The sequence below is a fragment of the Vulpes lagopus genome, chromosome 9 (genome assembly GCF_018345385.1).
Source record: "Vulpes lagopus strain Blue_001 chromosome 9, ASM1834538v1, whole genome shotgun sequence".
NCBI classification, from domain to species: domain Eukaryota; kingdom Metazoa; phylum Chordata; class Mammalia; order Carnivora; family Canidae; genus Vulpes; species Vulpes lagopus.
Genome location: NC_054832.1, coordinates 39,594,394 through 39,664,744, shown reverse-complemented (window position 1 = coordinate 39,664,744; position 70,351 = coordinate 39,594,394). Strand labels below are relative to the sequence as shown.

The 70,351-nt window shown below is 55.1% G+C and overlaps 1 protein-coding gene across 1 annotated transcript; it reads right to left on the bottom strand.

The window, feature by feature from the left end:
• Window positions 1–33,149: 33,149 nt before the first annotated feature.
• On the bottom strand, window positions 33,150–51,742 carry GDF6 (growth differentiation factor 6). Its single transcript, XM_041768518.1, has 2 exons — window positions 51,251–51,742; window positions 33,150–36,233 (listed from the first exon to the last, which is right to left on the bottom strand). The coding sequence occupies exons 1-2, from the start codon at window positions 51,654–51,656 to the stop codon at window positions 35,335–35,337; spliced, it is 1,305 nt and encodes a 434-aa protein (XP_041624452.1). The 5' UTR covers window positions 51,657–51,742; the 3' UTR covers window positions 33,150–35,334.
• Window positions 51,743–70,351: the final 18,609 nt, after the last annotated feature.

The following is a 70,351-nucleotide window of genomic DNA, read 5'->3' as shown; positions in this document are numbered from 1 at the left end:
AAATATAATGTCTGTAAATTAAACTCAATTTCCACATTAGCCAAGATGAAAGAAGGGGATGTATTTTTACAGTGTTGAACAACAGGATTTTGTGATGCAAAGAAATTAAACGACCCTATCAAGATTTCACCATACTGTGCTAATGTTCTCACAAGAGTTTGTTGTCCACCACCTGGTTTATGCTATTATTTATTTAGCAAACCCCTTATTCCACAGCAAGGGCATATTTAAACCCAGTTCAAGATGAGTTATCACAGTCTAAATTAGGAACTCTTAATAAAGAGGGTTTTTTGTTTTTTTGTTTTTCTTACCATTTTTGGAAATCCCTACCCACAACCAAGTCTGCTACCTATTGCTGGTAGCAATCATACCCGATCTGACTCCAAAGTCGTGAAAAACATTTTACCAAGTCCTGTAACATCAGTCTGGCAATTTTTAAGAAGATGATTTCCATAGCTTAGATCGTGAGAAGGATCTTTTAAAAAATAAACCCAGAAGTGGAGGAAAAATTTTTTTGACATGCTACCACAGCACAAAATTGACAGTAATCAGTAAAAAAAAAAAAAAAAGAAAGAAAAGAAAGAAAGATTAGGCAAAAATCTGGAAAATCTCAGAACAAAAGTATCCAAGACCAGGAGTAGAAACAGCCTCGCTATTTGAAACAACAGAAATATAAAATAACACAATAGAAAATAAGACTGTATATTGTAGATAAATCTTGGTAACCCAAATGCATGGAATTTTCTACATTCTCTAATATTTGCAACCGAACTAATGGATAAAAACCAGAATGTTGGGCAGCCATGGTGGCTCAGCGGTTTAGCGCCGCCTTCAGCCCAGGGCCTGACCCTGGAGACCTGGGATCGAGTCCCATGTCGGGCTCCCTGCATGGAGCCTGCTTCTCCCTCTGCCTGGGTCTCTGCCTCTCTCTGTGTGTGTCTCTCATGAATAAATAAATAAAATCTTTAAAAAATATATAATAAAATTTAAAAACCAGAATGTTCACTACACGATCGTTTGTTACATACATACACCAAGAAGCCGCTAAATTAACATTATTTGAAAAGAAAGCAATATACAGATTTTTTTTAATTATACAAACTAAAATATACATGAAATATTTATAGTAGACGGCAATGTCCTTCCGACATCTCTGTATTGACGTGGGTCAGGTCGTGTGCATGTGTACACAGGCCGACGTGCGTGCAAACACGTGCATGTGCACGCCAACAACTGGCACACGTGTTCCACAAACAGATAGATGTTTGGAGGAGGAAATGCAAAGGTGGAAAAGTGATAAAGTCCTTATGACTCTCTTAAATGAAGTTAAGACCTATTAGGTCAAACCCTGCTGGGTAAATAAACTGTTCCCTGGCGTAAATTAGAAACTTTTGGAGGTGCATTCACTTTTTTTATGCCCCTACAGTACTGTTCGGTAAATTACTGTTCCAGTGAACTAAATGATGCCTCAGGGGCCTGAAAGAGTTAATGCACCTTCAAAAATGAGCAATTTACTCTCTTCTCACCAGTAGGATATCACACACCCGCGCCCCCGTGCCTCACTAGCTGAGTGCGCCGATGAAACGTCTTCGTCCATTCATCCGTGCACGCGGGCACTCACTGGGCAGCTGTGCAGAGGCCGCGACGTTCCCATGCTGGGAGCCCCAAGGGGGACGACCGGGAGGCCATGCAGGGACACACGGCGGGGAGAGCCCAACACTGGAGAAGTAAAGAAACAGGACACATCGGGGCGCCGGGGGTGGGGGGCAGCCGGTGCAGCATCGGCCTTCAGCTGGGTCATGACCCCGGGGTCCTGGGACAGAGCCCCGAAAGCGGGGAGTCTGCTCCTCCCTCGCTCTCTACCCTTTCCCTTGCTCATGCTTGCTCTCTCTCTCTCTCCTTGTCTCTCTCAAATAAATAAATAAAATCTTTAAAAAAAGAGAGAAAGAAATAGGACATATCAGAAGACATCATTTCAAGGAAGACAGTAAGACAAGGCAGGTCTTAGGAAGAGACTGAATGCGGAGGGAAGTAAGTCAACCGGAGAAGGACAATCATCATATGGCCTCACGCGTACGTGGAGGATAGGAAGCAGCGCAAGGGACCATGGGGAAGGAGGGGGGCTGAGTGGGGAAAAACCAGAGAAGAGGATAAATCACGAGAGACTCTTAAATCCAGGAAACAAACGGAGGGTCGCTGGAGAGGAGGTGGGGGCGATGGGGCGACTGGGTGACGGGCACAGAGGAGGGCACATGACGGGTGAGCCCTGGCTGTCGTACCATATGCTGGCAAATTGAAATTTGAAGAAAAAGAGACAGGGAGACTGGAGAGCTGCTGTGTGCCGGGTGCTAGAAGCTTTCCAGGAGTCGACCTGTGAGCCAAGAAGGTCAGTGCACCTGCGTGAGAGTGAACGGTAAGAGGTGGGGCGCCCACCGGGGACCGGAAACGCCCGTCCCCACCAAGTTCACCTTCAGAGAGCAATCTGGTGCAAACAGGGAAAGTAGAGGGTTCGCTGTAACTTTTAAAAATTAGAAGAGAAAATGTCTTTGGGATGTTCAGTAGCATTGGGCAGAGCTCTCCAGAGGAGAGAAACAACAAACGAGCCTCAGGGGTCCTAGAGGAAGAGTCATCTAACTCTTCACTACGGTTTTAAAGGGATTCTGACCTAAATTTTTTTAAGATTTTATTTATTTATTCATGAGAGACACAGAGAGGGAGGCAGAGACACAGGCAGAGGGAGAAGCAGGCTCCCTGTGGGGAGCCCGATGTAGGACTCGAACCCGGGACCCCAGGGTCATGCCCTGAGCCTAAGGCAGACGTTCCACCACTGAGCCCCCCAGCGACCCAGATTCTGAGCTAAACTGAACAGGCTCTGTATTGGTTAGGTTTTCCAGAGAAACAGCACCTGGAGGACGTGCGCACACACACACATAAGGAGAGAGAGAGAGAGATTATTTTAAGGGATTGGTTCGTGTAATTATGAGGCCTTGGTGAGTCCAAAACCCTCAGGGCAGGCCCACCGGCTGGAGGCCCAGGAAAGAGCAGCACTCTGCTGGTAGGGTTCCTTCTTGCTGGGAGGAAGGTCCGTCTTTGTCCTGTTAAGGCCTTCAACTGATTAGACAAGGACCACCCACATTATGGCAGGCAATCGGCTGAACTCAAAGCCTACCTATTTAAATGTTATTCGAGCCCACCCCAAAAAACACCCGCATAGAAGCATCCAGAATAATGCCTGAGCAAGTATCTGGACACCGTAGCCCAGCCAAGCTGTCACGTAAAATCAACCATGGCAAGGTTCACGAGAGGAAATGAGAGCAAACGATCCAGGTTAGGGGAATGAGTCCACATACAGCGCTTCCAGGGCCTTCGGCGTCCCCAGAGACCCCACAGACCCCACACCACGTGAGATTGAGGTTCCTGAGGCCAGTCTGCAAGGCCTCCAGGCCGGACCTCTGGGATGCGTGGAGCCCACAGGCTTTGCCATCCTCGTGCAGACCTCGCCTCCTGGCTTGGACTCTCAGTCTGCCCAGAACCGCTGGGAGCACAGTCCCGCTGAGCCCCACTCTTCTCGCCTTTAAGAGGAGGCGAGAAGAGCAGACACCTCGGGTGATGGGTTTTCGGGCGACGATAGAGTAAGATGGGAAATGAGATCCTGCAAAGTGCCCAATGCATAGTAAGCACCCGACACCTAGTGCTCTAGTGTTGTCTAAGGAGTCTCTCCCATCACGTCTGCTTGCCCAAGCCCTTGAATCTTGACTACAGCTTCACGCACGCGCTTGAAGACACGTGAATTAAGTACGTGTGCACGGCAGGGTGTGTGTGCGTGTGTGTGCACGTGTGTGCGCGTGTGCACACATAGTGGCAAGAGCAGGGACAGGTCCACAATAAAACTCCCCCAAGCAAGTAGGGAAAACACAGCTCCCCCAGTGGCCCAGCCTATTTCATCAACCAAGAAGAAAAGGCAGCATCTGTTGGAAGAGACCTCGGAGCGGAGATAATAACATATTCTAAATGAGCTTTTTAAAGTGTTTCCTAAAGAATAATTCAGTCCTACTCTTAAGCATCCACAAGAATCCAGGATTTCACAAGCAGCGCGATAACACATCTTAATAATAACATACCTGCAAAATCCACACCCTGCTGCTCGCACGCTCGCTCGCCGCGAGCACGATGGGCGGAAGCCGAACTATTACCCGAGAGGCAACCGAACAGGGATGCGGCCCGGGGTCTCTCCCCTCAGGTCACTCACTTGAACGGGGGCCGCGAATGCACGAGGCACGTGGCGTGTGGCGTGGAAGAGCCTCACGGCGGCGGGCACCACCTGCACGTTGCAAAAGGCAAATCCCAGCTGGCTTTCGCCATAGGCGCTCCGCTCGACGGACGGCCGGCTGCTCAGAAGCTGCTCCGCTTCCTGGGCAGGACGGCTCCTCAGACAGGCCCGCCCGTGGAGAAGGGAGAGGACGCGGCCGTCACTCCCAAGAACCAAGTGTTCATAGCCGTGGGTAGGGCCAAGTGCAGAAGCCCAAGGTCAGCCAGCTCCTCACTAAGCAGATCACCTGATAAGATCAAAAAAGTCTTCTGTTCCAGCCCAGTTTTCAAAAAAAAAAAAGAAAAGAAAAGAAAAGGAGGGTGGGGTCGGTGTGTAGGATCTCACCGTCATCCTACACCCATGGTCCTACATCTCACACACATTTTTGCACGACGACTAGAGAGGGAGGAAGCCCCAAGAGGCCACACCAGAAATGATGTTTTGGGCTCCCAGTCTCAGCGAATCCACTGCGTTTTGTGACTTTAAGTATAAAGCCTTGCGGAGACGCACTATATAGGTCGAAGATGCCAGGCTGGCGACTTGCCCGTTCCTTGTCCAGTCACATCCCCAGTAAACCCCTAAGACTAAAGTAGGCAGAGAGTGGTGCTCCTTACGTAGTCTGCTCAAAGCCTCGTGACGGCTGGACGGCGGAATCAAAATCCTTATTTTCTGGCATGTTATTTTCTTATTTTTTGGCTCGTTCCACTACACTATATGCAACAGGGATGTATTTTGAGTGCCGGGGCCACACGCTGGGACGCATGTGCGGTACGTGTGTGTCTGTCCACATACATCCCCGTGTCGTCGTGCCAACAGCGAGCTCTGGTTGAGGGAGCGTTTTGTATCTCAGACGGGTTTAGGACGTTAGTACTGGTGTAAAGGACTGTCTTACAAGAGTATTTCACGGCCCTGGAAACCCAGCGTCGTCACGTTCATCTGCGGGCCATCCTTGCACAAGGGCTGCGCTCACCTTCCCATCATTGTTCCAATTTCTGCCCAAGCAAGCACCAGCGCTGTTGCATTAAAATGCACATATACAAAAAAAAATAAAAAATAAAAAATAAAATAAGATAAAATGCACATATACGACGATTCTAATTTTGCAACCAGCAAAGTGTAAGTGGATACGCTTGCAGGTGCGTGTAGGCACACACACTCACGGGCCGGGAGGCAACTTCTGCACGTGAGCAGCAGCCACTGCCAAGCACTAAGGTGATGGGTGATTAGTAGTTCTGGGTTTTTTTGGGGGGGGGGGTTGTACTTTTCTATATTTTCCAGCACGAACATATTTTGCTCCTTCAATCAAAGGAAAATAATATTATTTCCTAAACCAGTGAAATCTCTTCTTCAGGCATGCATGAGATAGTGACGTCATGTGACGCTGACCCGACGTGGAGTTCCAACAATGAACCCACGGATGACTCATGACAAAACGCCTGTGAGAGCGGTCTGGAGATGCGTATCGCGGGAATTCACCATTCCCACCTTTCGGCCGAAGGCCCCACTTCTGGAATTCATCTTAAACCCCTCACCCTACAGGCGCGTGTCTAATGACATCCGTGGCATTAACTATAACTGCGAAAAGTCGGAAATAACCAACATGTTTAACAACGAAGAGCTGGTTAAGAAAATCATGACATCTGCCCAATGAGATATTAGGCCGGTATTAAAAACGATGTTCGGTTAAAAAGAAAAAAAAAAAAAAACGATGTTCGGTCGGAAAGCTTTAAAAGAATTTGGGGGCAGGGGGCAGAATCAGGACATAACGGTTAACGGGCACAGAGTTTAGTCCCCACACTCAAGGGTGAGGCAGCACTTTTTTACAACAGTCGAGGGTCCCTTGGAGGTGTCCCCCCGGGAGCCTGAGGCCCCTGAGCTCAGGACCAGGCCTCCTCCCTTCCGCGAGCTGCCCTCGGGGGCCACAGGAACACAGACGGCGGCGCCTCTGCTCTGCGAGCTGGCCTGTGTCCCCAGCCCTTTGCCCGCAGGCGAAGGGACAGTGCAGAGGAGGGCTCCGGCCCAGGCCTGACTACACCTCAGCGCCTGGCTCCTCCAACCCCAAAGCCGGGGAGAAAGCCTCGTTTTCTCCGCCCTCTGCTCGTTCTCTAGGTCTCCAGGAGCCGTGAACCCGGGGTGACCCAGAGCTGACTGGGAAGCAGCACTAACCCAACGGGCGGTGCTTACGTCATCGTCGACGAGCACAAATAAAGCACCGGGAGGAAAAACCCACCGGAAGCCAACCTGTTAGGGTGTTCGCAGTGGCTACTGATTCTGGACCATGGCCTTGTGAGTGATTTGGCTTTTCTATTTTCTCCCTTCCTCCAAGTTTTTCTGAAAATCTGAGCCTAGAAAGGGTGAGATAATGGCGCTGCTATTCAGGGAAGGCCTCAGGGTTGAGTGTCTGCCTTCAGCTCGGGTCGTGATCCCGGGGTCCTGGGGTCAAGCCCCCCATCGGGTTCCCTGCTCCATGGGGTGTCTGCTTCTCCCTCCACCCCTGCACCCACTCGTGTGCTCACTCGCTCCCTCTGTCTCCTTCAAATAAATAAAATATTTAAAAAAAGAGAAACCATTAGGTGCTCCTGGGAGCATCCGAGGGACTCGTCCTCCCCACCTGCACTCCCCGCACACGGCCTTGCTCTTGGGCTTCCAGCCGCACGGCCCTGTGCTGCGGGCCTCCAGGCCCACTTCTCCGCAGGGCCCCCCCAGACCCACAGCCCCCCACCCGTCCCTGCTCCATACCGTCTAACTTACCGCGTCCAGATCAGACACCAGCTCCCCTCCCCAAACCCGCTCCACCTGCCGCTCCTCCAGGTCAGCTGACGCCAACTCCGTCCTTCCCGTTGCTCAGGACACACGTCCTTTCACGCACAGGTTCCAATTCGGCAGTGGTCCAACTGGCTGAACCGTCGCGGGTCCTGAGTCTGGCCGCGTCCCAGCACGTGTGGCTCGTACCGGGCTCAAGCCACCGGAGCCGTCCAGGTTGGGGAGATGCCATAGCCCCCGCTGGGCCTTCCCAGCCCGTTCTCGGGGCTCCCACGCTACCCCCGGGCACCCCAGAGCCCTCGCCCAGGCTGAAGGCCAGGCCCCTGCGGAGGCTCCTGGCCCTTCTCACCCGGGGCGCCCCTCGCCGGGCTCCTGTCCCTCAAGCGCGCCAAGCTACCCAAGGCCCTGGCCCTGGCCGCAGCCCCTGCCCATCCATTCGGCTCGCTCCCACCTTCCGCAAGCCTTCACCCAGGTGCCGCTGCCCAGCGAGGTTTCCCTAAGGACCCCAATGCCTAGGACGTGGGCACGCCCACCCCCATCACGCTGCTTGTCTCCGTGCCTCCCTGGCGCCCACCTTTTTCTCAAAGGAGGTAAAATACACATCACACAGAGTCCGTCATCCGAACCATCCTTCAGGCCCGGTGTGGTCGCATTAGGCACAGTCACACCGTTGTGCAGTCCACCCCCAGGACCTCTTCCATCTGCCCCCATTACACAACAGCTCTCCACCCCAAGCCCCCCCCCACGCACCCCGCCACCACCATTCTGTGCCCCGTCTCTACACCTCTGACTGTCCTGAGAACCTCGTGGAAGTGGACTCATGCCGGATGTGTGCTCCTGCTTATTCCACACGACGTCCCCGAGCTTCACCCAGAGCGTAGCAGGTCTCGCAACGTCCTTCCCTCATAAGGCTGGATTAATAATGCTTCATATGTCCATCAGCGGACACTCGGGCCGCGTCCACCCTCGGCTATCGTGAATAATGCACAAACATGGGCATGTAGACGTCTCTTTGAGACGGACACCGCCTGCAATCCTTTGGGGCACCTGACACGCCCAGAAGTGGGATTGCTGAGTGAGACGTCTCTACGTTCTTCCCAGGATTTGTTATTTTCTGTTTGGTTTTGTCTTTTTTTTTTTTTTTTTTGTAGCTGCCATCATGATACGTATGAAGCACTGCCTTACTGTGGCGTTAACTCGGGTTTCCCTCATGATCGGTGCTGCTGAGCATCTTTTCATGTGCTTGTTGGACATCTGAATGTCTCTGGAAAAATCTCTATTCAGGTTCTTTGCCCACCTTTTTTTTTTTTGTGCATCTTTTAATCTGGTTATTTGGGGTCTTCTGTGGTTGTCGAGTTATAGGAGTTCTTTACATAGTCTAGATATTAACCCCCCTCCTCAGACATAGGTTTTGCAAAGAATGTTCTCCAGTTCCACAGGCTGCCTTTTCATTCTCTGGGTTGTGTCCTTTGGCGCCCAGAAGTCCTTTACTCATTTGTGATGTTTACCGCTTTATTGTCTGTCTCCCCCCTCGAGAATGTGAGCTCCAGGAGGGCAAGCCCATATGGCTACTTTGACCGCGTCTGTAGTACCCGTGCTCAGAGTGGTGCTTGGCACTTAGCGGGATCTCCACAGATCCTTGTGGAATAAACGATAAACGAACGAGTGAACGGACACAGCAGAGATGTGGCCCAGGCCCTTTTGCAGTTTCTAAAACTTACACGTGCTGGAAAAAAAAAAATAAGACAAAAATCTGAAGCATAAGCATACTTGATAAATGCTCTAAAACACTAATGTATAGGGCAGCCCGGGTGGCTCAGTGGTTTAGCGCCTGCCTTTGGCCCAGGGCGTGATCCTGGAGCCCCAGAATCAAGTCCCACGTCGGGCTTCCTGCATGGAGCCTGCTTCTCCCTCTGCCTGTGTCTCTGCCTCTCTCTCTGTGTCTCTCATGAATAAATAAATAAAATAAAATAAAAATAAATAAATAAAACACTAATGTATAAATAATTCTCCTGAATTAAGGGGTTTTTAAGAACATCCTTCTCTCACATGAAGCTGGTTTCCCAGGCCGCCTAGAGCTCGTCTGCTCCTTCTTCAGAAGCCAGTAAAGCGACAACTCTGGGTGCATGAGGACACGAACCCGCTCTCGGGCCCCACTCCCCACCCCGGGTCACTGGCTGTCCTCGCTGCCGCCCCCTCCTATGGCCTGACCCCTCTCCCACGGCCCTTCCCTTCCCGCGCTGCCCCCCATGGCCCTCGCTCAGATTGCAGGACCCCGGCTGTGCCCCCATATCTGCTTTATGTCCAAGGTCCCAGGCTGCCCTGGCAGGGATCACTTTGTGTCCATTGTTCCGCGGAGGACCACACACAGGGGCAGGGCTCAGGTACGCCTCGCTCCAAGGAGGCCTGTGGGAGTCTGGGAGAAAGGAATGAAAGGGGACAATGATTGAGCGGCCCTGAGGACGGGGCTGCAGAACGTCAGCCCCGATTAATGATACTGGTCCTTTAGAATGTGCTCATGGCCTGCATGGTGAGGCTGTGCCCGCGGGTTTCCATCGGGGTATTTCAAGGACCCCAAGTCCAGGGGAGCCTGCGGACTCAGTCTCGGATGCAGGGTCGCTGGCCTGGGCAGGGGTAGGTCAAGAGGGGTGGGGTGCCCGACCCGTGCGTCCTGTCCCCCACCCCCCGTCCGTGGGTCCCGGGCAGGTGCACACCTTCCCTCGTGCTCACCAGGCCCCACCCACCCCAGCGAGGCCCCTCAGACACAGGAAACCCCGAATATTTTCATCACAAACACAAGTTGTTAGGATTGTCCTTCTCCATCCCTTCCTCCGGGCTTCCGGGCTTCCAGGTTCCCGCAATCACTCACCCAACCAACCAACAAGCAAACAAAAAGAGTAACTACACTTCCCAACTGAGGACAGGGGACGTCAGTGGCTCTGCTGCTGGAAGAGGACAGTGGTCAAGTGCAGGTGCACTGGACTCAGGCTGCTGGGGTTCAGGGGTTCTGATCCCGGCCCAGCCGCTTTGCAGCCTTGATTTCAGCAAAAGTCTTTGTCTCTTCAGGACTCACTCTTCCCATCCAAAAAAAAAAATTGATGATGAATATAGAACCTACCTTGTGATCAGTCGTGAGAAATGGAGACGCCACGTGTGGAGCCCGGAGAATGATCTCGGATGCGGGGCGAGTGCCGGGCTTTCACTGCACAGCCGGGAGGCCGGCACCCCCCCCCCCCCGAGGGCAGGGTTCCTGGGCGCAGCACCCGAGACCATCTGGGCATGACGAGGCTGGGCTGCGGGCACCCGGGACTGAGGGGTGCCTACCTCATCCCGACCTCCACCCACCCGAGGCCCGGAACGCTCCTAACTTCCTTCCCCACCCTGGCTTCTCCACCCCAATGTGACAATCAAAACTGCCTGCAGACGTTAATAAATGTCCCCAAAAAGGGGAGGGGATGGGCAGGCAAAGCCCCCTGGCTGAGAACCCCTGCATCAGGATCAGCTGCAAAACTCATGCAGGAGGGCCTCTGGATGCCCCATGGCTCAGCTCCCCTCCCGGGGGCAAAGGGGCAAAGGGAGCCTTCCTTAGGCTGCAGATGTCAGCACCCGGTGAGGGGGGGCTCTGAAGACCCCAACACCCTCCCCGGTCGCGGGTCCAGGCAGCGCCTGCATCCAGCTTTCGTCCCTGCTCTCCCAAGGGTGGTGCTCCTCAGCTCCCGCCGGGCCCCACCCCCGGGGAGGCTGCAGCACCTGCTGGCATCCACCTGTCCATCTGTCTGCCCTCCATCCATCCACCCATCCCCACGGTGCCCGGCACGGAGCAGCTGCTTCACAGAGCAGGAGAGGAGCCTGGGCGCCTTCACTCACCTTCTTTCTCCGTTGTCGGTGTGGGTTTGGCATGTAGAACAGCATCATCCTTCAAAAAGCAGCAAACTCCATGCAACCCAGCAGCTGTGGGGCAGGACGGGAAAACAGGAGGCACCAAATGGGCCGAGCAGTGGAGGACACAGGCCAATTGGCAGAGACCTGGGCGCCGTCCCCAGGGCACACGTCCCTCTTCCTAGTGACAGGCCTTCCTTTCCCATTTCACGTGCGTAGTGAGCAAAGGAAGGGGCTCCTCCCAGGGCTCCGAAACCAAGGCAGCTCCCCCACTTCCCGGCCGCCCCACGGAGCCGGGTGAGGTGGGGGGACAGCCTCGACCGACACGGCGTGTCCCCGCTGCTCCGCGCAGGACAGTCCTCGGGCCATGGTCTGGCTGATGGCCCCCCGGACGCTGTGTCGTGCCCCTGGGGATCCGCTGTTGGTCGGGGCTGCTGCTCCCGCTGTCCCACGGCCTCCTGTGCAGGCCCGGGCCACAGAGAACGAGGGCGACAGCCTCAGCCCCGTGCAGCCCCGTGAGGTGGGCCCGGCCGCCACCTCGCCTGGCGGGGAGGGCGTCCTAGGTGAGCTTCGGCTCGGTGGGAGCCCAGTCCTGCCAGTCGCCCGGCGAAACCCAGCACAAACACGTGCTAAGTGGGGGCGCCCAAGTCTGGGTGTCGGCTCAGGTCATGACTTTGGGGTCGTGAGACGCAGGCCGGGCTCAGGCTGAGCTCCGCACGCCGCCGCTTGTCCCTGCCTCTCGGCTCCTCCTTGCACACACAGGCTGGCTCCCTCTGTCCCTCTCAGATAAATCAATCAATTGAATATTTTTTTCAAAATGTGGATAGGCCATAGGGCCGAGGCCAGCCAGCAGCTCGTCGACGTCAACGCTGACCCAGCCGGGGACACGGAGGCAAGCCGGCCCAGGTGAGGCAGCGCAGGGTCTCGTCCGTGTGGGCGGCTGTGGCAATAGTCGGGTAGACAGGTGGCCTGGCAATGGGCACTCATCCCCAAAGGTCTCTGGGGGGAAAGGAGCCCCAGGTCAGAGCTCCTGGGGGAGCCTGCGGCCCAGCGCACGGGTGGACGCCTCCTGGCTGTGCCCTCAGGTGGCAGGGAAGGGGGACGGTTGTGGCCATTAAAGCAAGCTCATCAGTGCCTCTGCGTAGACGCCCACTGGTCCCACCACGAGGGCTCCTCCCTCATGGCCTAAGGGCCTCCTGAAGGCCTCATCCCCAAACTCCACCCCTCCAGGGACCAGGACCCAGAGGCACAGATCTGTGGGGAGGGGGGGTCACTGCCGGTCAGAGCGTCAGCTTGAAGTTTCCAGAACAAATTAGAGTCGTCCGTTATCCATGGAGGATGTCCGGCGAGGGTATCTGAGACTCGCGGTGAAGGCACTGACGCTTGTCGCGGGAGGTCCGGGTCCTGGTCGCAGACCTTGCAAACGAGGAGAGTGACTGTGCCCCCCACACAACGTCGGCAGGAAACCCCGAAGCCTGGAGCCCCTTGACGTGCCCTGGATATACAACCGCCGGGGTGGGGGGCGGGGCTGGGTGACTACTGAGAGAAACCGAGGCGGAACCCGTCGCATGCGCTCTCCTGCCTGCCGGCCTGGCCCGCACCAGAGCCATGAAAGACAAAGTCAACTGAGGATCCAGCCGAAAGGACTCGAGCAACCCTATCTCACGGTCCTTGGTTTGTAATCATCCCGATGACACGACAACGACGACGAGCACATCGACTACCTGCAGCTTCCTCGCAAACCCCGGAGATCGGGCCTGCCCGGTCATGCGTGGCCCTGGGCCCAGCGCCGCGCTCATTGCCCAGCAGCGCCCCGAGCCTGGAGCCCGCGTGCTTGTCCTGCTGCGCAGTCGGGGCGGGCAAGTTCCCCTCAGGGGTGCAATGTATTTTTACTCTTTACCCCCCTCAAAGTCGATGGAGAACAAGAGGATCGGAATCGTACTTTTTTGTTTTTTATGACGAAGCGCGGCGGGAGAAGCCGCAGGCAGCCCCTGCGTCGGAGTCCACAGATCTGCAGGTCAGGAGCCCGTGAACTTCCTTTCTGGTCCTGTTGCTGCCTGTCTCCGGTTAGAAGCCTCTGAAGGGCACAAGAGAGCGTCTTGTCCGTTGGGTGAACTGCCGCCCTCCCTGGGAGACTGTTCGAGCCTGGCCTACAACGCAGTCAACCCTGGCTGTGGAAAGGGGGGGAAGCTTTGCAGACTGTCAACCTCACGGATGCCTCTCCTGCTCCTCATTTCTCAAACATGCCCCATGGGTGGATTTGCCCTTAAAGAAGGAGAAATGTCAGTGGTATCGGGACAGCAGTTCCTCAGGGCTGCATCACGTTCCGCGGCTCACCTTTCCTGTTGTCCAAACTGAAGACGCAGCAGCTCCTCATACATCAAGATAAGGGCCGCGCTTCCATTAATGAAAGGGGAGGGTTCCGTCGGGATCGGGGCGTTCCGTACGGCGCAAATGGCAAAAGGGAATTTGTTTGAAGGTCTTATCTGGCTTTTGATCATCTGGGCAGGCTTACAGAAGGAGAAAATTTGTTTATTTTAAAGACAGAAATTGCTTTCTCATTGCATCAACTATGCGCTGCAGCTGCTCAGACACACGGTTTGGAGAGGCCTCGGGGTGAACCGGCTGGGCCCAGGTGGACGGCCCAGGCACGACGCTGAGCAAAGACGCAGCAGCCGCCATACGGACGCGAGCGGTCCGTGAGAGCCGAGGGGGCTTCCCAGATCCACGTCTCACCGCCCGATGGACGCGTCCTGCGATCACCAGACGGTAGCACCGCGCACACCAAGTGTCCCCTCGCATTAAGAGAAACGGACAGCAAAGCAGAGGGAACCACGTTCATTGGGCTCCTCTTTCCCAGGACGAGATGGAGACTCCAGAGAGAGCCGGGATCCCCTAGAGGGCCTGTGCCCAAGCCAGCCATCGCCGGGGCACCCGCCGGCTGCACGACTCCTCTAACCTACCAAGGCCATGTCGATGCCTTTCCCGGGTTCCCCGTGAGCTCGAACTCTTGGACGTACCCCCGGTGTGCAGCCCCCGACACCTGCCTGCCGCCCTCACGCTCCAGCACTTCCAGGGAAGGCCACGTCTTTTCCTCCCCGAGTCCTGCTGCGGGGCTTCACACATGCTCATAGACAAAATTCTCTCCAGGCAGGCAACTGGATAGGCGTGCGGGCCTCTCCTGGGACCCCCAGGTGCCAGCATCATGAGCCCGTGCTGCTGTCTGCGCACCGGAGGCGGAACGTCAGGACCCTGTGGCAGCCTCGGCCCCCAGGCCCACATCCCCGAGCCAAGGTGCATGGCCACCCCGTCAGGAGGGAGGGAGGGAGGGAGGGAGGGAGGGAGGGAGGGAGGCCATGAAGGAGGTCTGAACCAAAGGCGCTGGAGAGGACGGTGTGTGTCCCCCCCCCCCCCCACCACCACCACCACCTTCACCTCCACCCTCTTGGTGTCTGGGACCTGACACACAACCACCCGCCCCCCACCCCCACCCCCCACCCTCACCCCCGAGGAGGAGGACGACCTTGACGGGCGGGGGCTGCGGACCCAGGAACCAACGGGGAGGAACCAACCGGGAGGCCGACTACACCAATTGCCAGTCTGGGCTGAGGACTAGTCACATTCATGGTGAAAGTCCGGACCCAGAGTTGATCAGGGCAAGCCAAGAACCCAGACTAGGAAAAACTGGCTTCCCTGGGGCCTGCCGAAGAGTCAGGGCAGCCTCCCTGCTGTCCCCAGCAGCCTTACTTGCATTGCCCCGGCAGTCTCTCCACCCCTGCCCCTCAACTGCCCCCCTGCTGCTCAGCCACCTCCACGCTATCACCGTGTCGTGCTTGCACCCTGCGTCCCTGTGTCCCTCTCAGTCCCGGCTCTTCCTAGGACAGGTACCAAATCCCAATCCACGTGACTTAACTGAAGGAGAATCGGAGAATTGGCCTCTGGCTCCTGAAGCTAAAAGTTCAGTCCTGGGCTCGGGGGCACTGCCAACAGCCGCCGCTCGCACTGTGACTTCTGGGCCCCACTGTGCTGTCCCTGGCCCTTGACAGGCTCTCCCCTCCAGGCTACAGCCACTCAGGCCCGTGTCCTTCTAGGTTCAGGTCTGGTGGTGAGGAAAGGACCCCAGAGTGCCCGGGGGGCTCAGTCAGGGAAGACTGGGACTGCTGGTTTGGGCTCAGGTCATGACCTCGGGGCAGTGAGATCGAGGCCCCGCATGGGGCTCTGCGCTAAGTGCTCAGGGCTAAGTGCTCAGCATAGTCTGCTTACAACTGCGTGTGCACGCTCTGTCTCTAAAATAAATTTTTAAAACGGAACGAAGAAAGAAAGAAAAAGGAAAGGAAGGAAGGAAGGAAGGAAGGAAGGAAGGAAGGAAGGGAAGGAGGGAAGGAAGGAGGGAAGGAAGGAGGGAAGGAAGGAAGGAAGGAAGGAAAGGAAAGGAAAGGAAAGGAAAGGAAAGGAAAGGAAAGGAAAGGAAAGGAAAGGAAAGGAAAGGAAAGGAAAGGAAAGAAGGAAGAAAGAAAGAAAGAAAGAAAGAAAGAAAGAAAGAAAGAAAGAAAGAAAGAAAGAAAGAAAGAAAGGAAAGGAAAGGAAAGGAAAGGAAAGGAAAGGAAAGGAAAGGAAAGGAAAGGAAAGGAAAGGAAAGGAAAGGAAAGGAAGAAAGAAGGAAGAAAGAAAAAGAAAATAAAGGGCCGTGTCCCTCCTCTCCCTCCTCTGCTCACTCCCGAATCCCGGAATCGCACTTCCTAGCTCAGACTTGAGCAGAGTGCCCACGGCCGGACTGCCACTAGGCCTGGGGTGAAATGCATCCTGTGGGAAAGGACCCAGTCTCTGCACCTCCCACCCCCACCCTCCCCCACCCCACACCCCACACCCCCATCCCCACCCCGGCGCTGGGCTCAGAGGAGCCACCTAAACTCAACCCACTTGAGCTAAACACCAAATAAGGGTGTTTCCCCCGAAGCAAATTCAGGGCCTCCTGGGTCCCAGCCACTCTCTGCATCTTCAGCCCCGGTTCTTCCCCGCCCGCCTGCCAGCCCCACCTGGGCTTGAGCTCCCGTGACCCCCCAGGAAGGAGACGGAGCACCTGCGGGAGGGGGGTCAGGACCGGAGCTGAGGCCGCATGTGCATCTGCAGCCCCAACCTGCGGCCTACCCCCTCCATCTCCAGGACTGGGGCCGCCCACCCGCTCCCTGGCTCGCCCCACACCGCCCTACCCTTGGGCTCTCCCCCACCCCGGGCCCCGCCAGCCTCCCTGAGGCCTTTCACCAGCCTCTCCAACGTTTCCCACCGTCGGGGTATTTATTCGTGTCCTCCCCCTCCAGACCCGTGAGCAGATGGGCAGACAGTGCAGGTGTCCCGGCTGCCCGTCCTCTCGGGGCCTTCCACTGCCACCCCGCTCTCCTAGCTCAGCCAGCCCCCTGCCCTGCCTCATGGGCCTGCAGCCTGTCCTTCCGTCCTTCCGACACTTGGTGTCCACGGCCTTCCGTCCATCCGAGGCCCAGCATCCACGTGGGAGGCACGCCGGCTCTCCAACACCTGTCCGTCCGTGAGCTGCCCTAGCTCCAGACTCAGGGTGCCCTCCTCATGCCCCATCGTGGGTGTCCATCCCACAGACACCCCTGCCCCCGTGCACCCCGATGGACCAGCTGGGGCAATGTTGCCCCCCCCGGCCACCCCCTTACCTAGATACCTTGCCACCTTCCCTGGGGCCCCCAGCAGGCAGCCCCTAGGTCAGCCCCGCAGCCCACCCCGCCTCCACTGGGCATCATCCCCTGACAGGTACCTGCTTCTCAGTGGCCGTCGCAGACCATGCCCAGTGACCCCCAAGGCCTCCCCCCAAGTGGGGCCTTCTCCACGCCTCTGTCCTCGAAGCTTCATCAACTGTGTCTCTCTACTTTCTGTCCTGCACACCCTCCGCGCCCTCGTCCTGGCCACCCAGAGCCAAATCCCACAGAGGCCCCCTTCTTCCTCACATCCTTGGGGAGGACCAGTCCTGCTTCCTGGGAGCCCCCTCTGGGCTGTGGGTGCAGCCCCGTGGGTCCTGCTCCTTCTGTGCCCCCCCCAGGTGTGTGGCCTGCTCGGGTCTTCCCTCAGGTCAGGTCCGCCGTCGGGGCGCTAGCTGTCCCTGGAGCGGGCCGTGGTGCTCCCTGTGCTCCCCCGACCCCTGTGGCCCGGGATCACCAGCTGTGTCACCAGTGCCGCGGTCATCGGGCTCTGCTTGTTAGCTTCCCTGCGACCTCTCCGGAGTCCGCGCCCCGCCTCCACCAGCACAGTAGGTGGGTCACCTGTCCCCTGACGTGATCCAGGTGTAAACTGAGCCTCCAGGGCCCACATGACCACCCTGCACACAGGGCGCGGGGACAGTGACCTGGGGACCTACTAACGGTCACCGGGTATAAACTGGGAGCCCGTGGCCGGCGGGCAGGTGCAGCCCCCGCAGCCCCCGCAGCCCGCCCTGGTAGCACTGCCCCCCCGGAGCACGCCAGCCTCCTCACCTCTCCCATCTCGCCACCCCAGGGTCCCCTCCAGCACGGCCACAGCCCTTCCCGGCGGCCACGCCGACCTCCTCCCGCGGGCACCTCAAGCCCACAGGACCCAGCCCCTTGCTCCGCATCACATCAAGTCACGTCCAGCAGCCTCGGGGACTGTCGTTCTTTGTCTGGTCTACTCCCCAGGTGCCCCCCAGTCATCCCCTCCGTGGCGGGCTCCTCTGTCCTAGCTCACACACCCTGCAGTCACCATGAAGGGCGGGTGGGGGGGAGATCTTCGTCTCCGAAGTCAAGCGCTGGCCCACAGCCTGCAGGACACGCAGGACACGTGGACACGGGGTGGGGGGCTTCTCACCTGAAAGATCCCCCACTAGGGCCCAGGCCCAACGGCAAGTGCAGAGAATGTGAAGGGCTCTGTCGGGGCCCGGCGCTCGGCACTGCGAGCCTGGGGGACGCCCGCCCTCCACTGTGCCCACGCCCCGCGCCGCAGCTCGTGTGCGCAGCTCGGTCCTCGGCCACCGCCTCGACCCGGCAGGTGCCTCCAGTCGGAAGAGCAGGTTCGCAGCCGGCCAGCAGGTGCCCACCCCCGGCGGGGCCCCTCCCCTCCCTGCCCAGAGGATTGGGGGTCGCCATCCTGCCCTCCCTGCCCTCCTGCCCTCTTCCCTGTCCCCCTGCCTTCCTCCCTGCCCCCCTGCCCTCCTGCCCTCCTACCCTCCCTGTTCTCCTGCCTTCCTCCCTGCTCTTCTGCCCTCCTCCCTGCCCTCCTGCCCTCCTCCCTGCTCTCCTGCCCTCCCTGCTCTCCTGCCCTCCTCCCCTCGTCCCTGCCCTCGTGCCCTCATGTCCTCCTCCCTGCCCACCTGCCTTCCTGGCCTCCCTGCCCTTCTGCCCTCCTCCCTGCCCTCGTGCCCTCCTGCCCTCCTGGCCTCCCTGCCCTCCTCCCTGCCCTCCCTGCTCTCCTGCCCTCCCTGCCCTCCCTGCTCTCCTGCCCTCCCTGCCCTCTCTGCTCTCCTCCTTGCCCTCCTCCCTGCCCTCCCTGCTCTCCTGCCCTCCTCCCCTCCTTCTTGCTCTCCCTGCCCTCCTGCCCTCTTCCCTGCACTCCTGCCCTCTTCCCTGCTCTCCTGCCCTCCTCCCTGCCCTCTTGCCCTCCTCCCTGCCCTCTTGCCCTCCTCCCTGCCCTCCTGCCCTCCTCCCGGCCCTCCCTGCTCTCCTGCCCTCCTGCCCTCCTCCCTGCCCTCCCTGCTCTCCTGCCCTCCTCCCCTCCTCCCTGCGCTCCTGCCCTCCTGCCCTCCTCCCTGCCTTCCTGCCCTCCTCCCTCCCCCCTGCCCCCCTGCCCCCTGCCCTGGCAGGACTCAGAAAATGGACAAGTCACTTCGGCTGTGAAAACAGGCGCTGGAGGAGCCCGGTTGGATTTCCAGCAGCTTGGTGTCCCGACACCCAAGGCTCTGTGGGGGATGCGAGACGGCACAGCCTTGGGTGCAAGTGAGGCAGCAGGGCAGCACCGTGAAGGCAGCGTCGGGAACCAGATGGCCCGGTGTCGGCCCCCCGGCTGCGTGGGCCCAGCGCGTGGGGGCTGGCCGTGTCCCCGATTGTGGGAAGCGAGGACCCCACGGAGCACAGCCTCCTGCCTCCCCTGGCAGCGGGTGGGGTCCCTAGTTTGCTCCCTCGGGGACCGATCCCTGGTTGGGCCAGCCGCAGCGACCTCTCTGAGCACCAGCTCCGGCGGGAACCCTCCCGGGGAAGCAGCGCTTTACCGACTCGGTAAAAATGCTCCATGTGAACAGAAAACCCTAAAGAAAAGAGAAATATTTCTTGTTGTTGTTCTCCCCCAGCGAGGCCGTGGTGCAGATGACACATACATAAGTAAAATGGAATTTGAAAAGCAAGAGGCAGAGTCTTTTGAAAAATTGAAAAGTTTCTTATAAATCTTTACGAAAATGCGTCTGTGTCAACACAATAAAAATAATACCCCAGCCTACTGGTTTGCATCCTGCAGCCCCGGGTGAGCGTGAGCTCATTAACCCCTGCGCAGCTGCCCGGTGCGTGGGACCTGGGGCCACTGCTCCTGAGGGCACACGGCCAGCGCGCTGGCCTGGCTGCCCACGCGAGATCGTTCTCCCTCACAAGGTCATAGTTTTCCAGATAAGTCAAGAGAGCAGTATCTTTTTTTTTTTTTTGTAAGCACCACCGCCAGCGTGGAGCCCAGCACGAGGCTTGGACTCACGGCCCGGGACCCAGGCCCGAGCTGAGATCAAGAGCTGGGCCTGTAAATAAAAGAGCCACACAGGTGCCCCAAGAAAACAGTATCTTTTTTTTTTAAGATTTTATTTCTTTGAGACAGACAGAGAGAGAGAGAAAGAGAGAGAGAGAGTGTGCACAAGCAGGGAGGAGAAGCAGAGGCAGAGGGAGAAGCAGGCTCCCCCGAGCAGGGAGCCCAACGTGGGGCTTGGTCCCAGGACCCCGCAATCATGACCCGAGCTGAAGGCAGATCCTGCTGAGCCACCCAGGCACCCCAAGAAGGCAATACCTTACATGCACATCGTACGATACTATGTAATAGCAAATATACATTTTCTTCATAAATGAGAAAAATAGGCAACTTTTTCTGGGTTTTTTTTGGGTGGGGCCTCACCCTACATCACTGGCTCCTCTGTTTCTCTAGTCCCATGAACATGCCCCACACCGTGAGAGAATTTACACAACACTGTGCTTTATTTTCTTCTAGTTTTTCTATTTATTATTTTTTTAATTATTTTAGTTAAAGCGTAGTTGTATCGGTGTTGGGTGTACAGTGTAGTGACGTCAATTCTGTACATTACTCAGTGCTCCTCGTAAGTGTACTTTCGATCCCCTTCCCCTGTTTCACCCATTCCCTTTCCCACTTCCACATGGCGGCCACCAGTTTGTACTCCATAGTTAAGAGTGTGTTTGGGGTTTGTCTCTTCCTTTTGTGTTCATGGGTTTTGTTTCTTAAATTCCACATGTGAATGAAATCAGATGGTATTTGTCTCTCTGACTTCTTTCACTTACCATTAACCCTCTGGATCCAACCATGTTGTTGCAAATGGCAAGATTTCGTTCTTTTCATGGCTGAGTGATATTCCGTCGTGCACCTGTGCCACATCTTGTCTCTCCACCCATCTACCCGTGGACACTGGGGCTGCTTCCATGACTTGGCTGTTGTAAATAATGCTGCAATAAGCATACGGGTGCATATAACTTTTTGAATCACTGTTTTTGTATTCTTTGGGTAAATATTCAGCAGTAGAATTACTGATTCTTACAGTCATTCTATTTTTAATTTGGGGGAAGCTTCCACGGTGTTTTCCACAGTGGCTCCATTCCCACCAGCAGCAGCGCATGAGGATCCCGTCTTCTCCACATCCTTGCCTACACGTGCTCCTTGTGTGTTTGATTTTAGACATCCTGGCAGGTGTGAGGTGACACCTCATTGTGGTTTTGATTTGTCACTTCCTGAGGATTAGGGATTTTGAGCATCTTTTCCTGTGTATTGGCCATCTTTGGAGAAAGATGCCTGCCTTTGGAGAAATGTCTATTCACATCTTCTGCCCGTTTTAAATTGGGTTGTTTATAGGGTTGTGGTGTTAAGTTGCCGGGGTTCTTTATGTATTTTGGATACTAATCCTTTATTGGATATGTCGTTTGCAAGTATCTTTCTCATTCAGTACGTGGCCTTTTAGTTTTGTTGGATGTTTCCTTTGCTGTGCAGAAGCTTTTTATTTTGATGTTGTCCCAATTGTTTATGTTTGCTTCTGTTTCCTTTCCCTCAAGAGACATATCTACAAAGATGCTGCTGTGGCTGATGTCAGAGAAAGTATTGCCTGTGCTCTTTTCTAGGATTTTTATGGTTTTAGGTACCACATTTTAGTCCATTTTGAGTTTATTTTTGTGTGTGGTGTACGACAGTGGTCCAAATTCATTCTTTTTCATGTAGCTGTCCAGTATTCCCATCACCATTTGTTGAAAAGTCTGTCTTTTTTTCCCGTTGCCTATTCTTTCCTCCTTTGTCAAAGATTAATCGATCATATCATCGTGGGTTTGTTCCTGGGCTCTCTATTCTATTCTGTTGATCTACGTGTCTATTTTTGTGCCAGTACCATACTGTTCTGCTTGCTAGAGCTTGAAATCTCTAGAGCTTGAAAGAGCTTGAAATCTCTTTCATATATCTTGAAATCTGGGGCTACAATACTCGCAGTTTTGTTCTTCTTTCTCGAGATTCAGGGTCTTTTGTGGTTCCATACAAATTTTAGGACTGTTTGTTCTAGTTCTGTGAAAAATGCTGTTGATATTTTTTTAATTTTATTTATTGGAGTTCAATTTGCCAACATATAGCATAACACCCAGTGCTCATCCCATCAAGTGCCCCCCTCAGTGCCTGTCACCCAGTCACCCCCACCCCCCACCCACCTCCCTTTCTACCACCTCTTGTTCATTTCCCAGAGTTAGGAGTCTCTCATGTTCCGTCTCCCTTTCCGATATTTTGAAAGGGACTGCATTAAATCTGAAGATTGCTTCAAGTGTGTGGCCATTTTAACAATACTTGTCCTTCCAATCCATAAGCTTAGAATATCTTTCCATTTGTTGGTATCATTTTCTATTTCTTTCATCGGTGTTTTATACAGGTCTTTCACCTCCTTGGTTAAGTTCATTCCTGGGCATTTTATTATTTTTGGTGTAATTGTAAAGGGTATTAATTTCTCTTTCTGCTACTTCATTAGTAATGTATAGAAATGCAACTGATTTCTGTATATTGATTTTATATCCTGTGATCTTCATGAATTCATTGATCAGTTCTAGTAGATTTTTGGTGGAGGCTTTAGAGTTTTCTCTATACTCTATATAGTATGTCATCTGCAAAATGCGAAAATTTTACCTTTTCCCTAAACGTGGGAAAAAGGTAAATTCCCACGTGGGAAATTTTACCGTCATCCCAACGTGGATATCTTTTCTTTCACTTTCTTGTCTGATGCTGTGACTACAACTTCCGATACTACATTGAATAACAGTGGTAAAAGTGGACATCCTTGTCCTGTTACTGATCTTAGGGGGAAAGCTCTCCGTTTTCCACAACTGAGTATGATGTTAGCTACAGGTTTTTCATATATAACTTTTATTATGTTTGGCCAACACTTCCCTTAAAAACCTGGCAATCTGGGCATCCCAGGTGGCTCAGTGGTTTAGCGTCGCCTTCAGCTTAGGGCCTGGTCCTGGAGACCCTGGATCGAGTCCCACGTCGGGCTCCCTGCATGGAGCCTGCTTCACCCTCTGCCTGTGTTTCTGCCTCTCTCTCTCTCTCTCTCTCTCATATATATAAATAAAATTTTAAAAAAAACCTGGCAATATGTATTCATACCTGTTACCTCAGAGACTGCCGGTATCTTCCCAATGTGCAAGTTCTCCTTCCTTCCATGATTACAGAACCTCGGCTTTATTTCCAGCCATAATGTGCCCGGGGCAAAAGACTACATTTCCCTTCCTTGTAGCCAGGTGAAGCCCTGTGAGTTCTAGTCAAATGAGATACAAGCTAAAGTGTTATGTGAAACTTCGTAAGCACTCCATAGAGATAACGGACGCTGCTGGACGGGAGTGTACCCCTCTCCTTTCTCTTTCTTACCTACTGGAACATGGACGAGACTGACAGGAGCTCCAGCAGCTATTTTGGACAATGTGGCAAACTTGAAGATAAAAAGCACATTTAAATGATGAAAAATTTTTTAAAAAAATTTTTAAATGATGAAAAATCCTCTGATGTCTAAGAAATCACTATATCAACCTTGAAATGTCAAATTCCAAATTTTGCTTTTATAGGAGAGAAATAAACTCTCTGGTTTTAGCCACTGTTATTTGGGGCTTTCTGTGTTATGCAGATTAATTTGACCCTATTGACTACCTATTTTTTTTTCCTTTTTGGTGGGGGGGGGTGAGGGTAGGCAGGATGAATCCTCTATATTGGCTCATCTGAATATCCGTTCTCAGAGTTCGTTCTATCCAAGATAACATAGCAAGTTTTATTTCTCTGCCCACTCTGTGAACTTTAAGATAGCTTAATAAAATATAAAGTCCAGATGAGTTTGCTCAGTGGGGTTAATAGGATGTGTGTCAAAACTTTGATTCTTCAAAGGTATATTTCATTTTAGGAAGAGAGAAAAAATAATTTTGTGACCACACACTGCACACTAACTTGGCAACCCACTTCACCAATGTGAGAGATCAACCATCAGGGTGAATGGCTCACTAAAAACTCAAGGGGGTGTCATTTCTACTCTTCGGCATCAGTTCAAGTCTCTAATCATATTCTCCATGTTGTGCTGCAATGATTTTAGCAAGCCTTCTCTTTTAAGGGGACTTCGTATTTAAGTCTGTATTCTTAGTGCCAAACACGCACCTGGCAAATGATAGATGTCCCCAAAGTCACAATTCCCTAATGAATGAATGATACCTTACTAGAGGCTCATTTGAACTATCATTTCTATCATCAGTCGAAAATACTGTAGCTTTCAAAAATCTAATCAAAAAAATATAATAATGATGATAATGATAATTAACTTTCCACATATTAGGTCGTTTGTTAAACTTGAAAAAGCTCTGTAAAAGAGCTAGAAATACGTGTCTATGTATTTCTATATTTTATCTTTATGGTCCACGCTTTCAGACTACACATTCTCTCAAAAAAAAGCTGTGTAATGTGGTGCCATGACCCAGTCAGAGACCATTCCACATCCAGAGAGCCTGAACTGGCTTGTGAGTGTCTCTCTGAGCATCCTTGTTATAAGAAATATTCGTCCTGTAATCTACCTTTAGGAAGCAAAATAATATATGAGGTTATTGGGCACCCAAGGCTCACTCCATGAAAGGAAGTCAACACTCATGTTGTTTACCATTTTGCCCGTCTGTGGAATAAAGATCAGTGTTAAACAATGAACAATGTAGAATGGTTTAGGTATGAGGCAAAAGATGCCATTTGCATGGCATGGCCTCACAAAACCCTACTGGAAACATCCAAGTCATGAAATATTGCTTTTAGTTTTGCTTTTCATCATGGAAAAAGTCACAATATCTTGATGCTATGTAGGTGACTCTTGAATAATGGGTTTCATCTGCATGGGTCCACTTACATGTGTATTTTTTCTGATAAATACAGCACTGAAAATGTATTTTCTCTTCTGATTTTCTTAATAAGATTTTCTTTTGTCTAGCTTTATTGTAAGAATACAGTATGCAACACATATAACATGCAAAATATAGGTTAATCAACTATTTGCTTGTTAAGGCTCCTGGTCAGCCATAGGCTATTGGTAGTTAAGTTTTAGGGGAGTCAAAAGTCATACTCAGATTTTCAGCTATGCAGGATCAGCATCCCTAATCCTTGAGTTGTTCAAGGGTCAAATGTAATTTCTTGGAGTAACCTGATCTTGTCATCTACCTCATTAAAGATGTTTGATCTGGAAGCCAAGGAGGTTTCAATTCTTCATTATGGTTACCCTGACTAGTTCTTACCTTTATCCACTGATTGCGATCCCAGGTCAGCACTTGATTTCAGTCAGAGTAAGTGTGGTTTGATGCCTACAACTAACTTGAGTTTATACTTACTTTCCATCACTGATAAATGACAATGAAAGTGATATTCTTGTGACACATACCATAAGATTGTCTAGAATAAACTAATGTATAGCATTTGGGGGACCAGAGCTCACACTGAAAGTGGTAATGTTTGTGGAACACTTGGGGGCAAACAGAAGAGTCTCCTCTTGGGTAGACATGATCTGCTATAGGCTTTGGCTGCCCCAGGCCCAATACCTCAGCACAACTTAATCCTTAAGGACCCAGTGGTTGCAGAGCTCAGAGTTATAAGACTATGTGGTATATTATATGAACACAGGGAATGTATAAAAACATAGAATATTTCTGCATGTATATAATAATGAGATTATATAATGGGTTTATTATATAATCCCATTATTATGAAATATTTCTATGTGTATATATAATGGGATGGGATACTTACATCTGTAAGTATCTAAGTCTAGATGTGCGTACAGCCTAACAAGAACTGGTTAGGCTTGAGATAAACCTTCTACCTGATGGTCTCTCCCTAGTTAACACCTTCCCACAGCAGGAGGAGTTCCTAATCTGATTGGTCAGAGTTACCATTTGCCTTACTGGTCAACACTTTCCTTAATACACACTTAACACATTTCTTTTCAGTTTAACCTTTGTTTCTGCACCGATGTTGCTAAATCAGAGTGTGTTCTATAGACCCAGGCATTTTCTGGAGGGAGAGAGCAAAACGCCTGTCTTCCAAGCCTCAGCTTGGTTCTCCAGTCAAGCTTTTACTGGCAGTTTGGTGCTCCTCCACCATCACTTTAGGAACACTTGTTTTCCCTTATAGCTAAGTATACTCTCTGTGAGGAGCTCTCAGGGTTAGGACATCTTCAGGGAAGAGGAGATGTAAGTGATAGGATTGGGTCCATGGATTAAAACCCTAGGCTACTTGTTGCCTAACCAAAAACCGATCGTAGGCTTTATTGAGTAAGACTACATTTCCTTGTCTCCTTGCAAGCCAAGTGTGGGTATATTCTGGCCAATTAAAAAAATCAAAAGAAACGTTGTTTGGGACTTGTGGGAAGGTTGCTTAAAGGGAGCTGATCCAGCTAGGAGAAGCCCTTTTTTATCCTTCTGACCTTCCTCTTTCTTTTGGCCTACAGCTGGGATGTGATGCTTGGACTTCAGCTGCCATCTTGGACCATGAAGTGACTTTGAATATGAAAACTATGCACTAGATAGAACGGTGGATCAGAAAGTTAGGAATCTCAGGCTCTGAAGACGCTGTGGAACCCTGTGAAGCCCCAGAGTGCCTATCATTTAACTTTTTCTGTTCGTGTGTGAAAACTAAACTTTTTAAATTTAAGGTACTTTAACCTGGAGGTTTCTGTTAAATAAAACTGAACATGGGTCCCTGGGTGGCTCAGCGGTTTAGCGCCTGCCTTCATTCAGCTCAGGGCATGATCCTGGAGACCCGGATAGAGTCCCACATCCGGCTCCCTGCATGGAGCCTGCTTCTCCCTCTGCCTGTGTCTCTGCCTCCCTCTCTCTCTGTGACTCTCATGAATAAATAAATAAAATATTTAAAAAATAAAAAATAAAAAATAAAACTGAACAAAGGATTAAGTGATACAAACTTCTTTAATTGTCAAAACTTTATATCTAATTTCTAATGGTTAAATGACTGACCCTACAACCACCATTACCACCACCATTGTCTATAATATTATATAACTAGCAGAGAATCAAATCTCACCACCAACCACAAAAGCCACCAATATTCCAGAAAGAGGGAGCAAAATTCCTGCCCTAATGATGTCTCCCTCACATTCTTGAATTTCTAGAGAAGGTACGAATTCCTTGCTACTCCCCTACTAGAGAACAAAGGTGGAGTTGCACAGACCCAGGAAATACGATCATAGGGTAAGCACCGACAGCCTGGGTCACACCGAGAGATTGGGAGACACTGATAGGAAGGAGCCAGATCTGCGGTCCCTGTGTCCCACCACAATACAGATAGCCCAGATTCAAAGATTTTGGAGGAATTCTAAGATACAACGGCTGTTCAGATCATGCCTAGGGTGGATTTTAATCACTGTGCTGTCCCAGTGCTCAGTTCAGGGCACTCCCACTGACGGCCAGGCAACAACAGCTACCGATGTGCTGGCTGAGAAGTCACTTTCCAAGTAATACAAGTAACCTTTAGAAATCAGAAAATGGCTTTTTAGTGAAACTGGTATCTATTTATTTGAAGAACCATTTGTTCATTGCAAAGGCAGAGGCTCTTGCTCACCGGCAACCCATTCCCAGTGAACTTCAGCAGTAAGGTTTCGGCAAGAGTTGAAATCCAGAATGAATATATACAGTTTTGTTTAAGCCTAACCCAAACATTCTTATAAGGTAGATGGCCATGTGCTCTGGATAGCAATTTTAAGGTCAGCAACATTAAAAATTCTTTCTGGTGTGAATAAACCATGAACTGAGCTCTCTAACCAAGGGTCTTGAATAAATCTAAATCTTCTACAGTGACTTGAATGCTAGTGTTGTCTGATAAACATTAACATTTAGTAACTGCAAAAATAATAATATAACTCAGAAGCTAATTATCTCTAGGTTTGCTCAACTTGTCAGAGATTTTAGGTATAAAACTGGAGATAAAAATAAATAAATAAATAAATAAATAAATAAATAAATAAATAAATAAAACTGGAGATAAGGTAAGTCTCAAAATTAAACCCGAAACTCTAAGACTTTTAAGGCTAGCTCGACGTAGGTAAATATTTCCCCTGTGGAAATGACTATATTGGTTTCAAAGGAAAGGACTGAAGACATTTGGGAGGCCAATGGCTCCTTTCTTCCAGAAAATTTGAATCCATCATTTCCTAAGAACTTAGAAAAATCCAAAGTCCAGATCAAATCAAGAATTTTTTTAATAAAGAGGGGATCCCTGGGTGGCGCGGCAGTTTAGCGCCTGTCTTTGGCCCAGGGTGCGATCCTGGAGTCCCAGGATCGAGTCCCATGTCAGGCTCCCAGCATGGAGCCTGCTTCTCCCTCCTCCTGTGTCTCTGCCTCTCTCTATCATAAATAAATAAATAAATAAATAAATAAATAAATAAATAAATCTTTAAAGAAAAAAGAATTTTTTTAAAAAACGAAAAGTTTAGGGCACAACTGGTTGGTGTAAGTCAGCTGGCATTCACAAGAAAATCCTCAGGTCTTCCGGACAAAGACACAGGTTGTCTCTGCTCCAGTAGGGCAACCAAACCTGGAGTTGCAGAGGGCCAAATCGAATCACAGATGTAATTCCATTTGGTCATTGCCCTAGGTCAAGAGTAAATAATCCTGTTAAACTTGTTTTAAAATTCCCTGGACACATACTATTGGTTTCCTAGATGTTTTGAAGTTTAAAAAAAAAAAAAAAAACGGTATACTAACTAGTATCACATTCCTGCTACTGAATCATCGTGATTAAGGTCTCCCCATACAAGTAAAAGTATAGGGATGCCTGGGTGGCTCAGCGTTTTGGCGCCTGCCTTCGGCCAGGGCATGATCCTGGGTCCTGGGATGGAGTCCCACATAGGGCTCCCTGCAGGGAGCCTGCTTCTCCCTCTGCCTGTGTCTGCCTCTCTCTCTGTGTGTCTCTCATGAATAAATAAATAAAATTAAGAAAAAAAGAAGTAAAAGAATAATCACTTGGAAATATGAATTTTCAAAAACAAAGAGGTTCTACTTTCTACTCACGTGATCATTCTCGGTCACATGTGGTGAGGCCTGCCTTTCGCCAGACACGACACTAATACCTAAAAAATATTTATTAAACTCTTTAAATCAAACACATTTGTTCCTAAGAAGTTTGGGCTTCTTGGAAAGGGAGGCACTGCATCCTCTGTAATCGTGACTACCCGGATGGTAGAGAACTCCTGGCTGTCGGCGTTTCCCTGCCCGTCAGAGCTAAATCCTAATCTCCCCGCTTCCTCAACAGTTATGGGAAAAGATGGATTAAGCTTTCAGGGAATTTGTGAGTTGGAAAGGAAAAGAACCAGCTATAAAAATGCAGAGTTTGGGTAAAGAGAGCAGCCCTGGAACTCGATTTTGGATGTCCCTTTGCCTCTCGTCCAACGCAGGGAGTCTCCTGGAGCCTCGAACACCGCCTGGCAGCCGCGCCAGCTTCTAGGAGCTACTCCTGCCCCAGAGGGAGAAGGTGAGGCTGGGCTCCGGGCACTGCCAGGCTGTGTGCGGGCCGCTCTCAGCGAGTGGCTGACACTGCCTAAGCTTCAGCTGCCTCATCTGTAAAGCAGAGTGATGCTACCTGGAGTTTTCATACAGACTGCCTCCCGGGATCATAGTCGCGATGATAATGCTCCTGTGACCTCCTAAGCATAGGCACAGTGTTTCCATGGACACAGTCTAATAACGACCGGGACCACGGAGCCAGACCAGGACCAAGGGCCATGCAGCTCCCAGCAGACAGCATCTCAATGTCCGGAAGAGTCGGAGCTCTTCCACCAGGGAAGATTACGGGGGGAAATACAGAATTCTGATTACCAGGGCTTGAGAATAAAGTTGGAGGAGGTTGTGGAAGAGTTCTGTAAGGGCATAACAAGTCAGTAAAGTGGCAGTAATTTTATTTTTTAAAAATTTTATTTTATTTTAGAGAGAGAGCATGAGCAGGGAGAGAGGTAGAGGAAGAGGGAGAGAGAGAATCCCAAGCAGACTCCAGGCTGAGCCTGGAGCCCAGCTCTGGGCTCGATCTCACAACCCTGAGGTCATGACCGGAGCTGAAACCAAGTGCTACACGCTTAACTGACTGAGCCGCCCGGGTGCCCTGGCACTGAAGTGATTTGATTTTATTTGATTTATTTGATTATATTTTATTTATTTATTTTTTATTTTAGTGAAGTAATTTTAAAACGAAAGGTGAAAACCAATGTGTGTCCTAAGACCATTAAACATGAAATCCAGTTAATCAGTGAAGAAAGCAGCTATGATCTTAATGAGGAATGTGGAATTCAATGCACTAAAATCAGGAGGAAAAAATAGTTAATAACCTATCTCCAAACCAAGAGAGACCCTGACTCATAAAATATAGGACTTGGGGTTCACGTTGTGAACACAGTGAGAGTTGGGGGCTTGGCATGCGGTCAGCATCCCAGGGAGCACGCATCTCCTTTCTCGCTGAAGCCGGGGGTAGGTTTGCAGTCACAGGCTGCCGAAGGCGTCTCCCCATTCTGCTTGTGACACTATAATTTTCAGCAGTGGGTTACTGTCTTTGACCCAAGGAAATTTTGGGATACAGTACAAAGACGAAGTAAATTGAATCTGAATCATTTGCACTGTTGTGCTAAGTTCAAAAATAGTATTTTTTTAGTCATCAAGACAACCGGTATATATTTGGTATGTAAAACATTTGCAAGCTTTACACGCTGCTGTTGGGATCCCTGGGTGGCTCAGCGGTTAGGCGCCTTCCTTTGGTCCAGGGCGCGATCCTCCAGTCCCAGGATCGAGTCCCACGTCGGGCTCCCTGCATGGAGCCTGCTTCTCCCTCTGCCTGGGTCTCTGCCTCTCTCTCTCTCTCTGTCTATCATGAATAAATAAATAAAATATTTTTAAAAAATAAAAAATAAACGCTGCTGTTTATTAAGGTACCTAACAGGCTGGCCTTCAGAAATCAATTTAAATGTGTAATTCGGTAATTAATTTTAGATTCCCGATGTTAAGCTAAATGACATAAACAGGGGCATGCGGGTGGCTCCGTCCATCAAGAGTCTGCCTTCTGCGCAGGTCATGATCCCGGGGTCCTGGGATCCAGCCCCGCATGGGGCTCCCGGCTCGGTGGGGAGCCTGCTTCTCCCTCTCCACCCTGGCTCATGCTCTCTCTCTCTCTCTCTCAAATAAATAAATAAAATCTTTTAAAAAAATAAGAATAAGTGAATGACATAAACAGTGTTGAAATGCTTACTAGAAATTAAAAGTCATCATCTTAAGAAGTTCACTGGCTTTAAATGGGAGTGCTTTAAGTACATAGGAAGGTTTTTCCTGTTAGAGAAATGTGAAGGGCTTTAAAAGCAAACTGAATATATTAAATTGATAAAAGCAGTGTACAATATTCAAAGGAAGTATGTTAACTAGGTTTATAACCAGAATTAAGGGACGTTGATCCATTCAACCTGAGGTGAAGAGACATAAATCTAAGGCTCCCTTCAAAGCGCTTGTTAAAATTATCAGATTAACAAGCAAAATAGGATTCGTAAACTTATCCATTCCGCATATTTATTGAGCATGTGCCGTGGGTCAGGCATCAGTTTGGATGCTGAGAACACAAGCAAGGAGCAAAATCAAGGGCCACAAACTCTCTATGGGGCCTACACCCATTAAACTCAAGAGCTTCAGAAAAAGCAGCAAAGTTATTTAACGTTTTGCTTTAATACATGGGATATTGATTTTTAAAACAAGTGAGCTAGGGACAGTCTCTTCAAACTAGACCCCAGGGGACCTCAGAAAGTCCACATCGGCAAGGGTGTCCAATCACCCTGTATCATTAGTGCCTAGCTCACATCCAACTTCCCGAACTTTTCAGACTCTTCTCTACCGTCTTTCACATCACTCACAAGAAATCTGAGTTAACCAAGATTCTTTTCTTTAAATGCAGATGTCTCCAAGGTTAGGGGGCGAGGAGATATTTACACCTTCACGTGATTCAATCAGATGGTGCTGCTTCTACCACCTGAGTGAAGGAGTAAACTTTCCGATGGAGGCAAGAGGGCAAAATAACTTCGGGGCTGGAAATGTTTATGCAGAGAAGGGAGATCTCTGGAGTGGGGACATATGTTACAGTGTAGGGCCGGGAGTCCCTGGGGCAGTTGGGAGGTCGGGGAATTGGGTGAGAGATATAGACAGGGTGATGGAAAAATGCAAAGAATCCTCAACGGTTTCAAAAACTGCCTCTACCCAGGAAAAAAAAGAGCAGGAGCCTCCTTTTTTCTTTCCCAGGTGATTATCTGTTCCCAAGACCCAGAAGTCAAAATTGCTTTATTAAAAAGTTCCATTTGGGTAAATAAAACTTATGCAAAGTGACCTGGAAACTCAAACCCACATTGTTTCCATGGGAAAATGTTTCTCGGTCCCACACAGGCCACTTACAACCATTATTGACCATTATTTCTAGAACCAAACCTCACAAAACCACACCCAGGCAGTTCTAGAAACCACACCCAGGCAGTTCCAGAAAACTGTAGAGACTCTACAGAAGCCCAGCAGCGACCTAGACTACGGGTTTCTGGGGGCCAAGCCTATGCTGAGGACGCCCTGAGCTGTGCATGTCGCTCCCACATCCCAGCAGGTGCACGCACTTCACACACTCCACCCCTGTCAGTGCTGGTGGCCCCGGGACAGCTGGGCGACCCCCATGGTTGTGAGCCACGGCCAATGCCCCATGCGGGCATTTAGGCACCAGTCGGAGAGCAGGTGGGCGACGAGGGTGCAGACTGTAGAGGGCTAAGGCCTTAGGCTCTTGAGTCTGGGAGAACCAGGTCAAAGGCTGAGGGGCCATGCCCTGGCCACGACCAGCCACGGGTTACCTAAACTCTCCACACCTCAGTTTCCTCACCTGTGAAGTGGGCATAAAATACTGCCCCCGTCTTGCGGAGTTTCCGAGGAGTTTAAATGAGATAATGCATGTGCATCCGGTACCTGCCACGCGGGAGGGCTCGGGCGTGGATGGCGAGCACAGCCTCATCTGCGGGAGCCCACAGTCAGAGACACAGCGCCTCTCTTCCGCGGGCCGTGCCATCCACGTGGACGGCAGTGCCTGGCGTCTCGGTTGGCTCAAGTGACTGACAGCTTCTCTTCAACATCCAAGGCACCCGGAAATAATCCAACTCTTATTTGGGGTCTCGATATGCTGGAACGAGTTACAGGCTTATGAACGCTGCTCTACAGGTTGACAAGGATTTGGCTTTATTCCGGGGAGTGAAAATTTCATGAAGACTCGTGGAAGAGTTAGGAAGAAAAAGTGCAATGCTCTAAGTGATGCACATCTAAGTAATCAGTGCCCTTGCGGACATCCGGTCCCATACTGGACCAAAACACCATAGACAGTAATTCCTCGAGAAAAGGATTTTCCTAAACAGATCCACATAAACCAGGCCGAGTTGTTAAGGGGGGAAATGAGTTTAATAATACAGCATTAGATTGAGTATCATCCAGGAAAAGTGTATTATAAAAAAAAAATGTTTGAATATAAAATCAACCTCTGGTAACTTTAGTGTTGTAAATACTTGTATTATAGTGAGGTAGACAGTTCAAAAAAAAAACTCTCCATTAGACAGACTTAAAATTTTGTAATAATATTTAAGAAAATGATAACATTATGAAAGAATGAAATATCTGATTAATGCTTAACTTTGTACAACTCGAATATAAACTTTAAAAATATTAGAAATTATAACATTTGAGTGCATATAACGTTTGTACATTAAGATGAATTGCATGCTGTCCACTTCCTCTTTGCACTTTCAGTCACCTTAAATAAACAAATATATACAGCCTTAACAGAACAACAGTGCATCCAAAGCAAATGTGCATTTTAAATTATTTCTCCTGGCCAAGTCTTTTTTTTTTTCTTTTTCACTTAGCATTTTATATTAGCATTTCTTATCATTCTCACCCTTTCTTGGACAGTTTATAGTTCTCTGAACCAAACCAGCAACAGGTTTAGATTGAGAGAGAGCAAAACCACTTAGGAAAAACAAAAAGTTTTGTATTTTTTTTTAATGGTTGGTTCCCTTGTTTAAACCATTTCATGGTCAAAGATGAGAAGGAAACTAACTCTGCAAAGGGCCTGCTTACGGGCAATGTCTGCAAATTAATACTGTTGCAGGCTGGGGAAAGGTCCTGTGTCTGACAGCCTGGGAATGGGTATCTAGATGGCCTGGCGCTGCTCTCTCCAGCTTCCTTCTGAAAGATGAATAATTCCACCCCTGCCTCCTTCCTCACTGTCCCTCCCCCGTCCCCCACCCCAAGCTCAATGTAACACTTTGCTCTTTTCACAGTTTCTCATTACTAAGTTTTAAAAACATTGCCTAACTGGTAATTACAATCTGAAACAATTCTTTTGGGGGAGCCCTGGGCTATTGCTGGCTGGTAATCTTTCAGGAATGTTCGAGAGAGAGGAGGGAACACAGATTCTAAAGAAATCTCTGGCCACAGGGAGCTGAGTCCCCTTTCATCCTTCTCTTCCCTGCTTCTGGCCTGCCCTGTCTCCCCCGTCTGTCCATCCATCCGTCCTTCCCTCTGAGGGGCCCAGCATCTTCCCTCCTGACTTCACCCTCTGCTTCCTGATTCCCCTCCTCTGCACCTCTTACCTTAGTTACACAGCTTCCCAGCCCTGCTCGCTTTTTGTTTAGCTGGAAGATCACCTTCCCCTTAAAAGGGGATGTCTGAATTTTGGCAAGTTCTGTTCAAAGAAATCAATTAGAAACAGACACTGCAAAAGGGCTTTTCCTGGGTTACCTCCAGCCTGGTTAACACCCCTCAGTGTCAGCCCGTCGGAGGCAAGCCTTGTGGTTTCTCATTATCCTTCAGGGGGTTCCATTTGGACTCATTCTTGTCATTCCATCCATACCAGTTCCCCTTTCCCCTACCAGAAAGAGCAACAGTAAAGGCGGCGACCTGAGCCTCCTTGAGTGAGATGTGGGCTGCCATCCCCGCCCGCCCGCCGTGGGAGAGGCCGGGATCTGCCGAGCAAGGTCCCCTACGGGCAGGGCCTTCCCTGGTTCCCTAGGGCTGGGGCAGTTCCTCTAGGTGGATACTCAGGGTTTGGGAGCTCGCACGGCACAGGCCCTGTGAGGGCCGGAGAAGACCCCCCACCTTCTTCACTGGGGCAGGAAGCAATCACACCAGGGCGTGCTGGTGGAGGTGGAGGTGGAGGGGGTGCTGGTGGAGGTAGGGGTGGAGGGGGGTGATCCTTCATCCCACACTGTTTCTCTTCTTGAGCTACACATTCTCCAGTCCGTGGGGGCGGTGGAGAGCCAGGTAGGCGTCTCTCTGCCCCGAACCTCCTATCAAAACCTGCGAGCGAGGTGCACAAGAAAATCCAAGGCCACAGCAATAAGGGGGAGGGAAAAAAAACCCTAAGGCAATCCTCCTCGGGCTCCTTTTCTTCCAGCGTGGCCGGGCAAGGTGTGAAAGTCCGCATCTCCCTCTGGGCCGGCAGGTGGGAGGGCCCCGAGGGGGGCGCGCTGGGCCTCCCCCCCCCCCCCCCCGCCGCGCGTCCGCGCGTCCGTGCGTCCGTCTGTCCGTCGGTGCGTCCGCTCCCCACGCTGCGCCCGGGCGTCGCCGCTACCTGCAGCCGCAGGACTCCACCACCATGTCCTCGTACTGCTTGTAGACCACGTTGTTGCCCGCGTCGATGTACAGGATGCTGATGGGGGTGAGCCTGGTGGGCACGCAGCAGCTGGGCGGCGTGGAGCCGGGGTCCATGGAGTTCATGAGCGTCTGGATGATGGCGTGGTTGGTGGGCTCCAGGTGCGAGCGCAGCGGGAAGTCGCACACGCCCTCGCAGTGGAAGGCCTCGTACTCCAGCGGCGCGATGATCCAGTCGTCCCAGCCCAGCTCCTTGAAGTTCACGTGCAGGGGCTTCTTGCCGCAGCGCAGCCGCGACTTCTTGCCGTGCCGCTTGCCGTGGCGGCTGGCGAGGGCCGTGCGCCGCCGGCGGCCGGGCGGGGGCGGCCAGGGCGCGGCGAGCGGGGCCCCCGGGGGTGGCGCGCGCCCCCCGCCCGGCCGCCCCCGCGCCTCGGCCAGCAGGCTGCGGCGCCGCGAGCGCGAGAACACGACGAGCAGCGCGCGCTCCTGCGGCCGCCGCGCCCCCCGGCCTAAGCCCAGGCTCCGCAGGTCCGGCGGCGACCCCGGCCGCGGCCCCCGCGCCCCGGCCCCGGCCCAGGCGGCGCGCAGCTCCAGGCACAGCGGGCCCCGCGGCGGCGGGCGCAGGCCGGGCCGCACGTCGAACACCTCCCAGCCGGCCCGCGGCGGCCCCTGCGGGGACAGGGTCCGCGCGCCCAGCAGCCGCGGCGACAGGCAGGGCGACAGCTGCAGGCGCAGCGGCCGCGGCGGGCCCCGGGGCGGGGGCGGCGCGCGGCGGAACAGCCTCAGCTCGGCGCCCAGCAGCTCCTCGCGCTCCGGCAGCGCCGACACGTCGAACACGTACTCCTGCCTCCGCAGCGGGGCGCGCGCGGCGGCGTCTGCCGGAGACACAAGGGCCACAGTCAGCCTCGCCCCGCGGGGACGCGAGCCGGGGATGCGCGGCCGCGGGGGGGCGGTGCACCGAGGCCGCCCCGGGAGCAGGGGGGTGCACCGAGGCCGCCCCGGGGGCGGGGGGGGGCGGCGACGGGGTGCACCGAGGCCGCGGGGGGGTCGGGGACGGGGGTGCACCGAGACCGCGGGGGGGGGGGGCGGGGAGTCCGGGAGGGGCGGGGGGGGGCGAGATCCTGCTGGAGGGTAAATCGAGACAGCCCCAAGAGCGGGGGGGGGGGGGGGGGGCAGGCGGGAGTCCTGGGGGAAGGTGCACTGAGATGGCCAGAGGAGCGAGGGGGCGGGAGGGGGCGGGGGGGTCCTGCTGGGGGTGCATGGAGGCCTCCCGGGGCAGTGGGGGGAGTGCACCGAGGCCGCGGGGGGGGCGGGGAGTCCTGCATTGCCACCGCCCCGGGGAGCAGAGGGCGGCGGGGCGGGGGCTAGGGGGGTCCTGCTGCGGGTGCATGGAGGCCGCCCCAGGAGCAGGGGGGCGGGGGTGGGGGGAGCAGGAGGGGGCTTCTCCTGGGGGTGCATCAAGGCTGCCCTGGAGCAGGGGAGGAGGGAGTGGGGGAGGAAGCGGGGAGGGAGCGGGGATGGGCCTCCCCAGGGTCCTGCTGGGGGTAATTCGAGGCTACCCTGGAGCAGGGGGGGAAGGAGCGAGGGTGGGGGGCAGGTCCTGCTGGGGAGTGCATCGAGGCTGCCTGGAGCAGGGGGAGGAGGAGGGGCGCGGTCCTGCTGGAGGTTGCACCGAGGCCGCCCCGGGGAGCGAGGGGACGGGAGAGGGCGGGTGGCCCCCTCTGAGCGCCCCCTCCCCCGCCCAGACGTGCGCAACTGGGGGCACCCCGCGGCCCCCTCCCCCGCGGCGGGGCTCCCGGGTGGAAGTTGGAGGCTGCCTGGGCAGGGGTGCGGCCTCCCGGGTCTTCCCCCAGGAGCCCGCGTCGCTGCTAATGTGCCCTTTGTGGCCCTGAGCCCGGGCCGCGCTTCCCCGACCGCCCTTGGCTGCGGGCTCTGCTCACACGCGCGTCCCGGTCGGGATGTCACCTCCTCCGGGGGGCCCTCTGCGACCACCCTGACCTCAAGTAGCCTCCCTGGGCCACCAGCACGGCCCCAGCGGAGGGGCTCCCCTCCGAGTGGCCTCGGCCCTGTCACGTCCAGGGCGGGGGTCCAGCTGCACCAGACCTGCAGTACCTGCTGCTCCATAAGCTATTCTCACTCTGGGGACCCCTTAAAACCATCTATTCGGGCCAGGGCTGGCCTTAGCCACTTGCAGAAATATCTGAGGACAGAGCCCAGGCACTGGGTTTTCGCTAGTTTTGTTGTTGTGCTCTTGGTTTTTAAGGTCCGAGAGGATTTGAAGATGCAGCCCTCCCCTAGACCACCGCTCTGGGGTGTCCCAAGTGTCCGCCCATTAGACGCTCTGCTGAAGGATTTAAGCCCAGCACAGAGAGGACAGAATGAAGATCTGCTGTGTGAAGGCTCGATAGCTTGCTTTTTCAAAGTCACCAACCATTTTAACAACAAAAGAGCAATGAAGCTTTTAGAAGTTGGGGGGGGTGTGGGGGGCAGCAAATGAACACACACACACCAGGCATCCATCCATTGAGAAGATCCTGCAGCCTATGAGGAACACATCAGTTAGGAGAAAACCTCAACCAAGCACACACACACACACACACACACACACACACAGTGACCTTCCCCCCTCCACCCGCTCACCCAACTTGAAATCTTTTTGCTTTGGAACTAATCTTAAAGATGAGTTTTTCAGTCACAAATAAGAAAAAAGAAATGTAGGGCACGTGATGGGGGAGGTGTTGCAGGGAAATAAAATAACAGGCTTTTAAAATCCAAGAGGAATTCTTTGGGACCAAGGCGAAACTTGACTTCTTTTTTGACGCATTTGTGCATGAAGCCAACCCCACTTCAATATGCAAGGCGGAAAGCTAAGCAGATTTTCCTGGGCTGCCTTCTCATAAAATATTTACAACCCAGCAAATACAAAAATCCCCAAAGCCCCCCAAGCTTTCCCCAGAAGCTAGTAAAGTTTGGTTGGATTTCAATAGTAAAAGTGTCACTGGGTCCCGGGGTCGGACCCTCCCTGCCCATCCAGATGCAGCCCCAGGGCATGGGACCTGGAGCCTCAGCCACACCCAGACCCCAGTCTGGGCCCATGGCAGGGCCGGCTACCTCCCTCTAAGGCACATGTCCCAACCTGAGATGGAGCTGTGGGAAGGGTTAGAGAGGTGAAGAGGGAAAAGCTGCTGGAGGCGGTTGATTTATGGAAGCCAAGACCTTCAAACCGACCAGGGTCACATTAAAATCAGTGGGAACTCAGCACACTTTCTTCTCCTCCTTTAAAGAAACCTGCGTCTGACAACCCTCAGCCACCACCCAGATCTCTGGACCTAGTGCCTGAGGCTTTGCTTTCTTGCCTCTCATATTTCTCTCTCTCCAAACTGAGGATGTGATGAGAGGGACAAACCGAAGGCATTCGCTGCACCAGCTACACATCGTGAGGGCTGACATCTCTTTCATCCTGACTTTATCCACAAGCACAGACCAGTCCTGCAAGACACATACTCCTGTGGCTCCCATTTTACAGGTGGGAGAGCCAAGGTTTGCAGAAACTAAGTTAACGACCAACGTCTGGCAGCTAATAAGTGGTAGAGCCGAGATCCAAACTCAAGGCCACTTAACTCCAGAGTGGGAGCATTTAGCCCCTGAGCCCCGCTGCCCCCTTGTCTCTCCATTAGAGCACGGGCACCAGAGCTCGGGAGCAACCAAAGGGGAATGGCTGGGGCATAAGGGGTGGGGGGGGTCCCGTCCAAACTGTATTTGCAGGGCTTGCTGGGAATGAGACATGGACTCCCTAGGGACATCCCTGCCACCTCTGCTTACATGACTCTTGAGACAGTTGGTCACTGGCTGGAGAGTATAGATGGGAGATATAGAGGCTAATGATTTATTTCTCTCTCATGAGACATGGAGAGAAATCTTTTCTCTCTCTCTCGCTCTAAGTGTGGGCTAATGACAGCTAGTCTCCACCGCTGAGTCACATTTCTCCAGTCCTCAAGAACGGTCAAAACAGAGGAAAGCGTCCGTAAGGAGGGGGCTCTACTGCTCTGGCAGCCCTGGGCTTTCTGCCGCTCTTTCTAGCGAGAGCACCAGCTCTATCTTTGCGGGGCTCAAGGGAGGACTCAGACCGTAACCTGCTCCCTTCTCTTCCTGCACCAGCTCCAATCCACAGTTTGAATGGCTTCACCCGCATGACTGTGGACACCCCTGCTCACAGGGCCAAGCTTCCTAGGCATGTGTCAGTGGTGTGGACACACTCCCAGGAGGACAGACCCAATGAAGCAGCTGCCCGGGCCCTGGAAGGGGGCTGGGCTATGGGGGCAAGAGCTCTATGATGTGGGTACCTCAGTAGAGCAGGGGCTCTCTGGGCCACTAAACCTGTAGGGGTTCCTAAGTCTGCACCACCAGCATCATACTTGTTAGAAATGGAAATTCTCTCAAGCCCCAGGGGTTGTTGTGGAGGCCAGAATTTGCATTTGTCTTCAGTTCCCAGGTCCCGTTGATTCTGCTGGTCTGGGATCCCACTTTAAGAACCACTCGTGTAGATGAGCAGGTCCCCTTGGCTCTTCAGATTCCCCACCCTGTGGATGGGCACCACTGGGGGTGGAGCAAAACCGGGTCCTCCAAAGCACAGCACCCAGGGCAGGGTCTAAGGTGGTACTCACCAGAGCCAAGTCTAGCTCCTTTTTGCTCCCCCACCTCAACAGCCACACTCACATTTTCTTTTTTTTTTTACTCTTTCAGCCACATGTCCTCTCGCTGGGTCTCCAGAACCTCTAACCCCTTAACAGAGGGTCCAAGAAGGTGGCTACTCTGTGCAGCTCTCCTACAGACCACATTCCCCACCTGCCCAGACCTGCTCTGGAGCCATGCATCACAGAAATAGCCCAGAGGAGGCATCCGACCCAGGGAGTGCACACACCGCCATCCCCTGTGACCCTGAAGACACTGGGGCTGCAGACTGGCATCTCGGAGCCGGCCCTGCTGCGGCGGCCCTGCCGCCTGTGGGTAGGAAGCCAGCCCTTCACACGCCCTCCCACAAGCCTCCTCTCCCGTGAAGGCCTGCCTAAGTGAAGGCTGAGATCATCAAATGACGCTCTCTCCCATCCCCCTCACCAGAAACAAGCACCTTTCATTCTGTTTGTGGCACTTTTTTACAACTCAGAAGTGCATCCTAAGCTTTAGGCCTTTAAATCGAAATCAATCAGTAATAAATCATGGGAGCTTTATATTTTGCTTTTAATTTGCACAGACCTTGGCTCAAGCCTGGCGAACTCAGTGTTTGTGGGTCTGAGACACACAAACCTTTCCAGTTACAATCACTGGACTTGCGCTTACCCATTTTCCCAGGTGGCCTTGGAGGGAGGAAGGGGAGAAGAGACCAAGGAAGGAACAAACCATCCGCGTATTTGAAGGAAAGTCTCCATAATAAATAGGTCAGCCTTTTTTGAATTAAGGGCAAGCCGGTCAAACGCTGAGGTGAGGACACCTCAAACACGCACGTCCAGTGGGGAATTCCATAAACAACTTTAAAAGGAAACAAATGAGGACACAGAAGAACTACCTGCAAGGCAGGGACCATAACACCCCTTTTAAATGAGAAAACTGTCCTAGAAAGGCACAGTCCGCAGTGCGGGGGCAGCCTCAGCCCTGGCTGGGGGAAGCTAAGACTCAAACAGCAGGTGGGAAAGGGAAGGATGCTCAGCGCACCAGACCCCAGGCCCCAACACCCCAGAACCTGAGCCCCAGGAGGGCACCGCAGCCAGGGACACGCAGCTGTGGTGGGAGATGTGCGGCCTCCAGGGCCCCCAGGGCTCTGGGACCAGCTCCTCTGGGCCACCCCGTGGAGGGTTTCCGAAAACCCACCAACAATTTGGTTTGGGGCAAGAAGGGCCCGCCCTGCATTTTCCCCCCAGATCTGTGCGCTGCTTGAGGTCCCTCTTGAGAGCCCTGGCAGGATTTTCTGTCACTGGCCGCCAGGAGGTGTCCCCGCGGAGCCCCCTCCCCCAGAGAGCTCGTCCCTGCACTTCGGGGTCCCATCCTCTGGATTCTTGGTGATGCCCACCCCCGCCCTGCGTCCTCTGAAGGCGATCCCACGGCCAGGGCGGCTCAGAGGGCCAAGACCCTGGTGGGCTTACCCTCTTCCCTCAGGGTGGGGACAGGAGCCACCGGACTGTCACCCACCTGTGCAAAGAAAAGCCCAGACGTCTCTGCAGTTACACCCCCCCCAACCTCACCCCCATTTTTGAGCCCACAGCCCCACTGGCCGCTTTTGGGTGCACCTGAGCGCACCTGGACACACCTGGGTGCACCTGGGTGCACCTGAGCGCACCTGAGTGCCAGGCCCGGGCGGGGCTTTGATGGGCCAGTCCCTGAATCGGCACCTTCCACCGTCACACCGGTTTACAGCTGGGGCACCTGGGGCTCTGCGAGCTACCTTCACCTTCCACCGTCTGGGACTAGCCAAGGACCTGATCTGAAGGGCTTAGTTCCACCCACCCCCCTGCGGTCACGCCCTCTTCCAAGGCTCTGACACGCGGTGGTGCAGAGGACACGCGACACACATTCATCACCAATGCCATCAACTCCAGGCCAATCGGGTTCCCTCAGGATCTTTTTTTCCCCCTTACTAGAAGGAAGAAGACCTCAACGCAGGGGTTTCATGGCTTGATTTGGAGTCACTGAGCTTCAGCACCGCCCCGAGGCTGGAAATAGAGTCAGGTGTTCAGGACCCATAAAAAGAAGCCACCAACCCTCTCTCCTGGGGTGAAGGACTTTGAGTAATTTGCTCCCCAACAATTACTCTCTCCGGAGACACAGTGATAACCTGAGCATCCCCTCGTGTTCTTGTCCTGAGGCCAGCCTCTGCTGCCATCCGCTGCAGGCTGCTGCGCTCACTAAGCATCCTCTGCGGGGCGGATCCAGGAGGCAAGCCACACGACTCCCCGTCTCCAGGGAGCTCTGGCTTCACCAGCCAGAATAAAAACCGTACTGGCAGACACTGGTGCAGCGAGTGCCATTTGCTGCACATGATCTAAACTCCCATAACTCATTTAAACCTCAAAACTAAGTATAGAAAAGAAAAAGATATCACTGCTATGCTCCCGTTGTGGACGAGAAAACTCAAAATACAGGTTGCTAGATAGCGACTGGCCCAAGATGCTCAGAGGCAGGCGTGGCGGTCTGGCCCCAGCACCTGTGCCACCACCCTGGCCGGCCTAGGCCCTGAGCTCTGGTGAAAAGCCAGAGAAGGCTCCTGTCTTCTGCGCAGCCTGTGCGTGGGACAGGGAGTCAGTGTCTGGTCTCCTAGAGGCAAATCACTTCCCAGACAGCCGAACTGAAGGGATGCTCACAATTTTGAAAGAGAACCTATAGGGAAACAATTCTCCCATCTACAAAATGAGGATCACACCAGCTCAGATTCACTGGGGGAGGGGTAGCAAGTGAGAGGCAGAGTAGGAAAGATGTTTGTCTGAAGACCTGTGAAAATATTGGTTACTGTTGACAACGTGGAATTAGCACAGGAATCTAGAGTCTAAGAGACGTGGATCTGAATTCCGACCTGCGGCTCACTGGCTGGGTGACCCCGGAAACTCTCTGTCACATCACCCCTCCCAGCCTCACATGCCTCATCTGTAAAACGGGAGAACCGTCCCCCACGTTGCAGAGTCACTGGAAAGGTGGGAGTCCAGGCACCCTGGGCCGTTGCGCCTGGCACACAGAGGCACCTGATGAGTGCAGCGACGTTACTGTAACCCCCCACATCCAAGGAGGCAGAGGATGCACCTGTTCTCCTCTTGGCCTTCTCTGAGGAGATGCAGTCCAGTTATTCCTGGAGGGTCTCCAAAAGCCAGCAAAGGAAAGGTGCTGGCTGAAGTGTTAAAGAAAGGAGCAAGGACTCCCAGTTCCTGTTCATCTGGGGTCCAGGGAAGGGCGAGGCCCAGGGGGTTGTGGGCTCCCCACCGTCCCACTGATCCTTTCCAGTGCCCCTATGTCATATGTCATCCACCACTGAGGTCTCTCACCGCTCCCACATGAACACCAGCCTGTAGCCAGAACCTCGTCAAGGATAGGTCCCTCCTGGCAGGTTCTCTCTTCCGCGGGCTCGAGGCCAGCGCTAGCCCATATACTAATCCATTTGGCTCCCTGGCTGGGCAGAGGCAGCCCTGAGAGGCCTGGGCATTAGTCTCCTTGCCCTACTCTGCACCTCCCACCGTGGAGCCCTCTTGGGGGCACAGTCTGTCCATAGAGCCAGTCTGGGGTGGGGGTGACGTTCTTCACCTGGCAAAGGGCCAGGTATATTGGGCAAGGAGATGGGCCCCTCAGGCTGAGTGCAGCGCCCAGACCCAGAGCAAGTCGCCTGAGGCGGCCCAGTGTGCAGCTGCTGGCTGTGCGTCCTTGCCACACGCTCCCCTGTCCAGTGTCTCTCTAGAGCTCCCGGCTTCCCCGTGCTCTCTCCAATGCCGCACCCTGCATTGCTCAGCTTCCTTCTGCCTTTCAAGGGTCAGAGAGGCCCGAGCGGATCCTCCACAGAATCTGGGGAGGTGTTTGTGGTCTCTCTTCGGAACCTGGCGGATGTCTCCATGTGCTGGTGGCTGGCCCGGATCCCACAGAGAAATCCCAGCGTTTGCACACCACCAAGCTCTGGCCCAGCCAGAGGCAAACGAAGGAGGGTGGGAGGGGTGGGAAGGTGAACCCCAGATGCCACCTGCCTGAACTCACTTTTGGAAGCCCTGCACGGCCTGAGCCTCAGCAGTGTGAGGCCCGGTCTGGCAGGAGAGCGTGGCCTGCCCTCGAGGTCCCCTGGGCCCTGGGCACCTCCACCCCAACAGGACTCCCAGGAGACTCTGGTGTTTCTCTACAATGAAATGGATCCCTTTGTAAAGTGGGGTCCAAGAGGCGCCAACCCGGAGAGCAGATCAGGAGCCTTCCATCAAGAGCAGCACACCGGGTCTCTTCAGGGCAGTCTCCCCCTGGGCTTCCAGATCTTAATTTGACATCCTTGCGGATGAGAGGATCCCTGCAGAAGCCGCAGCGAAGCCGCACAGCCCCCCGCCCCGCCCCCCGCCTCGGCCTGTCCGCCCCATATCCTTCGAAGGTCACTGCGCGCAGGGCCCAGGCCAGGGGTGCGCACGCGCCCTCGCTGCACGGCTGGCCTGGCCGGGGCGTCGCTGGGAGCCCACCGGGCCCAGAGGTGAGGGCTGGCGGGGGGGGGGGGGGGGGGGTGAAGGGCGGCGGAGAACCTGCGGGCGGGGGGCGGGGCACGACGGGGCCTGTGGCCAGAGGACTTGGGGCTCAAAAGCAGAAAGGGTTCCCGTCTTAAGTGGTGCCTCCGCCCCGCCCGGTTCTTGGGCTGCAGCGTGGACAGGCTCTCAGGAGAGGGCTTCAGTGCCCGGGGGTCCTGCGGGGGCACGGGGTTCGGCGGGGTTCAGCGGGGGCGCGGGGTTCAGCTTTGAGGAAGGGCCGGTGGGGCCTGGGCCCCGCTCACCCCGGGCTGCCCTCGGGGCGGACGCCGCAGAGAAGGGACAGCCGCGGTGGCGCTGCCGACCCTCCGTCCACGGGCCCTGGGTTCCGACCCCGCGCGACCCCGCCCCCGCCCTCGCCCTCGCCCCAGCCCCAGCCCCAGCAGGCTTCCTAAGTTAGCAGCCCCCGCTCCCCTCCCGCACGCCCCCCCCCCGCCCCCGCCCCAGCCTGCCCCTAAGTTAGGCCCCCCGCGCCCCTCCCCCCCGCCCCCGCCCCTGCCTGCCCCTAAGTTAGGCCCCCCCCCCCGCGCCCCTCCCGCACGCCCCCCCGTCCCCGCCCCCGCGGGCTCCCTAACTTAGCCCCCCCACCGCCCCCGCGCCCCGCCCCCCCCGCCGGCCGTGCGCCCCCGACCCGGGCCCCCAGCAGCGCTAATGGACTGTCCTGGAAGGCACCGAGCGGCAACCCTGGAACCCATTAGGCCGACGACGACCTATTTAACTCCTGTAAACAGAAGACACCACTTAACCGCCATTGAGCTTAAAAATAAACAGCCCGGGCTTTAAGAGAGGCAGGGGGAGGGCGGGGAGGGGCCTGCGGGGAGGGGCCGGTGCCGGGCAACGAAAGGACGCGGAGGCCCCCGTTCCCGCGAACCGGGCGCGTCCCGGGTCCAGAGCGCACGGCGGCCGGGGCTGTCCCACACCCGACGGCGGACGGAACCACCGCCTCTCGGTACCGCCCCCGCCCCCTCCCCCTCCCCCGCCCCCCTGTGGAAGGGCGCCCGGGCCTCCACTACCCTCGGTCTGGTCCTCGCTCTCCCACATCGGCCTCCCCCTTCTCCTGCCCCCCGCCGCCCCAGGCAACGCTCCCGCTCCCAGGACGCGGGGACCCCGAGGGCGCGGGGAGCCTTAGGCGCCTCCGGCGGCGCGCGGGGTGCGCACGGGGTCCCCGCGGTCCCGGGGCGCGCAAACTCGCAGGTTGCCTGTCTTCGTCGGTTGTGCGCAAGAGGGGACTCGGGCTTAGGGGTTTTGGGTTGTTTTTTTTTTTTAATGTGGAGAAAGGACCAGGCTGTTTGAGCGCGCTTCGATCCCCTCCCCCACCAGCAGCTCCACCGCGCAAACTCCCGGAGCCCAAGCGCGCCCCGCGCCCCCCGCGCCCCCCGCGCGGGGAAACCTTCGGAGTCGTCCTGCGAGCAGCCGCCCCTGCAGAGGAAGCTCGCCCTGACTGCTGGCCCCCTGCACTCTGGCTGCACGAGGCACTAGGTGCTCAGCCTGCTTGCTCAGGCGGCCCTGGGAAGGGTCTCGCAGGGCAGCCCCTGGGCCTTGGGGACGCGGTGACAGCGACTGATACTTCACAGCAAGCCAACGGCCAAGGCCTCTGTGGTTTGCGGCCTCTAGAATGTTTTAATCATTCCAACCAGCAGAGAAGAACAAGCTTTCAGGCTTCCTTCCCTCACCCCAGGCCTTTTTCCAGGCCCTTCCAGTCGCCCTGCGGAAGATCCTGAACCCAGACAGCGCTGCAGACCCCACGCCGGAGCTCACGCGGGCGCGCCCTCACACGCAATCCTCTTCCAAGGCTGCTCCCTCTTTCCGGGGAAATAAAGCCTAGATTGGAACCTTCTGCCGGCTTCCTCACTTGGCCGTCTGGTCTGCATTAGTGTTTTTATAAGGGACTCAAACAAATCTAATACAAGGTCACCAAATAATTAACAGTTGTGAATTCCCTCCGTCCCCATTAAAATACTTCCCTGCTTATATTTCATTTTCCGTTTGCCAACGACAACAGGGTCGGGGCAAAAGCGCTGCTGCGCCGATTATGCCACTCTGCGGCCCAGGTCCACCCAGAAACTCGCTGTTTTGCACAAATGTGCTGTACCAGCCGACCTTCGATGGCGAGGAAACTCTGCAGCCCTTCGAATGCCCTCCCTGCAGCCCGGCTATCCCCACAAGGTCCTGCCCGGTCCCTGGATAATCACCGCCCAGAAGGTAAACCAAGAAGCGGACAATCAGCGGCAAAACTTTCCAGCGATTCATTTCTACGGTGTCGAGTTCCTCAAGGATGTCCCGATCTCGTTTTCTTGGTTTTTATCTGTTCCTGACTGCCTCCTTTCTGAGAAGGCTATTGTAACGACATCAATAACCAGAGAAAAAAAAGAATTTTTGTAGGAATCTTGTTATTTCCAAATCATCTGGATACCAAACTCACAGCAGTATTTGCTGGACCCATCTTGGTTTCCTCCAAAACCAAGGCGGAGGGTTTTTTCCCTCTCACTGGAATTAAGTGGCACTTCTCAGTACATAAAATCTGAGGTTTGTCTCTCTCTTCTCTTCCCCACCCCCCCAGCCTTGTTCAGTTCAGAGAAGTTCCAATTATCTGCCTTTCCCAGGCCCCAGGGTGGGGGCCCTAGGGCTCCAGGACTAGTGGCTTTTAATGGTTCTATCATGTGCTAACTGTAATTTCTTTATAGCCAACCTGATCCACTCTGATCTTATAACAGCACCAACACACACACACACACACACACACACACACACTCACACACTTTCCATCTTTGTGGATCCAAAGTCGTGCTGAAAACCCGATAAGGAGGACTTTTTGAAGATGAGGGGTAGCATGGCTTGTGCCTTGACAGAGAGTACAAAGAGGAAGCAAAAGCCCAGCACTGATTCACACTCTCACATCCCAAGTTCCGCTCCAACTCCAAGCTCAGGCTTAAGAAATCACAGAAGAATATTAGACTGAGTGGTAACTTTGCCCATTTTTTTTTTTTTTACTCCGGCTTCCTGCCATGATCCTTTAGAAACCTCCTCACCCCTTACCCTATCCACATAGTGCCACAGTTAAGCATGGGGGATCTAGAATTGGCTACCTGCTTCATTCCTCTGGGTGACCTTATGCCACTCGCTTAACCTCTTTGTCTTCCTTAATTCACCTGTAAAAACAGTGATTATAAGCACTTTCCCGACGGATTGTTGTCAGAATTAAATGAAATAATTCAGGTAACAGATTTTAGCACAATACTTGGTACGCGGTAAGTGCTCAGTATTTGTTGATTATCACCTCTAGATGTTTGGGGAGCAAATTGAAAGGAGGAACATTTAAAAAAAAAAAAGAAAGAAAGAAACCTAGCAATAAGGTCTCCTTATTGGGTGTTAGGGGGAGAAGGTGGCAAGGGTGGAACCGGCTCTCTTTAAAGACCCAAAGTGCTCCCCCGGTTCATTTGGATGGATTTTTATCCAAGTTCACCCACTCTTAATCGCCAGCCTGAGGGCTAACTTTTGAGGTTCAGGGGCTCCCGGGTGAGGAAGGCTATTTACAAATACTGTGCGTGAGTCAGGAGCTCCAGGACTTCGGGACTCCTCCCCCTGAGGGTCCCCTGCTCCGCCAGGCCCAGCCCGCCGCCCTCGACGGCGATTTAAACATCCCGAGGCGAGGCGCCAAGTCCCCCGGCCCGGCCCAGCGGTGGGCGGGCCCCGGCTCCCGCCTCCCCCGCCATCCACGGGGTGGGGAGGGGGAGGGGAGGAATGGAGGAGGGATGGAGAGGGGGAGGGATGGAGAGGGGGAGGGATGGAGAGGGGGAGGGATGGAGAGGGGGCGGGATGGAGAGGGGAGGGGAGGGATGGAGAGGAGGAAGGGAGGGATGGAGAGGGGGAGGGGAGGGATGGAGAGGGGGAGGGGAGGGAGGGGGAGGGGAGGGATGGGGAGGGGGAGGGGAGGGAGGGGGAGGAGAGGGATGGGGAGGGGGAGGGGAGGGATGGAGAGGGGGCGGGGAGGGATGGGGAGGGGGAGGGATGGAGAGGGGGAAGGGAGGGATGGAGAGGGGGAAGGGATGGAGAGGGGGAGGGGAGGGATGGGGAGGGGGAAGGGATGGAGAGGGGGAGGGGAGGGATGGGGAGGGGAGGAGGAGAGGAGGGCTCGGCGGCCCAGAGTCCCCACGTGAGAGGCGCGGAAGTCCTCTCCCGGAGCCGGGGATGCGGCTGGCAGGTCCCCTCCATCACGGGAGACTAGACACCGTTTGATGTGTTATGACATGAACCCTCAATTAGATCGCTGAGTTGAAACACTCCAATCAGGGGCCCGATGCTAAGCAAGCCCCGGAAGGTCCAGCCCGAGGTCACCGCCGGTGACACATCAAATCAAAATCAGTGAGAGGGAAAGTGAGGCTTTCCCTTCCTTCATCAGGCTGGCGCTGCGGCCTGCTACAGCCCCTCCGCGCCCCCTCCCGCCCTGGGCTGCGCTCCTTCACCCCGAGCCGCGCGGCCTCCCCGTCCACCAACGGCCTTGGGAACCCGGCAGCGCCCAGGCGTCCTCCCAGCTGCGGGCCCGGTGGACCCCCGGTGCGGCAGCCCGCAGACCTCGGCCCCGTCCTCCCTGCAGCGCCCCGAGCCCCCCAGGCCGGCCTGCGAGCCCCGGGCTTCCGCAGACGCCCGGGAGCGGCCCGCAGGCTCCCCAGGTCCCGAGCCAAGCCCGCGGGTGGGGAGGGGGCACCTGCGGCCGCCTGCCCCCGGGAGAGGCCCGGCGGCGACCCTCCCTGAGCCTCCCGGGTCCCCACCACGGGCGCGAAGGGCGGTCCCTAACTGGGGGGCGCGACTGGAGCGGACGGAGACGCGCGAGGCCGGGCACAGACGGCGAGAGCGCGGGCGGTATGCGCGGGGGCCGGGCCCGCACCCGCCGCGCTGCCTGCCAAGGTGACTTGTGTAGCCCTAAACCCGCCATAAAATAGCAGGCGTTGATTTGCCGCCCGCACCTTTCAGCAGCTCGTGAACCTCGCTGACCCCCGCGTGGGCAGGAGCAGCCTGGGCAGCCGCCCCCCTGCGACCCCGCTTTCCCGGACCTGGAAGCCAGGGCGCGGAGGGTCGCAGCGGGGCGCTCAGTCCGGCCGGGATGCTGCGCAGCTGCCTCCAGCGCTCCACCTCCTCCTTGCTTCCTTCGCGTCCCCTTCCTCCTCTTTCCCTGTCCTTCCCCTTCCTCCCTCCCCTCTCGGTCTCCTTTCTCCGAATTGTCTCCCACCTTGAGGGGCCGAGCTCCTGGTGCCTGTGGATCCCTCCTCGGTTTCTGGGAACCAGGGCGCCCGAGGTCCTGACCAAGGCGCTCAGCACGCGGCCCAACGCGGGTGGCAGGAGCGGGCGCGAGCGTTTCCGCGGGCACCCACCCACGCGCCCCTCGCCCTGGGAGGGGACCAGGGGCAGGGCCCCGGGAGAAGCTCGGAGAGGAGAGACGAGCGATGCCCGACAGGGAAAGGTGGAGCATATCCTTGCACCCATGGGCTAAGTACCGACAAGCTGCTACCTGTAGTTGCCCTGCCCCTTGCTCCTGCTCCTGCCCCTGCCCTGCCCCTACTCCTGCCCCTGCCCCTGCTCCTGCCCCTGCTCCTGCCCCTGCCCCTGCTCCTGCCCCTGCCCCTGCTCCTGCCCCTGCCCCTGCTCCTGCCCCTGCTCCTGCCCCTGCTCCTGCCCCTGCTCCTGCCCCTACTCCTGCCCCTACTCCTGCCCCTGCTCCTGCCCTGTTCCTGCTCCTGCCCCTGCCCATGCCTATGCCCCTGCCCCTGCCCCTGCCCTGCTCCTGCCCATGCCCATGCCCTGCCCTGCCCCTGCCCTGCCCCTGCTCCTGCCCTGTTCCTGCTCCTGCCCATGCCCCTGCCCTGCTCCTGCCCATGCTCCTGCCCCTGCCCCTGTGCCCTTGCTGCCGCTGCCTTAGCAGAGCTTAAACTACCCGGCCGCCGCCTCCGAGCAAGGACCGCCGAGCGCGCGGGGCTCCCGCCGGCTGCCGATCCCCACATCAGCGCAGCCCCGGGCTCAGCGCCCGTGCAGCGGGCTGGGCCGGGCGCCGCCACGCGCCCTTCGCGGACTCGTTCCTCCCCCCGCGGGAGCTGCATCCACCGCTTTCCCCGGGCCGATGGGGGCTCGCGGCTTTCCGGGCTCACCCGTGCCCCCCGCGCCCCCGCCCCGCCGCCGAAGCTCAGGCCTCGGACCCGAGGCACGACCCGAGACCCCCGGCCGGGTGCCGTCAGTCCCCCCGCGGCCCCGCTGCGGACCCAGTCATTTGCCTTCCACCCCCCCCCCCGCCCCCTCCACGCTTCCTCCACCGGCCACCGGACTAGAGGCCACCACGCTGCTTTCTGCAAAAGACAAGAGAAGGAGGGAAGGAAGGAAGGAAGGAAGGAAGGAAGGAAGGAAGGAAGGAAGGAAGGAAGGAAAAGAAGGAGGGAAGGAGGGAAGGAAGGAGGAGGGAAGGAGGGAAAGAAGGAAGCCAGGAAGGGAGGCTTGCAAACTGGAAACAACTCTGCAGCCACATTCAGAAACGTACTGGGCTTGAGAAAAACAATTTAAGGGAAGGAAGGGGAGGTGTCGGGGAGAAGGGGTCCGCCGGTGCAGCCTCCCGCCGGGGGCCGCGGAGCTCGGGCCGGGCGTGGGGCGCCTCCCTCGGCACTTACCCCGGCCCCTGTCCACGAAGCTGGTGATGGTGTTGGCCGCCCCGGAGGACTGGAAGAGGCTGGCGTTGATGCCCAGCTTCTCGGCGATGGAGTAGGTCCTGTAGACGGACAGCATGTAGTCGTGCGGCACCGCGCGCGCGGCCCCGCCGGGGGGCTGGGGCTCCGGGGGCTCCCGCTCCAGGGGCTCCGGCTCCAGGGGCTCCCGCTCCAGGGGCTCCCGCTCCAGGGGCTCCCGCGGCGCCCGGTCCCGCGGCGCCCTCCCGTCCCTGCGGCTCCGCGTCCCCTTGGCGGCGGCCGGCTGCGCGGACGGCGAGGACGAGGGGATGGAAGCCTGCTGGAAGCCGGGCAGATCCCACAGGAAGCCGACGAGGAACACGGCCGACAGCAGCACCCGGGGCGCATCCATGGCGAGAGGCGGCGGCGCGGGCGCGGGCGCGGGCGCGGGGGGCGCGGGGCGCGGGCGCGGAGGGCGCGGGGCGGCTGGACAGCGGCCGGGCCCGGCTCCCCGCGCGGACTCCGAGTGCAGGGAGCCGGGTCCCAGCCACACCAACTGCGGCCCCGCCACGCCCCCTCCCGCCCCTCGCCGGGAGGGGAGGGGAGGGGAGGGCGGGGAGGGGAGGGAGCGGAGGGCGGGAGGAGAGGCCGGCGGGGCGGCCCGGAGGTGTCGGGGCCGGGGCCGCGGCGCGCGGGTGCGGTGGGGACGCGCTCGGGGCTGCGGGAGGGCGCGCGCTCGGCGGGCCGGGAGCGCGGGAGGCATCTGCGGCGCCGGAGCCCCGGCCCTGTCCGAAGCCCGGCTCCCCCCGCCCGGGGCGCCCCGCGGGCCCCAGAGCCTCGCCGGCCCCCGCGTGGGCCCGGAGGAGCTCCCGGAGGGCGCCCTGGCGGCGGCGGCCCGCTGCTGTGGGTGGGACCTCGGGGCTCAGCACCCCCATCCCCACCCCGGGGCCTCGCCAGCTCCTTCGCGGTCCCGGAGGAGCTCCCGGAGGGCGCCCCGGAGGCGGCGGCCCACTGATGGCGGTGGTACCTCGGGGCTCAGCACCCCCCCCACTCTCACCCGGGGCGCCCCGCGGGCCCCAGGGCCTCGTCGGCCTCCTCGAGGTCCGGGAGGGCGCCCCGGAGGCGGCGGCCCACTATGGCGGTGGTACCCCGGGGCTCGGCCCCCCCGCGCCCCCACCCCAGGGCCCCAGAGCCTCGCCGGCCCCCTCGCGGTCCTGGAGGAGCTCCCGGAGGGCGCCCCGGAGGCGGCGTCCCGCTGCTGTTGCTGGGACCCCGGGGCTCGCCCCCCCGCCCCCCCCCCCCCCCCGACCGCTGTCCGCCTTAGGCCGAGCCCGCCGCGCCCGGCTGTCCCGCGGGGACGGCTCTCCGCAGCCCCGGGCGCGCCCCCGACCCCGGGTCACGGGCGCGCAGGCCCAGCCCCGCTCCCGCCCTCCCCGCCCCTCCCCTCCCGCTCCCTCCGCATTCCCGCGCCGCGTCCCCAGCCCCGCTTCTCCGCCGCTCCCCGCGGCCTCCGCCGCCTCTTCGCCCCGCAGCTCTTCCCCAATCTGCCTCCCTTCAGCCCGGCCTCGCCCCATCGCGAGTTCCCGGGGCGCCCCCCGCCCCGCGGGGTCCTGGGCCCGAGCGCGCAGCCGGGGTGGGGGGGTCGGAGGGCGACCGGGGGCGCGGGGCTCCGCGCTGCTGCCTTGCGGGGTGCTGGGCCCCGAAGCGGTCCGGTCGCGCCCACAGGTTTCCTCCCAGGTTGGGACAAGCACCTAAGAGAACCTGTGCGCTGGCAGGGTTGTAAGCCCTTTGCATATATTATTTCATTTCATCTTCAAAACAGTTTTCTAAGTGCTGCACTCTTCCTATCTTACAGGTAGGGCAACAGGCCCCAGGTCACAACGCTCAAGAGTCTGCCCCGGAGGCTCCCTTCCTCCTTTCCTCCTCCAGTGCCCCTGTGGCCCCATCCCGATCCCACATGCATCCCCTACTTTTGAGTTCATGATTGTCAGGGTCCGAGACCTCTAGACTCAGAGGCGCTGTACCATAACCTTATCTTCTTTCCTCTCCCAGTGCTGTAAAATTGTTTATTATTTATTACATTTATTTATCTATTTATTAACATTTATTATTATTACTAAATTAACAACATAAAAAGAAGTGGAACTGAAAGGGGAACAATGGTTTCTCAGATTTTTGCCACTCCAGCAAATCACGGAATCAGAATGTTTTTACCTTCACGGGTTCCCTCCCATTCCTTCTTTATTGGTCGTGCACGTCATTTTCCTACCACTGCAACCCCAGGAGAGACAGACCATGCTACATCCTTGTCACTTAACATGATGCCCAAAGCATGTCTGCTGGTCCTTCTTTTCTTTTCTTTTCTTTTCTTTTCTTTTCTTTTCTTTTCTTTTCTTTTCTTTTCTTTTCTTTTCTTTTCTTTTCTTTTCTTTTCTTTCTTTTCTTTTCTTTTCTTTTCTTTCTGTTCTTTTCTTTTCTTTTCTTTTTTTCTTTTCTTTTCTTTTTTTCTTTCTTTTCTTTTCTTTCTCTTTTCTTTTCTTTCTTTTCTTTTCTTTCTTCACTTCTCTTTCTGTCTTTTTTCTCTTTCTCTCTTTCAGTTTGGTATCACCGCCAAGCCCATTGTCCTCAACCTCTCTCCTCCTTGCCCTTCTGCCCCCCCTCTGCTGGTCTTCACCACCTCGCTCCTGGCCTGCACACATCACCTCTGCAAAAGCACGCCTCCGGACTGGTTTCTCAGCAGCAGCAGCAGCAGCAGCAGCAGCAGCCCCTCCTGCCTACCTGTCACCCCCGGGATGCACACGTGGGGCCTGCCTGCCTTCTGGCTCCGCACATCCGCCTCTCCCATGTCATCCAGGAGAGGCTTCCTCCTTGCGGTCTCTCTCCATCCCTTCCCTCAGGGCAATGAACACTTGTGGTTTGTGTTATCAGTGTTTTAATTTCTATCAGTATGGAGTCTGGTTAATGATGATTCATGGTTTCAGACCCTCCATCCAGTAAGAATGCTTCCTGCCCGAGACTGCAGCCCAGCATGGCCTCTCTTCGTTTCGCTCACAGCAATCATTATCAGCTACAAGTTATCGGTAAACAGGAAACAGAGTAATGAGCCTATTTGCTGCGGCTTGGGATCCCTCGGCACACTAGATGGAGTCATGTGTTAGCGTAAATGACACTGGTACGGGGACCACAAAGGATGTGGTCTGTCTTCCCGGCTCCAGGATCCCCAGGGGCAGATATTCCTCCGTGAGTCGCTACCAGCCTCTGCTCTGTGCAAGGAAAGTGCGGGCTGCCCTCGGCTCTGGGCTGGGGCGCTCACTTGACAGGTGAGCAAACAGTCGGTGGCTGGGCCTGAGGCCCAGAGCCAGTCAGGAGGCCGGGTCACGATGGGGAAGCAAGTCCTTCTGACTTCAATATTTCAAATATCCTCACAATGATCCACAGTAACGTATAAAGCCTTATGTCTTCCTCCCTCGTGGATGCGCGTCCAGCGGGAATTCGCCCCAACGTTACCGGGGCCATGCCAAGGCCTGTGTGTGTGTGTGTGTGTGTGTGTGCACGCACGTGCGTGCGTTACAAAGATAGAGGAAAAAACTACAAGTGAACACATGCCTTCAGATCTTCTTACAACATTTTGAGAATTTGAAAATAGTATATGGGGTTTAAGTTTTCAATCCTGTCTTTGGTGCTCTCCTAAATTGCTCTGATAGTTTTGTCTCTGAAGAACCTTACCAAAGGGCTATGGGGTTCCTGGGCTGACGCAGCTCCGCCTGCTGAAGCCGAGGCCGAGGCCGAGGCCGGGCAGCTTCCTGGGGCCTTCTGTCCTGGGGTGGCTCTCGGCTTGCCCAGAAAGCAGGAGGAAGGACCGCGCGGCGGTGGGGCCTGCCCCCCTGTGGACAACCGGGGAGTTATCTGGGACGGAGAACCCGAAGGAAGGCGCAGGGCCCGGAAGGCTGAGGGGAGCTTGCCCTGATGAGCCAGGGGGTGACGTCCACCAGCACGATTTCAAGGGACTAGAGTCACACGTGAGAGGTGCGGAGCATTCGACAAGGGGGCACCCAGAGGCGGGAGGGTGCCCGCCCAGAAGACTGGACCAAAAGCAAATAAAATCGCCGGCTGCTCTCTGACATCCCTGGCGACAGTCTTCATTATTTCACTTACCGAGACAGAAAGGTTCTCTTCAAGAATTAAAAGAGTTTCTCTCTTTGACTAGGTCATGTTTTGTTCAAGTGCCACTTGAAAGGCTTTTATAAAAGTGACCGAAGAGATTGGGCTTTTAGTGTGGGACCTCCCCTCAAGGGGAGGTGACCGTTCTTTAAAGGCTCTGGAAATATATTCTAGTGAGATATTTGCACAGATGAGACGACTGCTTTAGGTTGAGGTGCCATCTTCAGAAAGTCCTAGTTAAAATACAAATGTCATCGAGGAAGGTCCCGTTCATATTTCATGGCCACCATTGCACTGCTCTGAATAAATTGATAATATGGTGATCTGATAAGAGAAGCTAGCGAATTGAACTCCAATAAAAATATATGTATATACAGGCAGCCCGGGTGGCTCAGCAGTTTAGCGCCACCTTCGGCCCGGGGTCCCGGGATCGAGTTCCGCGTCGGGCTCCCTGCAGGGAGCCTGCTTCTCCCCATGCCTGGGTCTCTGCCTCTCTCTCTGTGTCTCTCATGAATAAATAAATAAAATCTTAAAAAAAAAGAAGAGTAGCTGGTCGTCGCCCACGTGGAGCAAGAGAAGGGAGACTAGGGACGGCAGGTGTGAGCTTCTAGAAAATGAGGGGAAGGCCCCAAGCGGTGGGTTTAACGCTCTCAGGAGGAAAGCGGCCGGGCTTCCTCCGCCCTGGGAAGCCTTGCTCTTCTGTGTTTGAGGTTTTGGTAAAATCTCATCTGCGCACAAGGTCTCCCCCCACCCCAAGGGAAGGCAGCAGCCAGTGGCGTGTCCCTCAAAGAGAGTGAAAAGTGTAGCAGCAGGAAGAGAGGCCCGGACTCAGCTTGGGGGAAGCAGAGGAAGAGGGCAAAGCAAGCCACGGAAACACTGAACAGAACAAAACCGCAGGAGGCTCCGAGGGAGGGTATGCAGAAGAGGCCGCTGCTCCTGGAGGCTCCGCAGTCACCTGCCTTCCCCCATCCATGGAGACCCGGGTTCTGTCCCCTCCGCTGGCCTGCCCGCTGCTCCGGGCGCTCCCGTCCTCTTCCGGGAGGACTCAGGCCAGTTAGATGCCCTGGGACGACGAGTAGCACCTGCTGACCCGCTACGGCCCCTCCGGGCCTCGGTTCCCCACAGCGTCAGCGGCCTCAGATGGCCCAGGCCCCACGCCTGCCACCCGTACCACCGTGCAGAGCTCGGCAGGGAAGTCTCGGTTCTGAACAGTGAAGGAAGGATGCAGGCCCGGGGGGGGGGCATCGGGCCAACCTGCTCACAGCTCCCCGTTCCTCGGTGGCGCTGGGGGCCGCGTCAATGCCGGCTGTGCACGGGTGGCCGTCCCGGGAGCTCTCAAGGGGCTGCCCCTGGCCCAGCGGCACCAGTAGCACCTGAAAGCTCAGTAGAAATGCAGATCCCTAGGCCTTTCCCGGATCTAGCGGATGAGCAACTCTGGGGCTGGAGGCCAGCCACCTACCCTTCCTAAGCCCCTGGGGGCTCTGCCTGCTGGGTTTGCGAACCACAGGTCTGCACCACCAAAGAGGGGGCCATCGAGCTGCCAGGAACTTCAAGAAATGCTTTGGTTTTGGAGAGAAAGCTGGAAAGGAAATGCGTAGCTGCAACCTCATTCTCAGACTAGTGATCCTCATGCCTAAGGGGCAAATAATCTTCATGCCCCCGCGAACCCGGTGTATATATGATTGCCCAGACACCTCACGGGCCGGGTGGGCCTCGTCTGGGCAGATCTGTCAAGGGAGCAGCGTTGGGCCTGTTTGGCACCTGGAGGAGACAGAAACTGCAGCAGAATGAACCGGACCGTGGGGCTGCAGCATCGCATGTGTGGGGACTGGAAAGGAGGAGGAGGCGTTGGAGGGGACGGCTCTGACCCCGCCCGTCTCCCCCTCCAGCCTCCATGGAGGGGAGCATCCGTGCCTCGGGGCTTTTTTTTTTTTAATTTTTTTTTTTATTTATTTATGATAGTCACAGAGAGAGAGAGAGAAAGGCAGAGACACAGGCGGAGGAAGAAGCAGGCTCCATGCATCGGGAGCCCGACGTGGGATTCGATCCCGGGTCTCCAGAATCGCTCCCTGGGCCAAAGGCAGGCGCCAAACCGCTGGGCCACCCAGGGATCCCTCAGGGCTTTTACGCAGATTGCACACGCAACCGCATGTATACATTTTTATTACGGCTATTTAGTAACTACGCGGCCCTTATTTACTCTGCCATTTGGGTTTGTGAGTATCAAATAGTTGTCTGTTAATTTTAGCAGTTCCCAGTCTTTATACATCTGCTCTGAAATCACATTTTAAAACCTTGGTCTATCTAGCTTTCATATCCTCTTAAGAATTTCTTTTTGTCAAGTAACTCCTCTCCAAAGGCTAAATTTGTTTGACGAAGTGAGCTTTTACCGTATCTCACTGTGAATTTGTGGCAACACTTTTCTTCTGTAATGATTCGACATGTTTTATGTTTGTCCAAATATTCTAGATTAAAAACACATTGCGGTTTGCTAATAGGTATCAGGATACTTAAATTGAGCGGACAGAGTGCCTTCCCAAATGAGCGTGGAGGATGCTTATAAGAGTAAAGATGATTAAATTCAAGGAATGATTCGATCCTTGCCAAATCTTGCATAGAAAACTACAATTACATAGGAAATTGTCTTTCCTATTTAGGATCAGATTTGGTTTTAAAAATTACTACCAACTTTGTAAACATTAAAATAGGAGCAATAAAGATGTGAAATTTCACACAGGGGATCTACAATATTTGGATAATTATAAGCATATGGCTACTTTACATGAGATCTCTGTTAAAAGTTTATTTACTAGGGCTCTGGGAAAACAAAGGTTCTCAAATGCAGGGTTTATTTACATGCGGCGAGAACATCGCATTTACCATTAATTTATCATGACCTATTTTTGCTTCAGAACCCTAAGTAGCATTAGCTAAAGGATTGCAGTATCTACTGTTTATTGCTCTCTTGTCTATTTGTTGATAGGCCAGGTTTAACTTGTAAAAGAAATAGCAAAAAAAAAAAAAAAAAAAAAAAAAAAAAAACAATATACCTACTCCATCAAAAGGGGTGAACACTTTCTCAGTGATTTTAGAAACAATTTCATATATTTTATGTTACTATTTAGGGCACGAGCCTACGCTGACTAGTTTCAAGTGAAATGACTTGATGTGACTTTTTATTTTCATTGACTTCTTAAAAGCAATACTCTAATGTCTCTGTCTCTAGGAACCACTAAAAATAGAGACTAATAAAGAATTCAACGAACATTTTAAATCTGAGAAATGGTTGAAATCTCATTTTGAAATTGATAAACGTGAGATTTAAGTTTTGAAAAGGAAGCACAAGCCCCACCTTTCCCCGAAAAGCCTCCTCTCCATGATTTTGCTTCTCGAAAGCCGAGATTATAAAATGTCAGTTACAAGAGAGAAAAAAAAAAAAAAAAAGAAAGAAAGACATGTCACAGTTACAAGTTATAATGAATTGGGGTTTTTTGTTTGTTTTGTTTTTTAAAGCACAGAGACAGACGGAAGAACAGAGGTCGCCAAAGGCTCAGGCAGGGATGAGGAGTGGGGGTGGGGACGGGGAGTTAGTGTCTCATGGATGCAAGGTTTCCATTTGGGAAGAAGAGAGAGTTCCGGAGTTGGATGGTGGTGATGGTTGCACAGCGACGTGAACATACCTAATGCCACGGAACCATACACTCAGAAATGGCTAGAAGGGCCAGTTTCCGTGCCGCGTATATCTTCCCACTATAAAGTTCAAAGGTTCGATAAAACAATTCAAGAAATGTCCATTTGTAAAACTGTGTTTAAACACAGAAACTTCTGGACAGCGTGGTTGATGACTGTAGCACTCCGACCCCTTTGCACCATCTCTGTTAGGAAGCGTTGGCGGCGGGGCGGGGTGGGGGGGTGGTCCATCTACACCCATCCACACAAACATCCAATGGAAAACCCATATTAGTCCCCTTGGGATTAAAACCCAAATCCTCTTCTCCTCTCCAATGATATCATGTGAACCAACCTCAATTTGTCTTGTTTTTTCCTCGATTTGCCCTCAGTTCTCATGTCCCTGACCCCTTAAGACTTCGGGGTCACGGTGTCCTTCCAAGTGTGCTCACCCCTCACCCGGTCCATTATCCTCTTTCCGTTCTCACCTCCTCCTCATCCCAACACTCTTTCTATTCCTTTCTTTTAGCCAGAATTCAGGGACTGAAGCACATTTAAAAATTTTGCTCTCACATTGATCCTAATTTAAGCATCAAGTGAACTGAACCTTATATTTTTCTCCTAAAAAAAAAAAAAAAAAACCAAACTCTACCACTTGAAACCAATCTACTTTTCTTTTTATTTAAATGTGCCCCTTGATAGATTTATTTTCCCAAAGTGGCCCTGATGGGAAGGGGGGAACCTCTATCTCCCCATAAGGATCTTATTATTTGATATTTGTTTAAATATAGCATCAAATAAATACTGAATCTTTCCCTGTGGGGTGCATTTTTATGATTGTAAGGAACCAATACTATGATTCCCTGTTGCTCTTTTTTTTTTTTTTGAAGGCTTACATGGCTGCCCGGATTGTTTGACCCCTCTTAGAAGCTAGTTCATATTTTAGCAATATTAGGCAGGATGCAACATGCCAAGAATATCACTTTAGAGGTGTAACACAGGAATACCTGGAAGGATTGTTTTAACGCTCAAGGCCTTTTCCATAGGCAGTTGGGCTTCTCCTGGCTTGCCAGGCCTGCGACAGCTGAGCCTTAGCTTTGTCTTCCATCACCCCTGAGCACACGCCTGGCAATCGTGTTGACATGTGTCCTGGATCCTTGTCACCCCCTACTTCCTGCTCACACGTGTGCCTCATGTGGAAGGCTGGGCCTGCCTGCCTGTGCCTGTGCCCTCTCTACACCGAGGCCCTAACCGGGCGGGTCTGATGGTGTCAGCTCTGGATGTGTCCTGGGGGGGAAGGAGGCTGTGCCCTACGTGGGCATGAGGATCTCCTCAGATGAGCTCATCAACTCTCCTGCCTTCATCTCCTCTGACCACTTACACACACACACACACACACACACACACACACACACACACACACATGCCTCTTTCTAGAGTAAGAAACACTGGGTGGGGTTTGACTTACAGAAGTAATGATTCCCTAGGGCCATATATCACAGAACCTCCTGAAGAACCATGGGGCGGAAAAAGGTGAGACTCCCTTTTGTGAAACCCCGAACCACCATGACAGGGAGAATCACAGAAGCTCAGATTTGAGGACCCCCCAGCTTCAGGTAGAACAGAGGCACGTCGGGGTGGCCGGGGCATCGGCCCTCCTCCACCATCGTAGGTCTGCAGCCTTGGCCTATCACGTGACCCTCCCAGGCTTGACCCTTTGCTATCACGTGGGGTCCAAGTAGCTCCAAACTCACAGGTTTGCAGGAACAACACATGAATTAATCCACGTAAAACACTTAGAATGGGCAACCTGGGTGGCTCAGCGGTTTAGCGCCGCCTTCAGCCCAAGGCCTGATCCTGGGGACTCTGGATTGAGTTCCATGTCGGGCTCCCTGCATGGAGCCTGCTTCTCCCTTTGCCTGTGTCTCTGCCTCCCTCTCTCTCTCTCTCTCTCTCTCTGTGTGTGTGTGTATGTGCATCTCTCATTAATAAATATATAAAATCTTAAAAAAAAACCACTTAGAATGATTGGCCCACAGAAATACCTTAACTGTTAAGAGTGTTATTATTTTACAGACGAGAGAAACGAGGGGGAGTTGGATCCCATACCGGGTTCTCGCAGTTGGTGGCGTAGCTGGGACAAGAGCTGGGTTCAGAAACCTCATTCTCCGACCCCCGTCTGACCAGGTAAGGAAGCGTGGGTGCCCCTTCACGAAGTTCTTAGTGACATTTTTTTTTTTAAGGATGGCTAAAGAGATCAGAAAGGACGGCTCAGAGAGCAGGGGTTCCCACTCATGCCGCCCTCGGATCACTTTCCAGGCCCATGAATTAAAAACAAATGGACGTTTTCCCTCTTGTGACCCTAACGCCAAACGCTCTGGATGGCGGTATTTCACCAACTGTGCATTGTGACTTCAGAGCAAAGAATAATGACCAGCAGGTTTTTTAATGGAAAGATTAGAATGGGATAGAATGGAATGGAACCAGAACAGAAGAGAGAGAAGATACCAGAATTCCTGTGCGCAGTACAAATAGTCTCTTGGGAAACTTTTATTTGAGGGATGTGTGCATAGACGTGTGTGTACGTTGTGGGTTCCCCCATAAGGTACTAAAAGATGTGGTTGACATTTAAAAGAAAACCCACTGTCGTAGAAAGATTCTCTCATGCTGTTTGGTGTGGCATCGGGCTAGAAAACAGGGAGCCGATGAGGAATGATACCCTCCTGAGTACTTTTGGAATAAATGGGCTGCGTGGCAAAGGCCCCTTCTGCTCATTCCTTGGCCTGCGTGCCCGCCGATGCTGGCAGAGCCGGGGACACCGGAAGAAGGCAGGAGTGGGCTGCAGAGGGGCTGCTCCTTGTGTCCGTCCTCTGGGAGCCCACCGCAGGCCGGCCCGGCCTTGACCCGACCCTGGACTCTGACCCCAGCCCCCGACCCCAACACAGGCCCCGGTTCCGACCGCGACCCCCCACCCCAGACCCGACCCCGAACCTCGGTCCCCAACCCCGACCCATACCCCGGCCCTGGCCCCTGACCCCTGACCCCAGACCCCGACCCCGACCCCGGCCCCCAACCCCAACCCTGACCCCTGGCTCCGACCTCGAACACCGACCCCAGCCCCCAACCTCAGCCCCGGCCCCCAACTCCAACCCCGGCCCCCGACCCTACCCCCCACCCCCAACCCCGACCCACACCCGGGCCCCCAACCCCGACCCTGACCCCTGGCCACGACCCCCAACACCGACCCCAGCCCCCGACCTCAGCCCCGGCCCCCAACTCTGATCCCGGCCCCGACCCTGACTCCAATCCCCATCCTCAGCCCCAACCCTGACCCCGGCCCCCGACCCCAATCCCTACACCTGGCCCCGACCCCGGACCCTGACCCCAACCCCTGGCCCCCAACCCCGACCTCTACCCTGGCCCCGACCCCCAGCCCCCAACCCTGACCCCTACCCTGGCCTCGGCCCCCAACCCTGACCCCGACCCTGACCCCGACCCCAGACCCTGACCCCTACCCTGGCCCTGGCCCCTGACCCCGACCCCAGTCCCCAAGCCCAACACTGACCCCTGGCCCCGACCCCCAACACCGACCCCAGCCCCCGACCTCAGCCCCGGCCCCCAACTCCGACCCCGACCCCAACCCCCGACCCCTACTCCAATCCCCACCCTTGGCCCCGACCCCAACCCCGGTCCCCGACCCCGGCCCCAACCCCAGCCCCAACCCCGCCCCCGGCCCCCATCCCCAACCCCGACCCCTACCCTGGCCCCGGACCCCAACCCTGACCCTGACCCCGACCCCCGACTCCGACCCCAGCCCCCAGCCCCGACCCCGACCCCGACCCCTAGCCCCCAACCCTGACCCCTACCCTGGCCCCGGCCCCCAACCCCAACCCCCAACCCCGACCCCTGGCCCCGACCCCAGCCGCCCAGTGTCCACCAGGACAGGCTGCTCTGGCCACATAGGCCAGGGCCGAAACAGGTGGAACGCACGGCCCAGGTGCAAGAAGGACTAAAGGCTGGGGTCGGTGTCTCCAGGGACAGAGGCCCCACGGGAGGCCCTTGAACCAGCTGACGCTCCCTCAGCAGCCGTCTCTGCAAAACCTGTCAAGTGACGTCTGTGGAAGGCCTAGTGCCACCTGCCAGAGTTACCTGGCACAAGTCACCCGCGTTCATCCCCGACCAGCACCGCCCCGTGCTTGTCTTTGTCGCGTGGCTGGAGGTCCAAGAACAGAACAAGACAGAGCAAAACGGGCCAGTGAATTCCAGCTGCCACCGTGTCCCCGTGAACAGCCCTGCGTGGCGACTGCTCAGTGTGATTCACCCGAGGCTCCTGGATAGAACCCAGGCGCGTAGGAAGCAGACTCAACCTTATTCCTCCCCCTTCTCCCTCGCTCCCGTCAAATCACAGTTTTGAAATTTCTGGATTTAGAAATACTCAGCCCAGGGCCCCCTTGTCCTCCCGGGACACTAGCGGGCTTCAGAACTGAGCGGTTGAGTATTTATTTATTTATCTTGTGATTCAACAGTTTTTCATTTAAATTCAATTCATTAACATATAACGTATTAGTGGTTTCAGAGGTAGAGGCCAGTGACTCCGCCGTCCTGTGCCCCGGGCCCACCGCATCGCGGGCCCTCCCTGATGTCCCCACCCAGGTACCTCACCCCCCCTCCCCGCCCACCCCCTCTAGCGACCCTCAGTTTGTTTCCTGTGATTAAGGGTCTCTCGTGGTTTGCCTCCCTCTCTAATTTCATCTTATTTTATTTTCCCCCTATGAGGAGGAAAGGAATTTAAAAGCCTGTGGGAAGCCCCCGTGGAGGGTCTGAGAGATGGGGCGGGACTCCCCACCAGCATCTGGGAGTCAGTGCACCTGCCGTACAGGGCGTCCTTCCCCGCTTTCTCTCACTCTGATACCCTATTTATGCTGAATTCTCCTTGTCCTCCGGCCTCCTGGGATGGTCTCTTGCCTTGCGTATCGCCCTTGACCCCGGCTTTCCCAGTGGCTGCCAGGGCTGCCAGGCTGTGCAGGGAAGTCAGTTGGCCACGCGGCCCGGAAGGCGACATGAAGGGCAACACCAGGTGCCTTTGTTCTCCCCGGGTGGACTTTGGGGTCACCCGGAGACCCTCCCGCTGGCCATCTCCACTCGCCGCCCCCTCCCCCTTTCCCCGGATCCCACGTTAGAGCATATGGATCAGCTCACCGCCTGTTTCTGCCTTCCCTGGTGGCGGGGGACGTGGGTGCAGCCTGAGGGTCAACCGCGGCCCGGCCTCCTGCACGGAGCAGCCCGCACACGCGCAGCAGGCGCGTGGGTTTGCTTCCAACCAGACCACATTCCTTGAGCCGGGTGAGGCTTCCTTACCCCGACCTGGCCGCGCGACCCAATCTTTCAAAGCAGAAGCGATACGGCTTTTGCAAGAATTGGCTCCCAACCGCATTTTTCCCCTCCCTGCTATGATGCAACGAGAGGAGCACATCTTCTGTGTTCAGTTTTCTTGACCCAGAAACCGAGCTTCAAAACACGTGACACTTAGAGTTTGTGCAAACCGACCGCGTTGGGGGGGTGGTTCTGAGCGAGGAAGGACGTGTACCGACGTGCAGGACCCGCACGGCCCTGGGGCGGGGTGCACAGCCGTAGGGCGCAGGCCAGCCCGGTGGGCGGGAGGAGGCTCCCCGAAGTCTCTCCTCACTGTGGGCCGTGTCCCACCTGCGAGCCTCGGCTGCTTGGGGTCAAGCCCTTAGGGCCCCGTCGATCCAGGCTCTGTGACCTGGTAACACAGCCGTGCAGCCCTGCGGCTGGCCCGCGCTCACGGCTCCTGGTGCCTACATGGCATGTAACCAATACGCGTGGAGGGAGCACAGGCACCATTCGGGATGGGACCTTGGGACGAGGAGCCTCCTTTAGGCCTCGATAGGTTCACTTCCCATCTTCCGGGGACACCGTTTACACCCCAGTCCTCACCCATGCTACAGCCATGACCTTATTACATGGACTTTTCTCCCACAAGACAACAAACAGCCCCAGGGCAAAGGGCCACACTGACTTCATCTCCCTGTGGGACACCTTGGGGTACTTTGGGGGACCCGGGGGCAAACGGCTGTAACTCGCTCAGTGATGAATACACAGAGTCTGAATCACTAATACTTTTTCTAAGTTCTATTTTAACTCTAGTTAGTTAACACACAGCGTGATAGTAGTTTCAGGTGCACCCTGGGGCTCACCACGACAGGTGCACTGCTTTACGATATACATGTTTTTTAAAATGTGGGGTTTTTTTTATTATTATTTTCAAAACCATAACCATTACCGGTGTTTCCAGCTGAATGCCTGGCTGAGACCATCTTTTATGGCCCCATGAGACTCATTTAAACCTTCAGTGTATTTACACACAACAACAACACAAGCCATGGATTAAAAGCTTGGATCGCGAGCTCCCACCCCCCACCCCAAAATCTTCTCTATAGTTTCACTCGCTTCCCAAACGCTTTCCCCATAAGCCTCCTGTGGCTCGGGCCTGATTCAAAAAGGTGACAAAGTCCCTGTGGAAGGCCCAGGTGGCCGTAAACCATCCCCTATGATGGGCTCCTGGCTGATGGAAGCTCTGGGACCAATAAGGGACCGAGGGTGGCCTGGTGGGAGCTGTGGTTCTACCGAGTGAGAAGGGGGATCAGTCACTTGTTTTATTTATTTATTTTTTTAAAGATTTTTTAATTTATATATTCATGGTAGACAGAGAGAGAGAGGCAGAGACACAGGCAGAGGGAGAAGCAGGCTCCATGCAGGGAGCTGGATGCAGGATTTGATCCCAGAACCCCAGGGTCACGGCCTGGGCCCAAGGCAGGCGCTAAACCACTGAGCTCTCCGGGGATCCACGGCCACTTGGTTTTAGGATAAGTGACGTGCAGGGCCTGGAAGGGCTGCCCCAGGACGTGAGCTGGAGGCCTTCCCACTGCGCACGGTCCCTTACGCGGTGCAGCGTGTCCCTTAGAGTGTCGTCCAAGGGGAAGCCCTCTCCATCCCGCAGAGCGGGCCAGGCTCCTCCGCCCAAGATGTAGGCGTTACCCCAAGCTCGGAATTCCTGGTCCCCTGGAGACCATTAAACCGGAGTTGAGACCCTGGTCACTCTTGTTGAGACAGGGCAGAAAGGAGCCGAGGAGCTTCTGGCCTCCTGGATGGCTGGGGCCGGCCACCTAAAGTCCCGGCAAAACTAAAGTCCTGGCAAACCGCCAACAACCGACTCTAAAGGACCCGGCTTTGTTTTACCAGGACACACCCATCGGGTTCTCACTGGGATGGGTGACCCAGGTATTGGGAGAGCGCCTTGAGGTTTCGGCGGGGGGGTAGGGGGGTGGGAGGGGGGAGGAGATGGGGAGACACCATGAGAGCCCAGCGTCTAGGACTGGGTGTGGGGAGGCGGCGCCCCCTGAGGGACCAGGGCGGGCAGCTGCACCTGCACCTGTACCACCTGCCCCGTAGGCACAGCTGCCCCCAGTTCTACCCTCAGGTGCTCTAAAAGGATTTTGTTTTTCTTAAGATGTTATTTATTTATCCATGAGACACAGAGAGAGGCAGAGACACAGGCAGAGGGAGAAGCAGGCTCCATGTGGGGAGCCCGATGAGGGACTCGATCCCAGGACCCAGGGTCATGACCTGGGCCAAAGGCAGATGCCCCACCCGAGCCCCCAGGGATGCTCACACTTACTATTCCACTGGATCCTCCCACGTGCGGCCTCCCTTCCTCAGCCGTCTTGGAGCTGCACAGACCTCCGTCTGCTGTGACCCTCCCGCCCTTCACCCTGCGCCAGGCTTCCCCAGATGCCCCAGGGAGAGCCCAGGCCCCTTGAGCATCCCAAGGCCTGTCAGGTCTGGTGCCCCACCCCTCCCCCGCCAGTGGATCCCCCTCCTCGCCTCTGGGGTGGGTGCCGCTCCTCCCATGGGCCCCAGGTCCCTGACTGCTGTCCTGTCGCCTGGGCCCAGACCCCTCACCCCCTGCAGGCCATCCACCTTGTGGGATTTCTCCCCCAGGGCTGTCCCCCTCCCTCCTGGAAATCCTGCCTCTACCATTTAGGCAAGAAGAGCCAGTAAACGCCAGCATTTCCTGCGCACCTGCTGTCGCCGTGACCTCCGTCGTGTCACCTTACTCTGCACCGAGGTATGTGCTCCATCGTCACCGGCTTCCAGACATTCCCGGGATGACGTGTCTAGCTGGGGAGGCTGGAGAGGCCAAGGAGGCCGGGGAGGCAGAGGCGGCTGGGGAGGCAGAGGAGGCAGAGGAGGCTGGGGAGGCCGGGGAGGCTGCCTTGACTGGAGCCCGCGCCGCAACCCCCAGTCCGAGGCCCCCAGCCCCGCATCCCACACCCTGCACCTGCACCCTGCACCCTGTGCGGGCTCCCGCTCTCCTCTGCCGTGCGCGGGCTGCTGGGCCCAGGCCCACACCTGCCTCCCTCCTAAGCGCTCCCTGCTCGACCCCGAGCTGCGCTGCCCCTGCCCAGGAAGCTGGCCGGGGGCCTGGAGCGGCCGCTGCTTGTGCCCCCGCGTGGCCCAGACCCGGCGCCGACACTATCCAGTGCGCTCTTCCCTCCCCGCCAGCCTGTCCGCTCTCCCCACCTGGGCCTTGATGACAGCAATTCATCCTCCTCTATTAAAACTAACAAAATCCAACAAAATTTAATGCTCTATGCTACCCTTGCTTTACAATCCGCCCAGAATCCTAGGGGTCGCATGTTTTCACTGTTCAGTGGGTTACTGATACCCAATATTAAGCCTTCCGTGTCTTCTGTGTAGACCTGTCCCCCAGGGAGGATTGAGCTTGTCTCCGGGCGTAGGGCGTGCCCACGATCATTTTTTAAATTCTCAAAAACCCTCTTTTCTCCCCAAAGTATCTCTAATCACCGGTCACCGTCCTGACAGACGCCTGACGTCCTACTTCAACAGCCTCCGGGTGACGCTCTTCCCCCACACCGCGCAAGCCCTGGGAAGGGACGAGGAACATCCGACGGCTTTCCATCTGGTCATACGGTGGTGCCGATCGGCTTGGCCGCCCTTTCCAACAGGAAGCCTTGCTGCCTTCCTGTGTTTAGCGGGCTGGAGGAGGGTGCAGAGCGGATGTGGCAGTCCCTGGTCACAGAGTGACCCGATCGGGGCTGGGGCAGGGGCGGGGGCAGGAGTGGCTGCAGAGGAAGGCGCACTGGGAAGCAAGAGAGGCAGGAAGTAGTGACTAAAGCGAGGTTGCAACGACTTCACCTGTCCACAGACAAGATCCCAAGGGATCGATGGATTGATGAAGTCACCAGCTCAGCTACCTGAAGTGTCCGGGGTTCCAAGAGGCAAAGGACTGGTGATAGGTGCATAGACAGCCATGATCATCCCTTTACTCCGGTCCCTGCTTCCCTTACAAATGACAGAGGCATGTTGGCCCATGTTATCAGAACTGCTCCCAGACTTCCTGCTTCTCCAGCTCCTCTGACCCCCGCCCCCTGCCTTCCCGGCATCACGACACCCGTTCTGGACCCCGCGCTGTGTTTCTTGCTCAGAACCCTGGCCTGGCTCTGCGGGCCCAGCCCAGCTCCCCACTCCTCACAAAGAGACCCACAGCTGCGTCTCTTTTCCGCAGCCTGATGCGTCACTTTGAGACGTGTGCTCGACCTGGTGAGAGCTGGTCCAGCCTCCTGGCCCTCCCCAACTGCGCTGTGCAGCTCCGGTCAGAGGAGGTGGCGGAGGGATAAATCCCAGCACTCTCCGACGGAAGGCCATTGGCTAGATGTGCAGCGGATCTGCTGCCACCTTGCAGCTCAGAGCAACCTCCAGGCTCTCTCAAGGTCATGGTCATCTCCCCCCACAACAGGGTCACATATGGGAGAATCTGAAACTGACTGTGATGATTCCGCTTATACACACACGCGTGCACACACACGTCTTCAGACTCTCGTGGCTGTTCCAGGGTAACACGCTTCTAAGCCTGTGCGGCCCACACATAGGCACACGTTGTGCTTATGGGTTAGCCTCTGACACTTGGGTGCAGGGTTAGGCACCCACAGACAACACGGGCTTGGTGGCTCCCAAGTGAAAACGTAGCCAGGTGCTTGTTTTCTTTCCAGATGCCCAGCACAGAGAACTGAGCTCACATCCGCTAAGACCTGTAAGCGGGGGCCGGGGATGAGACCCCTCTGCTGGCCTTCCTCCATGGGGGCATCAGAGTCTGACCCTGGCTTGCATGGCCCCTGAAGAGCAAGCCAGGAGGGATGCCCCGACCCCTGTTGCTTCTTAACCCTAGACGTACATTAGGATCACCAGGGAGAGTTAATAACATCCCATCACTCAGGGCGCCTCAGTAGCTCAGGGGTTGAGTGTCCGCCTTCGGCCCAGAGCATGACCCTGGGATCGAGTCCCCCATTGGGCTCCCTGCATGGAGCCTGCTTCTCCCTCTGCCTGTGTCTCTGCCTCTCTCTTTGCATCTCTCATGAATAAATAAGTAAAATCTTTAAAAAAAAAAAAAATCCCATCCCCCAGGCTGCCCTCCAAACCATTTAATCCGAATCTTTGGGAGTGAAATCCAGGTACTTTCTAAGCTTCCCAGATGATTCCAATATGTGACCTAGCAGCACGAAAGTGCTGGTCTAAAGAAAGCTGTGGTTCAAGTGATCACCGTCACTGCTAACATCATCGTCATCGTTGTCTCCACCCTCGTTGTTGAACTTCTTGCCCAATCTTTTCCCAAAGCTACATATTTTGACATAATAGAAAAATCACTTGGCTGGGAATAGGGCAAATAGGGACTTTTAAGATTCCAGAACTAACTAGCTGTGCAATCCCTAACTAATACCACAATTGCTAATGTCACAGGTGATGATGATGACGGTGTAACTGCTTATATTTATCGCACCTTTCCTGTGCGCCAGAAACTGTGCTAAGAGCTTTACGTACTTTATTTCCCTGAACCATGCAACCACCCAGTAAAGGAAGGCGTTAGTTTACAGAAGAAGAAACTGAGGTTCAGGGAGGTAAAGGCAATTGTCCAAGATCATAGAATGAGTAGCAGAAACACGATTTAAACTCAAGCTGTCAGACCTAGAGGCCTGTGCTCTTACCCACTCTTCAGTACCACCTCTCTCAATAACTTGCCCTGATCGTAGAACCGATGAAGGAGAGAATACAAGACTCCCTTCCACGCCTGCCCAACCTCAAAGATCACCCTCGGAGGTTGTGTTGCCCTTGTCATCGCCACAAAGTTAAATCAGGTTGGTATCTCTCCTCCTGACTTACTCACTTTCCAGAAAGAAA

Coding starts and splice junctions, on each gene's coding strand:
- GDF6 (XM_041768518.1), bottom strand. CDS start 51,656: ATGGATGCGCCCCGGGTGCTGCTGTCGGCCGTGTTCCTCGTCGGCTTC. Junction 36,234..51,250: donor CTTCGTGGACAGGGGCCGGG/GTAAGTGCCGAG, acceptor TGTCTCCGGCAG/ACGCCGCCGCGCGCGCCCCG.